General features: G+C 45.9%; 4 protein-coding genes across 6 annotated transcripts; 2 read left to right on the top strand and 2 right to left on the bottom strand.

Moving 5' to 3' along the window:
* Positions 1–18,467: 18,467 nt before the first annotated feature.
* LOC111858664 (immediate early response gene 5-like protein) lies at positions 18,468–20,695 on the top strand. Its single transcript, XM_023840607.2, has one exon. It carries the CDS (start codon positions 18,660–18,662, stop codon positions 19,512–19,514), a length of 855 nt encoding a protein of 284 aa, XP_023696375.1. The 5' UTR covers positions 18,468–18,659; the 3' UTR covers positions 19,515–20,695.
* A 3,045-nt stretch (positions 20,696–23,740) lies between these two features.
* ptpa (protein phosphatase 2 phosphatase activator) lies at positions 23,741–32,174 on the bottom strand. 2 transcript variants are annotated; one of them, XM_023840845.2, is made up of 10 exons: positions 32,064–32,174; positions 30,297–30,406; positions 29,882–29,968; positions 29,204–29,329; positions 28,593–28,710; positions 27,344–27,443; positions 26,895–27,019; positions 26,701–26,801; positions 26,274–26,381; positions 23,741–24,375 (listed from the first exon to the last, which is right to left on the bottom strand). In XM_023840845.2, the coding sequence occupies exons 1-10, from the start codon at positions 32,089–32,091 to the stop codon at positions 24,301–24,303; spliced, it is 978 nt and encodes a 325-aa protein (XP_023696613.1). In that variant the 5' UTR covers positions 32,092–32,174; the 3' UTR covers positions 23,741–24,300. The 2 variants fall into 2 exon arrangements, with proteins under 2 accessions (XP_023696613.1, XP_023696614.1); XM_023840846.2 differs by having other exon boundaries at positions 32,023–32,067.
* Positions 32,175–32,882: 708 nt separating this feature from the next.
* On the top strand, positions 32,883–45,934 carry adamts13 (ADAM metallopeptidase with thrombospondin type 1 motif, 13). Of its 2 annotated transcripts, none has more exons than XM_023840746.2 (29): positions 32,883–33,205; positions 33,534–33,576; positions 34,087–34,223; positions 34,342–34,425; positions 34,515–34,639; positions 34,917–35,063; positions 35,342–35,476; positions 35,623–35,773; positions 35,848–35,952; positions 36,040–36,191; positions 36,411–36,474; positions 37,011–37,137; positions 37,244–37,392; positions 38,107–38,227; positions 38,323–38,403; positions 39,250–39,431; positions 39,558–39,699; positions 39,794–39,923; positions 40,263–40,442; positions 40,639–40,837; positions 40,920–41,028; positions 41,102–41,231; positions 41,309–41,485; positions 41,570–41,774; positions 42,723–43,047; positions 43,157–43,303; positions 44,001–44,180; positions 44,655–44,836; positions 44,913–45,934. In XM_023840746.2, exons 1-29 carry the CDS (start codon positions 33,128–33,130, stop codon positions 45,060–45,062), a joined length of 4,137 nt encoding a protein of 1,378 aa, XP_023696514.2. In that variant the 5' UTR covers positions 32,883–33,127; the 3' UTR covers positions 45,063–45,934. The 2 variants fall into 2 exon arrangements, with proteins under 2 accessions (XP_023696514.2, XP_023696515.2); XM_023840747.2 differs by having other exon boundaries at positions 33,171–33,257.
* Positions 45,389–58,930, bottom strand: LOC111858734 (carnitine O-acetyltransferase-like). The gene is made up of 14 exons (XM_072707506.1): positions 58,753–58,930; positions 57,797–58,075; positions 56,967–57,085; positions 53,062–53,115; positions 52,793–52,958; positions 51,645–51,819; positions 50,954–51,132; positions 50,475–50,575; positions 49,219–49,338; positions 48,723–48,845; positions 48,449–48,584; positions 48,290–48,352; positions 46,927–47,064; positions 45,389–46,605 (listed from the first exon to the last, which is right to left on the bottom strand). The coding sequence occupies exons 1-14, from the start codon at positions 58,792–58,794 to the stop codon at positions 46,390–46,392; spliced, it is 1,911 nt and encodes a 636-aa protein (XP_072563607.1). The 5' UTR covers positions 58,795–58,930; the 3' UTR covers positions 45,389–46,389.
* Positions 58,931–70,964: the final 12,034 nt, after the last annotated feature.

The raw sequence follows: 70,964 nt of genomic DNA on the forward strand, positions 1-70,964 counted from the left end.
TCTCCCCACTGGGTGATAAGGGCAGGAAGTCAACAGACAGGGCTGTGTAGAACATCCTGCTCTGCTGGCCCTCTTATTCTACACATAGACATACACGCAGGTTTGTAATTATATCTTTGTGGGGACTCTCCATTAATGTATGTGTTTAAAACTCTAATCCCAACATGACGACCTTAACCCCTATCCAGTCATAACCTTACGACGTAACACTAAGTAACCAAACAAAATATGAGACTTTTGGCATTTTTAGGTTTTTGAGTGCATTCACAGATCTTTGTAGGGACCTGAAAAATAGTCCCCACAACATCAACCTATCATCCAAACACACACACACACCAACACCATGGAGGCAGAGCGTATATCTAGTTTTCCAGCATCAGCCCAGCTAGTCATGCTGAAATATCTCCCATGGCTTTTGTCAGATGATGACCATCATTCTAGGATCTCCGCCATGTTGCCGGGACAGGACTCTGCTGACACAGCGTGGTTGAGGGTATCCTCAAAGCAGGTTTAGGTGCCTGGCATGTGCCTATCAGAAATCGAGGGCTGCCCTTCACGGGGCCTTTCTGTGTGTCAGAGTAAGAGCACTGGGGGATACCTTCGGGCCAGAGGAAGTGACAAGGCACAAAATTTCCCCTTTTTTCGGAACGACGCCACTTCAGAGTTTCGTTTTGCAAATCACAAACAGGTTTCCCCACGAATCACGAGCTTCTCTCTACAAGGGCTGAAGGGGTTTTTCTTTGTTGTTCCAATGTCTCGTAGATGAAAGCTAGTCAGAATGCTGACGGCCGTCTCATAAGGTTTGTACACCCAGAATGTTAAAAAAAAATCCACTGCTGATGAACAGTTTAAACAACATAAAAAACAAAACATCAGATTTGATTTAAAAATTACTTTTATTACAATTTCTATTGTGTGTGTGTGTGTGTGTGTGTGTGCGTATGTGCATGCACTCGTGTGTGTGTGCATGCATGTATGTGTATTTGCATGCACTTGCATGTGTGTGGGCCAGCTGTCCCTGTCATTCAAAAAGTTCTTTTCTTAGGAGAGGAGGTTTGAAAACATCAAGGTTTAGATCCTCAAAGCGGAAGGAAGCCTGTAGGGTGGGCCCTGGGGTTTTTGTGTGTGATGCGAGCATGGCTTGTATGTGCACCTCCAGCACACATGGCAGCCGGCACACGGGAGAGCCCGGCCAGCCCGGCACACGGGAGAGCCCGGCCAGCTCGGCACACGGGAGAGCCTGACCAGCTAGCTGCCTTTTATTACTTCTTTTGGAGTTTTGCCAGATATTTCACTGTTACCATTTGTTTATTATTGATTGTCCCTGTTTATTACTGTCTAAATGTCTTTTTTACCTTGTAATTTTGTGTTGTGCTACAGCAACACTGCAATCTCATCTATCTATCTATCTATCTATCTATCTATCTATCTATCTATCTGCCTGCCTGCCTGCCTGCCTGCCTGCCTGTCCGCCTGCCTGCCAGTCGCTCTGTCTGCCTGTCTTTTCGAATGCCTGACTATTATATCAAAATCCTGAAGTAGATGTAACAATATACCTTCAAATTAAAAAGCACTTCCATTCCCATTAAATAAGACGCAGTTTCACTTTGGCAAAGCAGTAATGCATATGAGCTTGGACACTTTGAGAGGCTGATTTTGAGTCCCAAACATCAGAGAATCAGAGGCACAGAGGCTGCCCAGCATGTGACATATTTGCCTCCCTCCCCCACAGGAAGCATGGTCTCACACTTCCTCCTGCTCCCATTCCCCCCAACCTGGAAGCACCCACCCCTGGCAGACTGCTTCATGCGGCTCCTGGTCCCACTGTGGCAGACTGACATGCCCCTTTAAACTGCCGGAGCCTTGATGAGACACTAGGCATGATTCAGCCGAGGAGCGAGTCGCCTTTTCATTCAACGTCACACGTAAGAACATACAAAAGAAATCTACAAATGAGAGGAGGCCATTTGGCCCATCAAGCTTGGTTGGGGAGAACTCAACTAAGAGCTCAGATTTGTTAAAATCTTATCTAGCTCTGATTTAAAGGAAACCAGGGTTTTAGCTTGCTCTGCACTAACAGGAAGACTATTCCATACTCTAACTACACACTGTGTAAAGAAGTGCTTTCTCAAATCCAGTGTAAAATGTTCTCCTGCTAATTTCCACTTATGGCCACAAGTTCTTGTAATTGAACTAATATTGAAATAACTATTTGGTTGAACAGCATACAGAGCTGTTAGAATCTAATATACCTGGATCATGTCCCCCCTTAGTCTCTTTAGGTCGAGGCTGAACAGATTCAGCTCAGCTAACCTCTCCTCATAAGACATTCCTCTAAGAACAGGAATCATTCTTGTAGCCCTATGTTGCACCCTTTCCAAGGCAGAAATGTCCTTTTTAAGGTATGGTGACCAAACCTGCACACAATATTCTAGGTGGGGTCATACCAAGGAATTATCGTAGCATCACCTCTCTTGACTTAAACTGCACACACCTAGAGATATAACCCAACATCATATTGGCCCTTTTTAATTGCTTCCCCACACTGGCGAGAGTGGGACATGGAAGCATCAACATACACACCGAGGTCTTTCTCATAATCAGCTACCTTTATTTCAGTGAAACCCATAAAATATCTGTACTTTATATTTCTACTCCCTGCATGGATTACCTTACATTTGTCTACATTAAAGTTCATCTGCCAAGTATCAGCCCAGTCACTAATTAAACCAAGATCCCACTGTAGTCTCTGTGCCACTAGTTCAGTATCTGTCACACCACCCTCTGCAAATTTAACCAGTGTACTGTATATATTGGTTTCAATAATCCATCCATCCATCCATCATCTCCCGCTTAATCCGAGGTCGGGTCGCGGGGGCAGCTGTCTCAGCAGGGAAACCCAAACTTCCCTCTCCCCGGCCACTTCATCCAGCTCCTCTGGAGGAATCCCGAGGCGTTCTCAGGCCAGCCGAGAGACATAGTCCCTCCAGCGTGTCCTGGGTCTTCCCCGGGGCCTCCTCCCAGTGGGACATGCCCGGAACACCTCACCAGGGAGGAGACCAGGAGGCATCCTAATCAAATGCGCGAGCCACCTCATCTGGCTCCTCTCAATGCGGAGGAGCAGCGGCTCACTCTGAGTCCCTCCCGAATGACCGAGCTCCTCACCCTATCTCTAAGGGAGAGCCCAGCCACCCTGCGGAGGAAACTCATTTCGGCCGCTTGCACTCGCGATCTCGTTCTTTCGGTCACTACCCACAGCTTGTGACCATAGGTGAGGGTAGGAACGTAGATCGACTGGTAAATCGAGAGCTTTGCCCTTTTGGCTCAGCTCCTTCTTCACCACGACAGTCCGATGCAGTGCCCGCATCACTGCTGACGCCGCACCGATCCGCCTGTCGATCTCCCACTCCATCATCCCCTCACTCGTGAACAAGACCCCAAGATACTTAAACTCCTCCATTTGGGGGAGGACCCCATCCCCGACCTGGAGAGAGCACTCTACCCTTTTCCGGCTGAGGACCATGGTCTCGGATTTGGAGGAGGAGCTGATTCTCACTCCAGCCGCTTCACACTCAGCTGGGAACTGTCCAAGTGAGAGCTGAAGGTCACGGTCTGATGAGGCCAACAGAACCACATCATCTGCAAAAAGCAGAGACCTAATCCTGAGGTCACCAAACCGGACACCCTCAACGCCCTGGCTGCGCCTAGAAATTCTGTCCATAAAAACAATGAACAGAATCGGTGACAAAGGGCAGCCCTGACGGAGTCCAACCCTCACTGGAAACGAGTCCGACTTATTGCCGCCTATGCGGACCAGGCTCTGGCACCGGACATACAGGGACCGAACAGCCCGTAAAATGAAGCCCGGCACCCCATACTCCCGGAGCACCCCCCACAGGACTCCTTGAGGGACACGGTCGAATGCCTTCTCCAAGTCCACAAAGCACATGTAGACTGGTTGGGCAAACTCCCATGAACCCTCCAAAACCCTGCGGAGAGTATTGAGCTGGTCCACTGTTCCACAGCCAGGGTGAAAACCACACTGCTCCTCCTGAATCCGAGGTTTGACAATCTGGCGGACCCTCCTCTCCAGAACCCCCGAATAGACCTTACCAGGGAGGCTGAGGAGTGTGATAACATTTCAATAATATTAATGTAAATTAGAAATAAATGTGGTCCTAAGATAGAACTATGTGGTACCTCACTATGAACGCAGGCCCACTGTGACATTATGCTTCTAATAACTACCCGCTGCTTCCTGTCTGTTAACCAAGCTGCTACAGTTCCTAAAATCCCTGTTGCTTTGAGCTTTAGCAGGAGCCATTTGTGGTGGACAACATCAAAGACCTTCTGGGAATCTAAGTAGATCACAACATAGGCCTTTTTGTGATCAATTTCTCTTGTAGCTTCCTCAAAGAACACAAGTAGATTAGTTAAACAGGATCTACCTCACCTAAATCCATGTTGGCTATCCCTCAGAATGTTATTTGAATCCAAGTAATCTACCATTCTTGCTTGGATTATATCTTCCATTACTTTTTCACTTATGCAAGTGAAACTAATTGGCCTATAGTTTGCTGGATTACTTCTATCCCCTTTTTTGAATATGGGGATTATATTAGCATGCTTCCAATCAGAAGGTACCACACCAGCATATAAGGATTTCTGAAATAGTAAAGTTAAAGGTCGGCAAATAATATCCCTCATTTCTTTTAAAACTATAGGTAAGATGCCATCAGGGCCCTGCGATTTATTTATTTTGAGCTTAGCTAGGCCTTGTACCACATTAGCCTCAGGTATATATATGTTGGTCATAGACAACGCTGTATTTGTACTAAATGGTGATAAGTTACTCGTGTCCTCTACTGTGAATACCTGTGAAAAATAATCATTAAACTCATTTACTATATCAATTCTATTTTGAATTATAAGACACGTACTGTACTGTAGATGATTGATTTCAGCTTTTAGAGCGCTTTTGGAGTTAAAATATTGGAGGAAACTTTTAATGTCATCCTTAGCATCCAATCTTCCTTCTGACTTTCCTCTTAGTGAGTGTAATATTATTGTAATATTATTTTTTAACTCAACCTGTACACTTAAATACTCCTGCTTTATTCCCACATCACTAGTTATTTTCCATTTGTGGAACAGAGCCCTTTATCTCTGGACTTTATTCTTAGTTTCAGCAGTAAACCACTTTGGTTGCAGTTTCCTAGATTTAGTTTTGAAGATTTAGTATGAAGTCCTGTTGTGCTTGTTATAATGTGCTTTGTTAAATTCCCATGTGTCTTCAACAGTTTTATTATTTAACTTCATCCAGTTTACAGTTTCAGCCTCATACTCATGTTAGCCTTCCTAACATCATATATTATTTTTTTGGTCTCTTCGGACACTCAAATTAACCTCAAATTTACCCATGTTATGATCGCTACTGTCAAGTGGTTCTAAAACCATCTCGTGTCAGGTCTCACACACAGCGATTAGACGCAGTGCACTCAATCTGAAAATTCCTTTACATGTATAAAATATGCCAGCATTCCACCCAAAACGCAAATTAAGTCCCTAGAGCAATGCATGTATTTATGTTTATGGTGGCAATGCAGCAAGACAGCTGGCTGGCAGCGGCGCAAGCAGACAGCCATGCTGGTCCTGCGCTTGCTGCATCCTGTGCATGTCAGCAAGCACAGAGAGCAGAACGCCGAAAAGCGGAAGCTTCTGACTCAGGGGAGATCAACTGAAGAGATCAGTCACCATCTACGGGGCAGGAAGCGACGCCCCGTTTGTGTCTCTCACAGGTGACAGGAGAGCGAGGCAGTAGCCCCTCCCTGCAGCATTTTACAGGAATGCCAGGATGCTCAGTCACTCATCGATCCCTATAGCTATTCGCTTTTATATCCTTGCGTGTGCACCAGCTCTCGGTCGATTCGTTCCACATTTGCACTCTCCTGAAGGTTGCTCATTGCACTAGGAGGGTAATATAAGTTTTTTTTAAATTGTGAGAATATACATGTTGCTAAAATTGCGTCATTAATCTAGCATTGGCGATTGCAATAAGGTCGACATGGGAGCTGGGAAGGCAAAAAACATATTATGGGCTTCTTTTTGAAACAGAATCGCACTCGGGAGAATTTCTCTCTCTGGCTCAAAGCCTCTAATACCCCCCCCCCCCCCCCCTTTTGCTTTACCTCCGGAGGGCAGGAAACAACCAGTCAAAGAATGACAAAAATGACAAAAAAAAAAACATAAAGCAAAAAGGCCGTGGGTGTTTCCGGGGGTTACGTGTTTGTTTCGAGAGGCCATCTGCAGCCTATCACAGGCAAGACCTTAAAACCAACACATGAGAAGCCACACAGAGCGAGGCTTGTATCAAAGACTTTCTATGTCAGAAGTCTAACAAAAAAAAATCACATGTGAAAACATGCAGAGGGAGAGAGACACGGGGCAGATGATCCCTGGCGGACAAGTGCCACCGTAAAGGGGCATCAGTTTGTCCTGCACGGACACTGAACCACGCTGTCGATCGATGCTTTACAGGGCTTAGTATAAGACACTGTGCACTGTACCCCTGCACTGCATGTGCACACCCCTGCACCTCTTTAGGTGTCTGCACTGCAGAAATATTTCTGTTTCTGTGTGCTACATAAGTATGTGTGTGTCATATCCCGTGTGTTTCTGCATGCCACATATATATGTGTACAAGCATGTGCATGTGTGCAAATGTAACATGCTCCTCCTAAAAACTGACACCTTAGAGAATACGGAAATTACTAAGGACCTCAACTACAAAGCATGACCACTGGTAATCTGACACCAGCAGAATTTTCCAAATTAATCATCTATAACTGATAAATTTAAAATCACACATACAAAATACAGGTAAAATCACATACAAAATACAAGTAAAAATACATACAAAATACAGGTAAAAAAAAAAACATGCATGCAGTGTGCAGTAAGAAACTGAGACAGTAAAGGATCTTTAAATGCATACAAGGCTAACTGCAAACGCTAACAGCTAAGCGCGGAAATGCTAGTGAGTGAGGCCAGTCTTGCTGGATTTCTCTGCTTATCTGCTAGTGTTTAATGTGAAAGAATAAAAAAATAGCCAGAATCGTTTTTTTTTTCCTTGGGATAAAAAGCAGCCAGGCTTGGGCAACAGCCTGAGTGGTGAGAAAATGTCTGGACTGTCAATAAGCAACACATCCTTCCTGACTCCGCCACGGAGGGGAGCAAGACACTAATGCTAAGTGTCCTTTACGGAGGCAGGCGGCCCCCCCAGGGGCGCATACCTGAGCCTGACGAGCTACAGGGCAGCAGCCAATCAGCAGCATCCCCACCCCACCCCCCCTTCTCTCTGGGTATGTGGCCACACCCCTCCCCCAGCCTCTCCACCCCCACCCCCAGGCATGCAGATAAGTCTCAACAGGTCGGGGGAAGTCGACATTCCAGCAGAGCTGTGGGATCTGCACTCTGCTGAACCCTGGCGCAGACGCACGCACACATGCAGGGCTGCTGCGGAAATGAGCCTTCATGCCATGCATTTGCTGCATGCTGCGTTTTTATATTGCAGTGTTCGCCAGGCATCTGCACTGTCCTGTGTCATCAATTGTAATGTTCAGTGACTAATACCAGTGAAACTGCAATTAATTGTGGGACCAAATATCTAAGTAGGAATAATGTGTGACACTTTATAAAGGTTTACATTTATTAGAAAAGCTTAATATAAGGTAAAGTAACCAAATAATCCATAAGTGACGTCTGGAGAAACTCCCACTGTATCAGAATCTCTCAGCCGCTCAGGAATATTCCGTGGCACCGGCATTTTTTTAACCATGCTTTCCACACTGAAAATGGGTTGCGACCCAGAAGTTTAGAAACAGTGGTTTGACATGTAGTTAAATGAAATTCCCAATGCAAATAAATTTTGGTGGCACTGCAGCCTGACATCAGTAGGGTTGGGGGTTTGAACCCAGCCATGGCGTCGGGCGTCTATGCAATCTCCGTCTGTTTGGCACAACCTCCTCCTACAATTCTAAGACATGCAGTTGGGTTAACAGGCATCTCATAGTGTATGTTGATGGCATGTGTGTGCGTATATGTCTCCTGGCTTCCTGGCCAGAGTGTTCCCCAGCCTTACAGTGCGTTCCATTTGCCTTGGGATCCGATTTTCAGATTACGATATTACGTCACATCAGCTAAAAACTCGGGAAAACCGAGTCGGATACGTTCCATCTGCCACAGAAGTAGCAAAACCATGGACCCATATGAAAAAGCAAGATTTTTTGCTTAGCCGGACAACTTGTCGTATTTAAGGTACCTCAGTTTAAATGGCCTTTATCTTCGTTCACTTACAATTAGCCCAAACTACCTTAAATCCGACAAATAATCCGACTAATCATGAAATCCAATTCTAGCCCAGTTAATTGGTAGCCATTGTTAGCAATATCAGTTGATAACACATTACGCGCGGTGCTTCACGTATAAAACTCCGTAGCAACACGTCCATAGATAAGTTGGACGGTATAGTGTGTGTGGCTGATTTAATGAGCCACAAATAAGACGTAGTGCTTAAACAGTATAAAACTACAACTTTCCCTTCTGTTGATAAAGGGCGCAGCCATCTCGGATTCTGAACTCGGGATCCTCTGTGCTGTCCGAGATATTTCTCGGATCTCCAAGAAACGGGAGCGCGCATGGCATCACTTTCGGCTTCAAAACTCGGAATCCGAGTTCCGAGGGCAAATGGCACACACCATTAGGCCTTAGGGAACCCAAAATGGCCTCCGGCCCCACCGCAGCCCCAGCTCCGAGGTGGAGAGATCATTGAGAGATCGTGAAATTGCGCATTTCGAATGCATGGTTCTCTAATTTATAACATCAGAATATCTCTCTAACATGTCACATGTGGTTTTGAAATTACATTTCACAACTTTGCCACCATTTCTTATGGTCTAATGGGAGAAATGGTTAATGAATAACAGAGAGGCAATCATGTGACCTTATCTTGACCATTCCGTGCCTGCCCTCAGAGCACACATTCATCCATTAATTCATCCATCTTCCATACTTGCTTTGTCCTATGCAGGGTCATGGGGGATCAAAGCGTATCCCAGACAAAACAGGTACAAGGCAGTGAATACCCCAGGACAGGGTGCCAACCCATTACAGAATTTCTGATATTATAAAATTACCAATCAGCATGTAAACAGAATTAATCTGGCACAGTAAAAACATCACTGAAGTACTACCCAGCAAAGAGCACAGACCGTACCTCCTATGCATGACATATGCTGTTATTTATGTATCGCATGATCATGTGTTTCTTAGCAGATACTCTTATCAAAAAAACAGTGGGAAATTCACTCAGAGGCCCATCGCAGGCAGCACAGGGCCCATCACAGGCAGCACAGGGCCCAAGGCAGGGAGCACAGGGAACAAGCAGGGAGCACAGAGCCCAAGGTAGTTAGCACAGGGTCTCAGGCAGGGAGCACTGGGAACAAGCAGGGAGCACAGGGAACAAGCAGGGAGCACAGGGAACAGACAGGCAGCATAGGGCGCAAGGCAGACAGCACAGGGAACAAGCAGGGAGCACAGGGAACAGACAGGCAGCATAGGGCCCAAGGCAGACAGCACAGGGAACAAGCAGGGAGCACAGGGCACACGGCACATACTGATGAGAGGTTGCTAATATGTTTTTTTTGTTGCCAGTAACCGCTTGAGTCTCTGTGACCCTGGAAGCTGTCCTGAGAAATCAGAGTGGACCTAACCAGACAAGGCGGGGGGGGGGGGGGGGGGGTCACCTGACCTGCTCCTGATGTTATTCACAGCCTCACTCACACCTTTGCCAGCTCCAAGAGGAGCGCCTGAAGGAGACACTGTTGAGCATGGAGAAATCCCACAAGCCCAGCAGTTCTGGGCCCGTAAAGACACAATGCCCCCCCCCCCCCCCAAGAGCTAGCTAACCCTCCATAGCCACATTGATATAAGAATCTATAGCCATGTCATATAAGCAAAACTGGGGCGGTTAATGTGTAGGCTGTAACATCCTACAGCCCAGAGCCTCAGCAAACGTAAGCCCCCCCCACCCTGGGAAAGACAGAATGGTCAGTTAAATTGGTGACACCGGTGTGTTTCTGCTGCTGTCAGCCTGGGGACCAGGTCAGTTAATCCCTCCCCTGAAGTAAACCTTTGCCTACGTGACATTCTCGATGAAAGCTATTGGTATGGAAGTGCCCATGACATCTCAATTATATTACTCATAAAATACTGTAACACAATATGAACTGGCGTGACGACACGCTGCTGATCCATCGAAAGAGAAGCAAAATACTGTCACTCCAATTAATGTCAGAGCAGTGACTGAAAGGACAGAAATTCTGCGCAGCACGTTGACAACCTATGACGAACCCAGTGCAGAGCGCTTCTCAGATTTTCCTTTCTCCACCCTGTGGGGAGCTCTGTCACAGATACGGAACTTTGGATGTGTGTTGTGTTCCGAGAGCCACAAAAAGAGGAAGTGAGAATGTCCCATTTCCTCAAAACTGCCTCTAAGAGATAGAGGCTAACTGACAAGCCTCCTGAGTGAGAGCACGATTCCCCCATGAAGGCTCCTCATCACCGCAGTGTAATACAGAGTGCTTAGCTTATCTGCTGGTCAAGGAACAAGCTATTTAACAATGAAAGACAATGAGTAATTAACCTTAATGGTTTCAATTTATCCCACCGTCCTGTCCAGTGTGTCCCCAGCTGCGTGCCCAGTGCATTCTGGGATAGTGTCCCGTCCCCCAGCCCCCCATAACACTGACCAGGATACCTAGTTAGAAGATGGCAGGGCTTAAAACTTGACCCAGGATTTGGGGGTCCCCCATATTTTAATTGCCGGTGATTATCAATTGATAAATAATTTTAAAGTATGCATTCACTGACAAAGCATATCTGATACATGACAAATAAATAATTCTTCGAATATTAAATCACATTTTAGATAATTAAGCTTGTTGTCCTTCTGGTTTTAAATACCCCCTTAACCCAGGCTATTCTTAAGAATACTTCTGGAATGCTTAATTCTAGCCTCGGTATTACTTTGCTTTTGAAGAAAACTTCTGCCATGAATTCGTGGAAGTGCTGGAGGGAAGCAGCATTCCCATCTGCCCAGAGGCGCTCGGAGGCAGAGCGGGAAAGCCAGATATCTCCAAGGAAACTGATCTCCTGCCTGAGGAGAAGAGGATGATCTTTCTAAAAATGGCACCCGACGCAAGGTCACTAAGGCATATATAGGCAGGTCTTTTTAAAACTTTTTTGGGATGCAGATAAATTGCCCAGGATTGAGACCCACCCATTTTCTAATTTGCTATAATTTCCATGAATGATCATTCTTGTAGGGAAAATCAATCTTTTCCCAGCTCCTTTAACTCTCTTATGCTCATTACTCTGTTATACACAGTTGACACAGTGGTTCAGTGAATAGCATCGCAGCCTCTCGCACTGCAGTCTTCACCTCCCACGCCCCCCTCAGTGTGAATGGATCTTGTGGGTCCCCCCCTATTTTCATGTGGGTCTCCTCCTAGGTCTTCCCACAGGCCAAAGACATGCAGGTAGGTGAGTTGGTGACTGTGAAGCATCTATAGCGTGTGAGTGTGTTTGACAGTGTCCCCTGTGATGGCCTGGCCTCCCACAGAGGGTGTCCCCTGCCTTGTGCACAGCACCTGCTGGGATAATCCCTAGGCTTCATAAGGCCTAATGAGCAACGGATCTGTGATACTCATTACTGGCCACAGCAAATATCACAGTTGAAGTTCATTTCATAAGCAAGTAGTCACAGAAGGACGAACCAGAAATTACATTCACAGTTCCAGACAATTAAATTAATTTCCATTGTTTCTTCCGTTTTGTTAATTTGCTTTTGTTGTTTACTAATCATGAAGTGTTTTTCAGCTTGACACATTTCCAGGACCAGTCTCCAAATTCTAAACATCTGTGCCAGTTTCACATAAAGCTCATTTGAAGTTCAGTTCAATTCCAATAAATTATATTCATTTTTATATAGTACCCCTCCCAAAAAAAGGGTGACCCAATAAGCAGTCCCGGGATTTAACAAGAGCAGTGAATACCAGAGCTGTTAGCATGATTAATCATAGCCAGATTAATAATTGTTATTTAACTAACTAACCTCGTAACATGTTCCTCACAAATTGCATAGCTAGTTAGAAGCAGTCTAACATGCCTGTTGCTCTCAGTGTTCCGGACTGAAATGGTGAACCTTCCAAATCCCAAAGGTTTATGATGCATCAGTACTGTAAGTAGTTTCAGGCCTAATGGATTATTGTACAGATAGCGGGGGGGCGTAAAAGGAAAAGGCTATATTTTGGTTTATACTAATACTAATATAGATGTATTCTGTTCCCATTTTACTCTATATGTCGAAGAACTTATTGTGTAGTACTTTCAGTAAATGCCCACCTAGACTCATAGTAAAAGATTGAAATTATTAACTTTTTGGATTGAAACCTGTCACTTACAAAAAAGAAAACCATTTGAGCCAAATTTAAAAACATTTTAGGCAGTGGCAATTGCTTATTTTCAAAATGGAGGGGATACAGTGAGGCGTCCCATGAAAAAAAGTAAGGTGTAGTGACCGATCATACCAGCAGTTACTGCTGGAGAAGCTTCCAGATGTCAGAGAATCAGAGGCAGGGATGAAACTTCGAAGGTAATTTGCTCTGTGAATTCATGTCTGAATATTTCTGAGGTTCACGATATTTATTGTACAAATGAACTGTTTTTGATAAACAGATAAGTTGTAGTATGACCTTGAGGAACTCTATAGACCTCAGGTTGTGAGTGTGAGACAACCTCTTATAGTCTTTCTGTTTCTACAGAGAGGCTTTTCTAACACTATTATTCTGTTAAGGAGGTGCCACAAAATTTTACATGGATGGTGCAGAAACTATGTTTTAGCCACTGCAGATGGCCACAAGCACATCCTGTTCATTCTACCTCAACTGTGGCATAGCAATGGTGATTTGGCACTTACGAGAGTCTGGAGTGATTAAGTAATTAAAGTTCAGAGAGCCAGCGGCGCAGTGACACCTAACTTGGTCACCTCACAGCGCTGGAGACCAGTTTGCATGTTCACCTTGTGTCATTGTAGGGTTTTCTCTGGTTTCCCCACAGTCCAAAAACATGTTGAGGTGAACTGGAGTTGCCATAATGCCGGTATGGGTGAATGGCGTGTTCCCTGTGGTGGGCTGGCACCCCATCCTCCGTTATTCTCTGCCTTGCACCCATTGTTTCTGGGATAGGCTCCGGACCCCCGTGACCATGTATGAGACAGGTGCTATAGTAGAAGTTCAGAGAGTGCTGGTTGCCATGTCTATAGGAGGAGGGGCTGTAGTTCTGTATAGAAAGTGTGAGTTCAGAAAGGAGCTTTAACTTTTGGTGCAGGGAGAAGATTTGGCTTTGATTAGAGCAGTATGCTGGCCAGCCAGTGGTGTTGTTTTACACCTCCAGGGTTGTGGGTTCGAAGCCCAATGTATTTCTGTGTATACAGATTCCTTGTGATCTAAGCTGTAAAACTGTCAGGCTATCTAGGTGCCTATAAAATATAACATATATACATAATACATACACTCACCTAAAGGATTATTAGGAACACCATACTAATACGGTGTTTGACCCCCTTTCGCCTTCAGAACTGCCTTAATTCTATGTGGCATTGATTCAACAAGGTGCTGAAAGCATTCTTTAGAAATGTTGGCCCATATTGATAGGATAGCATCTTGCAGTTGATGGAGATCTGTGGGATGCACATCCAGGGCACGAAGCTCCCGTTCCACCACATCCCAAAGATGCTCTATTGGGTTGAGATCTGGTGACTGTGGGGGCCATTTTAGTACAGTGAACTCATTGTCATGTTCAAGAAACCAATTTGAAATGATTCGAGCTTTGTGACATGGTGCATTATCCTGCTGGAAGTAGCCATCAGAGGATGGGTACATGGTGGTCATAAAGGGATGGACATGGTCAGAAACAATGCTCAGGTAGGCCGTGGCATTTAAACGATGCCCAATTGGCACTAAGGGGCCTAAAGTGTGCCAAGAAAACATCCCCCACACCATTACACCACCACCAGCAGCCTGCACAGTGGTAACAAGGCATGATGGATCCATGTTCTCATTCTGTTTACGCCAAATTCTGACTCTACCATTTGAATGTCTCAACAGAAATCGAGACTCATCAGACCAGGCAACATTTTTCCAGTCTTCAACTGTCCAATTTTGGTGAGCTCGTGCAAATTGTAGCCTCTTTTTCCTATTTGTAGTGGAGATGAGTGGTACCCGGTGGGGTCTTCTGCTGTTGTAGCCCATCCGCCTCAAGGTTGTGCATGTTGTGGCTTCACAAATGCTTTGCTGCATACCTCGGTTGTAGCGAGTGGTTATTTCAGTCAAAGTTGGTCTTCTATCAGCTTGAATCAGTCGGCCCATTCTCCTCTGACCTCTAGCATCAACAAGGCATTTTTGCCCACAGGACTGCCGCATACTGGATGTTTTTCCCTTTGCACACCATTCTTTGTAAACCCTAGAAATGGTTGTGCGTGAAAATCCCAGTAACTGAGCAGATTGTGAAATACTCAGACTGGCCCGTCTGGCACCAACAACCATGTCAACGCTCAAAATTGCTTAAATCACCTTTCTTTCCCATTCTGACATTCAGTTTGGAGTTCAGGAGATTGTCTTGACCAGGACCACACCCCTAAATGCATTGAAGCAACTGCCATGTGATTGGTTGATTAGATAATTGCATTAATGAGAAATTGAACAGGTGTTGCTAATAATCCTTTAGGTGAGTGTATATATGTATGTGTGTGTGCATGTGTGTGTCTATAGATATAGACATGCACATGGAAATATATATATACACAGCTGTGGAAATAATTAGGAGACCACTCTTTAGTTTTAAACTAATAAGCATTTTAAAATCCTGGTTTAATTCCGGTTCTGCTGGCAGGAGGCTATGCTGAGCAGCAGGTTGCAGTACACAAGAATAAGGTGAAGCTGGAGACACTGGGAAGGACCAGAAACCAGTCAGGTAAAGGGCGGAAGTGACTTTCTAATAGCAGAGATGATTGTTAACTTATACAACAGTTTCTCATGAATCAGAAGATGACATCAAGTGACCTTCAAAAGGAATGGGAAACATTAAGTGCAGGTGTGAAGTGCACTGCTAGGACAGTTCGTTTCAGGCTCCTAGAAGCAGGACTGAAGACCCATAAAGCAAAGAAGAAGCCCTTCATCACTGAGAAGCAGGGAAGAGTCAGGCTATAGTTTGAAAAAAATACGTAAATTATTCAGACACACACCCATATATTGAGAAATGAGTGAAACAAAAAATTGCACTGTGGTCTCTCTTCATTTTTAACATGGTTGTGTGTGTATAATGGTACTTTATATATTATAGTATTATAGCATATTATTATAGTATTATACTATAGTATTCTGTTCATGATCCCCGGACAGCAACCTTCTCAAGGTCTAATTTTCATCACTGCATATTGTCTCCATTGTTACTGCACTGTTCATGCCGCTACACTGTCACTCAGGTTTACTCTTCACTGTTATGCTGTCATTGCACACTGCACTTTAACTTTATAACTGCATATTGCACATCTGAAAATCTGTTCAAATCTGTATTATATTCTTGCTTAAATTATTCTGATGTTGCTCAGATGTTGTATATGCATGTGAGAAATATAAAACCTTGAATCTCACTGTTACACATATGTATGTGTGTGTGGCCTAGTTAGTAGAATTATGTTTGACTATTGACCAAATAATTATAAAGATTCCCAAAAGTCTTTTTCGACTCTTTTTTTTTGGGGGGGGGGGGGGGGGCGCGGGAGGAGACACACTGCAAACTATATCGCATAAAACCGACTCGCTCTTATACACGGAATAACTTTGCCGCATGATCATGCGTAAGTGTAAAAGCGGTAAAATAACAGGGTCCCACATGGCCGCTCTCGTGCGCAGGCAGAGTACGGCTAATCACCATTCCAGCTCCATAGCGCCTTTCCTCCTCGGTACAGGTATCGATCTCCTCCTTTGGAGCATACATGAGCTGTGTTTCTGATATTTGAAGTATCAATGCACCATTATTTTCTCCATTAAAATGAGATAATAGTACAAGTAGTGATAATGACAGGTCCATTTTAAACATGCCGCTTAGCATACTATTTAACCTGCAGTTTCTGGAGGGGGGAGGGAGGGTTAACGAACGGGCTAACTGAAAACTGCCCAGTCTCGTTGTTTTTATGCTATAGAAAACCAAGAATTTCCCAGCACCCAATATTTGCAAATTATACTCAGTGCTGCCGGCAATGCAGATCGTTTTGACAACATTGCCGTGGAAATATTTAGAAAAAAACGCAAGGTCTAATAGTATTCAAAGTTATTTACTACAAATGTAAATCACAACAAATGGAATTGCTACATGGAAGCAATCAAAGTACATGCAGGTTAGTCTAATTATGTAATTTCAGAAAGATGATAGATAAACAGAGCTGGAAACAGACATCAGCCTTATTAAATAGTCGTAATGACACCGACATATTAAAGAATCAAATTTTAAAAATGCAGATGATTTTTCATATAAACAGGGACATTGCATGAAAAAACTTGTCAGTATAACAGACACTGGTGTGAAGCTATGAATCCGAATGTTTACATAGGCCTATGTATGATTGTTTTACCAAAACAGAAGCAGGATTTATGTATGTGTATGCCAGAACAAGATAAAAAAAAACACACTATGTGTGTCTACGAAATTAGCCAGTTATCCCGTAAATCAAAGCAATTAGACAACCGGACTGATGGGAAGACCCAAATGTAGGCCTAACACTCTGAATACCATGCGTTTGCTTATGGTAAACGTTCTTATATGTTTTGAATTAATTGTGGCAAAAATAAAAACTTTCCATCGGCAGACTGAAGTGTAGCGGCGACGACCAACGTGGCTTTTCCTGACGCCGCTTCTGATTGGCTCAGAGTTACCTGGCGACATGCTGGCTGAGAGCTAATAAATGTCTGAAGTCAAAAGAGAAAAGCATTTGGCAGTTTTGATTAACAAACGATCTCCTGCCTGACGACCACATCAATTAAATAGAATTTAACATCGAATTCTACTTCTGACTGTAAGAATAACGGGATGTTCTACACACCCTATATGAAACCTTTAAGGAATTTTACACATCCTGTAAAATATCCAAGTGTATTCTGTGTTAATAATACAGATGGCCGTTACTGGGCTTCTTTCTTCTTCCTTCGGACGTGCTGCCTCCTCGCTCAGTTCCATTAACTGATTCCTTGTTGCTTTTTATAACTTCACGTGTAATGCCGCACACCGGAATAGCTAATCTCTTGCTTAGCCTATCTTGCGGCTTCTGGATCTACTTTCTCCTCAGATCGCTTTGTCTCAGGTAAATAAGCATCAGTGAAAATCCCGCCATATTTATTTACGTAAACAGATTTCCCACAAAATAACATTTTTGACTATGGTCTAACCACTTATCTTTGATAACTGCGGAAGAAAGTGAAAGAATTTTGCTTTTGTTTACCTATGTTTTTCTTTTTTAAAACCATTTTACTTTTACCATATTTGACAGTGTAGTTTTAGTGTATTTCATATGCCTTTTTGCTGGTTATTGTGCAATTTCTAATACAATAAACAAGAAAACTTGAGTAACCGTTGTGGTCTTTATCTGACAATTAAATAACTCGATTAAGCCTACTATTTAGAGTTTTTAAATGAGATATTTAAAGTAAAATTAATTGCATGCCGTCATTATTGGGGTTTATTGTGCATTGTCATGCTTATTGGCATATACATTATTGTGTGGAGATGTGACAATATTATATAGGCTAATACCATTTTTATCAGTTCAAATCCTGCTTTTAAATAATCCAAAATAAATCCAAAATTACTACTTTGCTACTAAAATGAGTTTTGCTTGAACATTTTATCTGCGACATCGAATTTACCCCGAAACATACAAGGAGCAAGGATATTTTAATAATAAAACGCATGAACGTACTTTTATAAATTTACACTATTAAGGCCGTGGAAGCAGTGGCTGCAGAATAAGCTAGCAAATAGCAAATGACTAAAAGATCAACTTCCATTGTAATCCTCTGTTAACTTTTTAACAGAATTAAGTTTCTAGGGTGCCTGCCTGTATACTGGAGTTACACATTACCGTGGCATTCAGTCACTCGCTCAATATTTCTCATGAGAACATTCCGCTCTGGTAAAGTCAGTTTGGTATTTGAATAGTACAAAGGAACCGCGTCTTTTTGATTGGCCACGGGGCGCACCAGTGGGCGGAGCAAGAACATCAATCTTAGACAAGCGCGATGTCCTATTGGTGCAGGGCGTTGTGGGCCGAAACCTTCACGAAATATATCTTGTGCGCTAAGCGGCTGAAGCCGTTGATTCCTTGCTTGCATGCGGGAGGTTTGGGGGAGTTGTGTTTCAATGTTTCTCTATAGACGCCACACTGGTCGTCGCTCTGAAGCAGACACAGTGATTTCACGTAAAAGGGAGTCCCGTTTCTTGATAAGGGAAGAGGGGGAACACAAACACGGCAGTCCGTGATCAACGCGATGGAGTGCGCGGTGGACGCACAGAGTCTGATTTCGATCTCTTTGCGGAAAATCCACAACTCCAGAACGCAGCGAGGAGGCATCAAGCTGCACAAGAACCTGCTGGTCTCGTACGTGCTGAGGAACGCCAGGCAGCTGTACATGAGCGAGAAGTACGCGGAGATCTACAGGATGCAGCAGTACGAGGAGGTGATGACCGTGTGCAACGAGATCCAGGAGCTGGACCCGCTTGATCTCGCCGAGGACGGTGAGGGGTGCTGCATTAGCAGTGCTGGGGGAGAACCGGCGAGCCTCTGCTGCGCGCTGCATCCAGCGGCGTCTCCTCCGACACCGGTTCAAGCGGCGCCAGGCTGCGCTGCGCTCCACGGCGAAGAGGCGTGCAAGGAGCAGGACTTCTACCGGAGCTGCTGCGCCGAGCCCTACCCCTTACCCAGCTGCGACTTCTCCCCACCCGGCGCGCACTGCAACAAGACAACGGTGCTTGACCTGGACACGCATGTAGTGACCACGGTGGAGAACGGGTACCTGCACCAGGACTGCTGCGCTCCTCCGCAGCCTTGCTGCCAGGGCGCACCGGTGCTCGCCAAGAAGCGCAAGGCGGACTTCGCTTACTACGCTGAGGAGCTCCCGGACTTTGTGCAATGCAAGAAGGCGAGGTCCGACGACTTCCCCTGCCCGACCTCCGAGCAGCTGGATTCTTCGAGCATTTCCAACCTAATCTCGATCTTCGGCTCGGGGTTTACGGAGCTGGTGAACCGGCAGGCGGACTTTGAGCAGTCCCTGAACGGACAGTTCTGTAGCAAGCAGGTCTTGGCGAGCCTTGGAGCGTGGACAAGAGCCATCGTGGCGTTTTGACTCCATGGCGTGTTAGTAGAAAAATAGTTAATGAAATTGTACAGAATTTAAGACAAATTGGTTTTATTTTTGCAAGAAGAGTACCTAGGCTATTTAAATATTTGAGCAGGTTTTGTCTGTTTCATTATCGTTTGAGACATTTGAGAGGGGGTGTTGGTCGTGCCACATGTGATGTGTAGGCTTTTCCTTTACATCTAAAATGCTAACTTCAAAGATTTCACAGCAATTAGATCATTAATGTCATTCCCGTTTAACAAACTCCAGTTTCGTTGCCTTAAACTCAACGCATACTGCTGGCTAGATGTGTCGCTACACACATTTTCTTTTAAGTGACTGAATGTTTCACTCGTTAACTTTGCCTTCGTGGAAGGAATAAAAACGTTGACACCGTTAACTACCAGAACACTACACGAATGAATGGATATTTAAAATATCAGTTTAAATGGAAAAGTCTTTCTGCGTCTTGCTCAGACACCAGTACTATTTTTTGTTGTTGTAGCTTTTTCTTTTTATACACTAAAAGGTAATTATTTAGAGCAACGCATATAGCCTAGCTATATATTGGCGCTTTTAAGTTTTATTCGTTTTTTTCTGTTATTCGTGTTAACAACGTGGGCATCAAAAGTATACTCTGGGTTTTAGCTTTATCCAGTGTAACGGGAATCTTGGCACATCCTGACGATGTGACCGCAACGTAGTCGAAATATTCGCTAAAGAGTGAATGTGGGAAAAAATTATTTTCTTTTCCCAGTGAAACTGTAATGTGTATGTTTTTGTTTTTCATAATTCGTTCTCTCTTGTGGTCTTCACTGGGGTGCTGTGTGTTGTCAGTTTGTGGGACTTGTAGTCATCTTGTGTCAATTTTCCCATCAACCTTTAGATTGGAGTAATGACTTTTTACTACAGCTCCCAGAATGCACACAGTACATAATTTGATCCATCCTTAGGTTTTAATAGCAATTTGGACTGCTGAGTGTCACTTTGTTTTTATTTTCCCGGACTTTACTGCAAATTGGTGTCTGATCCTTCACGGTAATTCACTATGCCAGCATTGGTTTTGTGGGTTTTAAAGTTTCTGCTATCCTGACCTTTTGTTTTAAAAAGGCAGTTTGTGATTTAGCCATGCACCCTCTCAGTATAAGCACTATGTGTATCAAAATAAAAACTTTTTTCATTCTCCATATTTTTGTTATTGATTCTGTTCACACGAATCTATGATACATGATAAACTGGGTAAAAGTTAACACCATTTAAATATTAATAGCTGGAGGCAGTTCTTGCTTTCTTATGTCAATATGTGGTAGGCCTTAAGATCTCAAGAAAGGTGCGATATCTCCGGAATTAGCATGAAAGACAGTCTTTGCATCTGTGGGAAGCCATTCTTAAGCCGACCGTCCCGGAGTGGAATCTCTTGAAGCCTCTCACAGTAACTAGATAATGCTGGTTCTTGCTGATTCAGAAAGGCAAGGATTTTTTTTTATCGATCACACCAAGCTAAGCGGATCCCAGAATAGTGCCAAGTTATGAAGTTGCACATTTTAACTTTTGGAACAGCTGATAACGATCCATACCAGAATGGAACAGATTTTACTCTAAGTGACTAAAACATGTTCATTCTTTTCGTTATTGGAATAGATTAACTAGCTCACAACCTAACTAGAAGATTAAGTTGAAACTTGGCAGTAAATCATTGTGCCCACTATTTTACTGGTACCAGCAAGTAAACACTAACTTTGACTATAGTACAGATGTGTAGATATTTCCATTTTTGTGACGTGGCAGAAATGCAATTACTCTTTCTGATGGGTACGTCGTCAAATAACTTTAAACTGCAGGCGTACCTCAATGATAGTACTTTACCAGAAATTAGAATCATGTCGTATTTGCTATCCCTTAATAACCACGATCAGTCAAATGTGATAGCTTATATTACATATTACATATTACAATGCCTTTCATCGCGGTGGATTTTTTCACGTCCAATACCCCTAGATGAAGTGTATGTCTGCGCGTTATTTCGCATAGTCCCAAACAGCGCGCCGCTCACTTTCCTTCCTTGGCAGCGCTTTCGGTTTATCTCTGCTACATGCCACTTGGTGGTGTTCTTCAAAATCAATGAATGAAGGTGGTATTAAAAAGCCCGTGAGCAACAGCGCATGCTGACCTCGGCCATGCGCTTCCCCGCGTCTCTCCCCTCCCGTCCTTTCCGCTTCCCATTGCTGCCAGAAACCTCCAGCGAATCACGACGAGATCCTGCAGGTCGTTTAGCTGAAGTCGCTAATCGCCAATAGATCATTTCAAAGGTTTGATGCGTGTTATTTCTGTGTGTTGATTTTCAACATATTCCTCAGTTGTAAATATGCGCGGTGAATTTTCCTTCCGCTTTTTGGTGGTCTTTATTTGCACAAAAATCAACCAATGGATTAACGAGTTAAAATAAAATGTGTTGAAATGGAAATATATAGTTAGCATAACCTAATATTTAAAAATGTTAAATAAATCTATTGAGAATGAGTTAGTCTTTGATTATATATTGATTTTTTTTCTTGGAGCGACTAAAAACATATATACTTTCCTAGCCGAATTTTATTCTAAATAATCTTATAATTTTATTCATGTACCAGTTATCGTGTATTCGTCTTTAACTATAATTGTTTTTAAAGAACATTTCGCTCCATGCCAAATATAAGCTAAAATGTCCCAGTTTTCTGTTCTGAGTGGATTGGGGACTGATCCGGTTGGTGGACAATGAGTGCCTCCTAGCGGCCGCCATAACAAATAGCACATGCCATAAAATTAGTACGCAAATTGCGCTGCAACCTATGTTCTCATAACTCGAAATACTGGAGTCGTTAAAAACGAAGATACAAACAGCAAATGAGAACGGCTATATAGTCAATATGAATAGAAGAAGGGCAGATTATGTTACACGGACAACGTTTCAAACCTGGTTAGTCATGTCGTAAGTTAACATTTATTCGCTGTATCCCTGTCGTCGGTGCGAACAGAATTCCTGTCTATCCACGACGAGATGAAAACGTGGGAAAGAGGGAGGAATGCTGAACTTCTTACGTAATCAAAGACGAGACTGCACGCACCACTGTTTAAAATAAGCGAACAAATAAATAATATAATATAATATTTTATTCACTACAAACTTGACAACGATCTATGCTAATGAGACCCAAGAGGTAGGCCTACACAATGCGAGTAATTATGGGCTTTGTACGGATGTTTATATTTTAAGCTCTTGTCTTTTCAGTTTAATCACGTTGTCCAATGACTAGGAGACAACGCCCATAAGCGGCACAGGTACCAGCCTTGCTTTCCTGAATCATAGAAACAGAGCTTGGTTTCTGTGAGCTGACCCAACAGCTTGAGGAGACAAGCAGTATGAAAATTTTCACCATGTGTTAGTTGACCGGATGCCCTGGGTAGTCTACGTGCTGCATTATTGTATGAAGTATATAATTTTAGCACTTAATCCGTTTTCACATTTACCATAGCAGGCATCTAGGCCTGCATGTAAACAAACGTACTTAGGTCCGTGATACAAATTCTGTTATTATGCTTATTATTCTGTATTGTAATGGGTGTGATTTTACAATTAAGTGCATATGTAGTGAATGTTACCTTTTAGCAGCACCACAGAATTGCGGCAAATCGAGGATTAGGAAGCCTAGGAGCAGCACGGGACACCCTTTCTTAATTTGCACGTCATTTGACAGGAATGGAGCGCGCCAACGCAAGACAAACGATTGAGGTGTTACGACCAAGTTTAAAATACAGATGATTTGCAATGGGCATATATTTTATTCTAAGTAAGTCAATTCAAATCAGAATAGAAATGTCACCAGTGATGTCAGCATCATCTATAGAAGGCATAATATCCGTTACACACCTAAACATTTCATACCTAAATATTCGCAGAGCATTGTCGTCTACTGACTTATAAAATTTGGAACTTAAAGATTCAGTACAGATTTTGAGTGGACTCTCCTAATACTATGAAAGTCTTTACTAAAGTACCAAATTGGTATGTCTGTGTCACAATAACTCACAGGATTTAGGTTCAATTAGGGCCCCGATATGAAAACTACAAATGTAACTATTGCTGTATGTCCTCTTTGTTCTGTGAAGTCGGTTTACTAAACCAATACGCAGCCATATCCCATGCGTCCACAGCGGCTTGTCTGCTCATGGTGCACTTGATTGACAGCAATTCATTTTCATACACAAACAATATCTTTATTGAGACTTTTTCCAGCTTATGTACAATTTTAAATAATGTAAATGCATTAAAGAATCAAGGTTCTTTACTACCCAAAGAGTCGTCTTAGCCAAGCAGTATTTGGATGCCCTGCTTACCTCAGACATCACCACACTGCACCGCCAGTGGATGAACCTAGCTCTGTTCAGACAGACTGACTACAGGAATACATAGTAAATCAGATTTACTTTTTAATTCCGTTGACTTGTGCCAAACTAGGGTTCACTTACATTATTTTACTCCCACGCTGTCTGGATATTTATACAAATAAATAGGTACACGGGTAAAAACAGCACTGGTGATGACTTGCATCTTCTGCTAATCCACACATTCAAACTGGCACACAGAATGTGATTGATCTCGGGAGGGAAATAAAAAAAACTAGAGATTTGGTGGTGGGGGCGTAAGGTGAAAATGAGGTTTTACTGTACATAGATCCCTAAGCGCTGAAATGCTCCCCCCCCCCGCCACGATTTTTGGCCACCTCCACCCGGCTCCTCTGACCCAGACCCAGACTCATGGCTTCAGGGGCTGAATGGAGAGCAAGCTGCCGAATTTGAAGTGCTGGATGACGGGGAACTTCTCCAGACACTGGGGGGAGAAGAGGACAGAGCGGTCACATGGTTGGAGGCTTGCTCTTGCTCTCTCAAATACAGAGATGTAGACAGACACCCGAGTAGGAAGAGGGCAGGGAGCCACAGAGAAACAGGCAGACTGACTCAGCATGAAATGTGTTACTCAAGTGGGCAGGACTGAGGACGGCATATTTGTGGAACATTCTAAAGCAGGGGTGGCCAGTCTTACCCAGAAAGAGCCATAATGTGGGGGGGCTTTTTGCTGCATCTCCCGAATTAGATTACCAATTATTGATTGGCTGAAGAGTCCTCAGACCTGGGTTGTAGCAGCTGACACAAAGCTGATCCCCAAAACCTGCATACACACCGGCCCTTTGCGGATTAGATTGCCTGCCTGCCCCCCCCCCCATCTGAGGAATAAAGAAATATACTTGGCCAACCATCTTACATCATTTAGCAATTGAACTCTGTGTGTCACACACAATTGTTTGACATAGAGCTGGGTGACGTTTCATATATGGGTTAATCATCTCAAAATGTACGTGAAAATGTGCAAAAATGCCACAGAGAATGGGGAGAGATGCAAAACAACCAGGAGTACAGGGAACTGAGGGAGGGGGAAATAAAGGCTTAGAGACAGAGTGGGAGACTGTGTGTCTCAGAACCAAAGGACGTGAGGGTATGAACTGCGTGTCTGTGCAGGAAGGAGGGGGGGTAACGGTTTTCTGGAAGCGCCTCAGGATGTGGGTCCCGGAACAGGAGGTGGGGCCTGCATCTGTACTACTTAACCCTTCCCTGCCTGGTTCAAACAGCCAAAGCTTCCATCATCCCATCCCTGCCACACTGGCTGGAGGAGTAGGGAAACGTACACGCACACACACACTTTGGGGGATTGAGAGATGCCAATTCACCTAACTGCATACATCTGGAACGTGGGGGAGACTCACAGGAGAGAGATGCAGAGCATATAAACTGCCAAGCCACAAATCATGGTGGGATTCAAACCCCAAACCAGCAGGCATGTGGCTACAGTGCCAGTCAGTGAGCTGTCCTGTGATCTCATGCTAGCAAAGTAGCACTAGCATTTGCATGAATAAAGCATGAGCCTACAGGCAGAAGAGTGACCTTAAGGGGGCAGCTTCAGCGACGTACCGAAAGCCTTTTCTGAAGAAGCAGCTCCACATCTGACTAAGAAATAAGGGTTTGGACTCACTGTAAAATACCCAGCCCACAGTGCAAGTCACAAGAGGCACCAAACTTTTGATTAAACATTGATTAAACCATTAACAGCAGCCGATTAAATAGTAATGCATTTCAGATGGAGCCAAAGAAAACAGACGCAGCCTTAAGTCAAGACAAAAATGAACACCAGGCGACACACGATGGATGTGTATTTGAAGTCAGCCCAAAAGCAGCCCACAGACCGTATTATCTGGCCTAAACGGACCTGTCAGTCAGCCCACACGCTGGCAGGCTACCAATAGTAAGGGTAGCAAGAGGGCAGGGCCAGCAGCTAACAGAGGAAGCACTGACTAAGCAGGATGCACACAGCCAGTCACTCTCTTACACAAGGCCTGCTACTCAGGTCATTTATATGTAAAGCTGCACATATGTGCCTTAACATGCAATTCTTTCAACCCTGAGAGACCATCCACTTCATCTATTTAAATGGTTAATAAGATTATTTCCTTGACAAATTCATGTGTAAGTCTTGCTTTGGGTTACTGTAATACCGTCAGCTGCTCAAATGGAAGCTGAAGGGTGCACATCCTGCATGCAGTAATAATTGACAGCTGTCCATGAAGCTGAACGTTTTACTGCTCAGACATGTTGTTCCGGGGTTCACCAGCAGGGGGGGGGGCATCTATCAGGATCTGCAGCACCCCAGGTCCTACATCACGGCGCTGCCCTTACCTCAGCTTTGTACATTCTGACAAGTCCCTGATTGACTTTGGACCAGGTGGGCACTGCACTGATGTTCCACAGCTGGTTTGAGTGCTCTGCAAACGGGCCAGTCTTCATCTGCAGGGAGACATGTGAGGGCTGTACTCATTTGGAGGGGGGGGAGGGGGGGTTACAAGTGTGTGCATACAACTGCAGAACCTCCTCCCAAGGAGCCGCAGAAACCCACCCCAGCTTCCTTCAGGTGTTACCAGTGAAAAGGCCATTATAGCAGAGCACACAATCCGCCATGTCCACAGTGCATAGCTGCATCTGCCTTTGCGACCGCTTACAAATGGCAGCGTGGCAGATCCGGGGACACAGTCAGGTCAGGTGAACCCCACACAGACGTAAAAGACTGAGAAACCTGCTGACATAATCCTGCAGGCTATTTTCTCACCTCATTAATAAATTTGATGCACTCCAGAAACATGTAGTCCTGGTGGTGTTCATTCACCATCTTCTCCTCCACAAAGTGCCTGGGCTCCAAGGTGGGGTGATCTGCAAACCAGGAGCGCTCAGGGACGAAACGGCACCATCTCTCCACTAGGGGTCTCTCTTTTATCCCGCCATTTACACGTCAGCTGTGCATACCTACGAGCTGGGAGCTCCCCCAGATGAAGGGCAGAAACTGGAAGTCATCAAGCCCCCAGACACCCTGGCTTCCTGCTGGTTCCATCCTATAGGTCTTCTGTAGCTTCCGCATCACTTCCAAATACCTGCAGGAGATGCATCAATTGTTGGTCATTCAAACCAACAATTCGCATTTTGAATCAATCGAGCAGATAAAAAGGAAACAATTCACACCCATATAATTGTTTTCTAAAGGTTTCCTAATGGAAAGATCCTCCTTCACCAACCATGAGGAGTTTATCAATCATTTCTGATCATGTGCTGCTGGATCAGGGAGAGTTAATTTGGTGTCTGGCTGGTGACAGCAGCCAAGGCAGGTATGGCCCTGAGGTGTTCCTGCGTGACAATGGGTGACTAAAGCATGACCTTTCCCTCCCAGAAAGACAGCCCCCTGAAGGAAAGGCGCATACCGGTCAAACACCCTGAACATTATGGCCAGCTGGTCGTCCACCATCAGGACGCCGATCTTGCAGAGGCAGCAGAGAAAGGCGGCAAAGGCAGCCTCATGACCTGCAGGAATGACGAAAATCATGGCTGCTGAGTCGCATTGGCCAGTCAGTCTGTGAGGACGGGAGGTAACTTTCAAACACAAGGTTGTCAGACGCCGAGCTGCAAGATGCACACATGGTGGAAGATTTACACACGGTAAATACACACAAGAATCGGACTGGGTACACAGAAGACACGGGCAAACACACGCACGACAACAGGGAAATGCAACTGTTAACATTAACAACAACAATACAAGGGTTAAGGACTGTTAATAAACAGCATGATTTCCCTGGCAAGCAAGTCTCCATGTCTCTCTCTGCTCCCGCGATGCCTCGGTCCACCCATCGCCACGCTATATTGTGTTTTTCTTTAAAGTTTTTACTATAAACACCAGAAAATTAACAAAAATCATTTGGTAGGCTTGTGAATGAATTACTCAAATTTCAATACTTTCTTATGGGAAAAATTGCCTTGGATCGCGTACAAATTGGTTCATGACCACTCTCCTGGAACGGACTGTATTCGTGAACCGCAGGCAGCACTGTACATCCTTGTCCCCATACGACACTAATTGAAACTTTCCTTAAATTCCACAAGGTCTGGTGGCAATACAGAATTTCCCACTGGGATCAATAAACTCCATCATAATCTACTATCTGGCAGCTCAATACATCCACCTGGGAAAAACCCCCAGTCAAATGTACCTTCCGTTCTATGCAAGCTACTCAACTCCTGGTTGGGAAGACTTGCATTCTACACCAGCAGTCACCCCACGTTTCATACACGAGACTTACAATGACGGAAACAAAAACACGAAAACAAAGCAGGTGCGCATGGAACTGACAACTATAGGTAGGACATTTACAAAAAACAGCAGGTGAATGGATTACAGTACATAAAGAGAAACAGCACAAATTAACCTTTGAGCAGGAACTGGGGTTCTTAGAGGTGTATAAATAATTCATGCAACTAGAAGCTCTCAGGAAAGAAGCAATTATTGAGGATGCTTCCTGTCTCGTAAAGACCACTGACAGTCCCCCACCGCCACGCACAGCCTGCCTACAGAGTGTCCTGACCTTCAGCTCCGCACGCATCTTCTCAGAAACTCTCAGACTGGCACCCACGGAGACAGCGGGAATTTCCACACGTGGACCGGACCGCGATTACCTGTCCCGTAATCTATTCTGGTGGAGTTCCCCACAGCCTCCTTCAGATAGACGGCTACCTCCGGGGCGGCGGCACTGAGCTTAGGGGGGATGATGGTGGACACCAGGGCCTCTGCCTCCTGCAGTGGTGGACAGAGACACAGCGACAACATCGACGTCTTAATGAGGAAACCAAGCAGCTGCCACAGAAACAGGTCAGCAAAAAATCTCCAGTGGACCTGCTGTACCGAAGACAGACCTCCTGAAGTAGTGAACAAAACATTACAAAAGCTTGATAAACACATTAAACATTAACGAATGCATTAATGATTCATAAACAAATACCCATAAATCGCTACATCTACCAGGGAACTGTGAAAGTTGACAGAACCGCACACAGTGTCACTGTATCTGGACGGCAGCTTGGGAATTTTATTGTCCTTGAAGGAATCTTCCTCCTGGATTCACCCTGGAAAATGCAGCCCACAGCCCCCTTCTCTTGCTTTTAAATGTTAATGGTAGTTGAGTGCAACTATGGTGTAATTTCTGCATTGTGGGGCAGCCGTGCTGGGAGAGATGCTAAATATATGGCGGCGAGAGGAAATAAATGGAAGTGCTGGGCTCAGAGCGTACCTGCTCCAGTTTAGCGTACCACGTCCTGAAGGCCTTGTTGCCGAAGCGGGACGGCTGGTCCACTGGCGGCGTCTCGTCAATCCAGCGGTCCAGTGTGTTCAACACGTCCAGCAGCTTCTGCACTGTCTGACATGGAGGGCGAGCAAATAAATCAATCAGATCAATCAGTTGGGTGATCATCGTCAAGCACTGACAACAGGAAGAAAGGTACATGCGCAAAAGAGAGGAACTTTCACACAATGCGGAAAAACTTCCTGCATTTATTTACAATCACAATTTATTTAACGGGCATGCACTTTAATCCAAAGCAACATACAACTGAAAGCAAGGTCATGCAGCCCCTCGAGCAGCCGGGGCTTAAGGGCCCAACAGTGGAATCACTCGGCCGACTCAGACTTGAGCTGGCACCTTTTTCAAAGACAGTGACCTAACCCACCGACCCACACATCGCCCCCATAAATTTGGAAGAAAGCTTTCAGAGAGTTGTGGTTGGTTCCATCTAATATTAAGGCAGCAGCACTATAAATAATATTGAGCATAAAATATTGAAAAACAGGGCAGGGATTTTAATCATGCGGTAAAGTCACAAGTGGAAAAAATGAAGCCCCACAAGGAGACACACAGAGGCAGATGGCTTGTTGTTGGCTCTAAGGACACCCAACCGACCAGCCGTCCTACCTCTGACACCCTGTATTCGCATGTCAGCTTCTTTCCCTTTACAGCTTCGTTCAGGGTCAAGATGAATCCAATATAGTCAGCATAGGCCTTGGGAGAAGATAAGTCCACATTTTAACAACAAACCAACCACGTGAGGTCTCAAGGTCTTGGGGTATTCAGGAACCAGGGGACTAAGCAAGCAGTGTTCAATTATTTAAATCCCAGATACAGTTATTGTAATTGTTTAATGGGGGAATTAGCAAGTTAGTTATTTAAAAAAGAAAAGAAAAAAAAAAAGTTTTTTTCTGAAGGAATGTGAGCTGAGGTTTCTTCCTTAGTGACATAAGTCATCAAGATGGTGGGTGCCCGATATGAGCACCTTTGAGGCCATACCCCACCCGGGATGTCACAGGATCTGTCATGGGAGGCAGCACACCTGCGAACGCTTCCACTTGCCCATGTCGGGCACCATGTTGATCTCCTTCTTGGGGATGCAGAATTTGAAGCTGGGGAGCGAAGCTGCCTTGTCATCTTCAGGGGAGGCGCCTGTGGGGGGGTGGGATCTTCACATTTTGGACTATTTGTGGAAAATGATTCACACATCCCTTAGATCAACAAGTTAAGCAAGTTATTCCAAGTCTCTTGACCTGAATATGCTTCGACATTCATTTAGACTGGTATATTTAATTTAAAAAGTTAAACTCCCTGAGTAAAAAAGGGCCCTAATCTCCACAGTGCTGTAAAACACAACACTGACAGCCTTAGGGATTATTCTGTCCCTCTGATCAATAACTGTGGTCTTCATCCAAGCACATAAAATGAAAATACAGTGCTATGCTGTCGACTTGTAACTGACCATACAGAGTACAACTAGAAAATGATTTGCATCTGTGAAATAGACACAACTGTAAAATTTAAATATAGAGGGATAGATGTTGTTATACGAGGGCAGCTATGTATCTGAATAGAAAACCATAACATATAACCCTTAAGAGCAAAGCAGTCTACATGTAAACTCTTACTCTCTTGGTTGAAGTAAGTTGCATTTGGGTAGAAGCCAAATCAATTCCATTTATTTATTTGGCAAATGCTTTGGTCCAAAGTGACATACAAGTAAGGCAGAGAATCATCTGAATCAGGATATTCAAAAACCAGCACACCCAGCTAAAAAACTGGAACCACCGACCACGAAATTGACCTTATTGTCACATTTCACAATACTAGTCTTCCTGACTGACCAAGTATGTTCTTTTTCGATGCAATTGTGCATGGAAATTTTGTAATTTTATTTTGAAAACCATGAGCTCTTTAGTTGCCTGCTCGCAATCTACATATCAGATTAAATTAAACTACTTACACTGCTTTATTCATCAAGCAATAACAGACATTGGATAAGTTGTACTATCGTCTATTATGGTTTACTAACTTGACGTTAACATTAAGGTTAATTATAAAGGTCAGACACTGCATCATCGGTGCGCCATAGAGACCCGGAACCCGGGCGAGTGATTTCAGGGAGCCCGCACGGCTCACATTATAAGAAGGGACCGTATCATGGGTTTTGGATTTTACATCCTGTCGGTCTCAGGTTTCCAATTAAAATGCACGTAGTAATACATCTGCGAGTATATAAAATTACTCAAAGGCAATTATACATTTGTTCCTTACAATGTATTTTTCTATCCTGCCCTGTGTCGGGCCACACTACTCACTTATTAAACTCGATAACCCCTAACGAGTAGCAGGGAGCTGCTTCATAAAACAAGCCCGATTACTATCACTAAATCGGGGTTACGTCTTAAAAAACAACATATTACAGCTAACTGGTTACAGTCGCAGGCAGTGTAGCGTTAGTAACCGTTCTGGTTACCCACCCAAAACAATCTCGTCGTTAGTTCGCTGATTAACGAGTCACCTGCGCTAGTTAGCTGTACCGCATAGAGACAAAGTCGCTAAACTGAGACAGACAAGCAATTAAAACTTCTCAAAACTGTATTTTCACAGGTTAATAGGCAGGAAAATAACAGCATTTACGTCCATATCTGCTAGCTAGCTGCGCGAAAACACTGAAATGACACCAGTCAGTTATTATAATTGAAAAACTAAACATAAGACATCAGTTAAGCTGATTTGAAATATTCAGGGGGAAAACGCTCTATTACCAGCGAGTTAGCGAGCCGCGAAAAGGCAGCACATCCCTTACCTGGTCGCTGCTGCTCGGTCTCCGCCATGTTTGTCTGTAGGCGAAGATACGTCACCTTTCACCCCGCCTCGGGAGCGCAAGGCGCCGAGCGTAGCGGCGCGCGCCGCGCCCCTCCGCTTGCCGAGGCTCTGCCTGTGTCGTCATTTTCATCATTATATATTTTGTGTGTGTGTGTGTGTGTGTATATATATATATGTATATAAAACAAACACACACACACACGCAGGTTTGTAATTATACCTTTGTGGGGACTCTCCATTCATTCCTATGAGGAAAACTCAACATGACAACTTTAACCCCTACCCAGCCCTACCCTTAACCATAAGTAACCAAGCAAAATACAAGACTTTTGGTAATTCTTTTGTTTCACACACACACACGTACCTCTCTCTCTCCCTTAAAGGAATGACACTTATTACTAATACAAAATGCTGAACTAATATTGCATGTGTCTGTAATAGCCTATTCCTATTGCTGGCTAATCCGAATTTCTTCACAGAGCATCTTGTTAATGTTACACTGGACCGTAACGACCATATCTCTCATGTTTAGTTGTCCGGGCGTGATTCAGTTCAGTTTATTCCAGATGCTTCGAGACTGGCGGAATACACATTTTTAGGACCACTTCGTAAAAGCTCATTTATAACCAAAACACGATAACGGGTTTCTTAAAAAAAAAAAAAAAGATAACGGGTTTCTTGTATTGCTTGGTTAGGTTGTTCATTTGCAATGTGTGTTACAGTTAATTCCGTCTTGGAATAATATCAACACTACAACAGGCAATGCAAATTAATACAATACGATATATGACCCGCTACCTGATAAACATCAAGAACAAATTGTTATTTCTTTACTATAGACATTTTTGAGCCACAGACCCTCGTCACTCAATTCAAGTCCACTGGGTACTCTGTCATTGATCAACCTGCTTTTTCAGTTTGCTTCTCATATTTGCTCAGTGTAAGCGCAGATTTACCCCCAACCCTCGGTCCCGTTAGGAGGAGCTCGTTCATTTCCCCTACGGATAAACCAAATGATCCCCTTTCCAGCCGCAAAGGAGTGACATGGCAGTCGTTGTATTTATCTGTGTCCTGTCGCTTTTGCCGGGTTTTGCGGTGTCCGGGAGATATCCAGCCGAGGAGGTGAGGCCGGACTGCGGCGCTTAGCTGAGGAATGATCGCGCCTGTTTGTAAAGTACTTTGATCTGTTTGACTTCTTCTGTATGCTCCCTTTCAAAATATTTTCTGTAGCAGTTCCTCTAATACTCTAAAAGTTACTCAGAAGCATGTTACTGGTGTTGATTTCAAACGTCTTTTCAGGTTTCATTGATTGGTCTTGTTTTACGAACATTTCAGAGATCGCAGGTTACACGAAAGAGTGGTATTGATTCGGCTGGCAGTGTAGCTTTACAATTATTCTAAGAGCAAAAAATAAACAGTCTTTGTTTTTTTTTTTTTTCATTTTCTTCAGTCCCTGGAGCTGCAAAGTTTTGGTCTGACATCCCTTGCCTCAGGTATGAGCAGATCCGTCGGTTATGAAACGCTTTCCTTGTGACCTGATTAAATTACAGTGCCCTTTACATGTCTAAAGATTGGAGGTGTTTTTCAGTGGTAATTTAGTGTTCCAAATTCGAAAACTCTAAACCCTTTTGCAGTTCAACTTTCTCTTAAATTAAGAAAATATAAAACTATTGTAGTTTAGTGGCCAACAAATCTGTAAAATTAGTAGTGGTATTTCACTAATATTTGGATCATTTGGACTAGAGGAATGGGGTACAATGGAATGAAAAATAGGAAGGCTCTCTGTCTGTATGAATCATACCTTTGCGAGCACATGTTACTTCAACAACACAGGTCCACATGGCACTGAAATAAAGGGCATTGAATGAATAGATAATTGCCTGAAGTGCTGAGCAGACGGTATGTTGATGCAGAGTTTGATGGGGCTGCAGTGCTGTCACTGGATCCCTTTGCCTTTGAACCCGTCCTCTTCCCTTTCTTCCATCCCTTCCGCTATTTCCCAGGTATGGTGCGGCTTGGACGGAGCTCCCCCACCCTGTCTGAAGTCACTCACCTGGAGCTTCTAGTGGTGGTGGGGGCTGATGTGCAGCAGGTACACAGGCAGGACACGGAGCGCTATATCCTCACCAACCTGAACATAGTGAGTAGGTGGGCGGAGTCGCCCGGCGGTGGGCGGGACTGAGAGGGATGTGGCCCAGAGGAGGCGGAGTCTCCTGCCTCATCCTCAAGACATCTTGGTTTTGTCGGGTCTCTGCAAGGCGTCGGAGTTGCTCCGGGACACCTCTCTGGGGGCCAACCTGCGGATTCACCTGGTGCGCACCATCATCCTGACAGAGCCAGAGGTAGCCATGGTCATTTCGCTCGTGTGAGGGGGTGGGCATGGGGGTGTGGCCTTCTGCAGGCTGAGTGATGCCTGCATCCCTGATTTCAGCCGGATATCCAGATCACGGGCAACATCACTTCCTCCCTGATCAGCGTGTGTGAGTGGGGGCGCAGGGTGAATCCCGTCAGCGACACCGATCCCCTGCATGCTGACCTGCTTCTCTATATCACACGGTAGGCCTTGCTGAAAGCTGATTGGCCCCTGCAGTGCCCCCTGCCCTGTCACACACCAGTTCAAAACAAATCACTGGTTGGCTTCTCTGTGTGAATTATGCCCCCCCCTTCTTAAAAAAATCCTAGAATTGCCCCTGCTATGGCCTCCCATACACATATGATTAGTTCTCTTTCCCTGTTTAAAACATAGCTGTTTACACATCACAGATTAGTTACGGTCAGTACATAGATCTGTTCAGGAGACTCTGAATTAATTCCCACCCCTGTCTCCCCACAGGTTTGACCTGCAGCTGCCTGACAGAAATAAGCAGGTGAGGGGTGTGGCTCAGCTGGGCGGGGCCTGTACCAGCCAATGGAGCTGCGTCATCACCGAGGACACAGGGTTTGACCTGGGCATCACCATCGCTCATGAGATAGGTCACAGGTACAGGGGGCGGGGCTAGGTATGGGCGGAGCCTCACTCATACAAGTGATCTCTGGTCAACCTCACAAGTTTGCTTTTGACATAATTTGTCACAATTTGGAATTAAATTAGCCGTCAAACACAACTCGGAATTGTATCTTTTTCCCCAGAAGGCTAGTGAGAATATTATAGTACTATTATAAGTCTTTCTGTCAGAGATAATGGCATTTCAAACTGTAGGTGTTACTGTATGATGTTAAAAAGTGACCACTCCCCTTACACGCTTTGGTGTCGCCCAGTTTTGGCATCAACCACGACGGGACGGGCAACAGCTGTGGCAGTGGCGGATTCATCATGGCTGCCGACGGCGGATACGGCAGCACAGACCTCACATGGTCTCAGTGCAGCCGCGAGCAACTGAGCCGCTTCTTCAGGTGCCCCCACAGGTCTCCGGGTTACAGTGACGGGGCGTGTCGCCGTCTGTGGCCCCTGGCCCCGGCAGGCTCTTGGGTCACGGGAGTGGTGGTAGGGGAGTGTGCGCATGGTCCTTCTCCTGACTGACTCGGGGCTGTCACTACAGTGCAGGTCACGCAGACTGTGTGAGGGACCTGCCTGTGTTTGGGGGCTCCCTGCAGGACTGGAAGCCAGGGCTGTACTACGGCGTAGACGACCAGTGCCGGATCGCATTTGGCAGTGTCGCCCGGGCCTGCTCCTTCAGGAGTGGTGATGTCGTGAGTGCCACGTCGTTGCCCAGGTAGCCATGTCCCCCCTACTCACACAGTTAAGAGCCCCTTCCTCTCCGCAGGATGCATGCCGAGTTCTCTCCTGCCACACCGTCCCTGGCGATCAGAGCTCCTGCACCCGCCTGCTCGTCCCTCTGCTGGACGGAACCGAGTGCGCGCCCAATCAGGTGTCAGCCGGCAACACAGGGTGACCAATCAGAGGGACAAATGGTGGATGAACATTGGGTGAAGTGTTTGTTTTCTGCACTTCCCAGTGGTGCATGAAAGGGCGCTGTGTGTCCCCATCTCAGCTGAGCGCCAGCATGGTGGTACACGGATCCTGGTCCGGCTGGACCGAGTTCTCCCCCTGCTCCCGCACCTGCGGAGGGGGAGTGAGCGCCAGGAGGAGGCACTGTAACAACCCCCGGTAACAAACCCCCGTCGCTTATGTTTCCTCTTCTGGGAGGAGTGTCTGCCTCAAAGGCACAGCAGTGTGACCTGCTTTGGGGCTGACAGCATTTTGGCTGCGACAGCAAGCTTCCATGTTGAAGACACGGCCTGTGAAGGGCCGTCTTCTTCAGATTGTTTGGAAGCTGTCCGCAGTCTCCAGCGCTCAGGTCTTACGCTCCTGTAATTCCTGCCACAGGCCTGCGTTTGGCGGGAACAACTGCGAGGGCACGGACACCGAGGCCAGACTTTGTAACACACAGGTAGAGCCCAATAGGTCATGTTTGCAGCAGAACTGCAGAGGCTGCTGCAGTTGCTGTAAGCCAGGGGTGGCCAATCCTAACTGCAAAGGGCCGGTGTGTGTATGCGGGTTTTCGCTGCAACTCCCTAATTAGATTACTAATGATTGGCTGAAGAGTCCTCACACCTGGGTTTGAACAGCTGACCTACAGGTTATCCCAAAAACCTGCATACACACCGGCCCTTTGCGGATAAGATCGGCCACCCCTGCTGTCCAATTATCTGTATTGTTGCAGCACAGGCTGTGTGTGTGAGTCTGTGCGTTTGTGTGTGTCTGGGTGTACGTGTGTTTGCAGTTATTACATTGTAAGGACCAGATTTTTTACCTTGTGAGGACATTTTTTTCAGGATAACCTCAATTCTGTGACTGCAATCAACTAAAAATGATGAAAGTCTTGCGTTTTGTCTGTTTACTTATGGTTAAGGTTAAGGGAGGTGGAGCCACATGTTTAAAGCTGCTGTGTTTTGATAATGCCCTTCATGCCTGTTCCCTGGGCAGCCCTGCAGGGGGAGCCAGCTGGATTTCATGAAGGAGCAGTGCTCGATGACCGACTCCCAGCCGCTCCGCCTGTCCCCCACCAGCGCCTCCCTCTACCACTGGGTCCCCGCCGTGGGCCATGTCACAGGTTAGTGTTCCAGGGTGCCTGATGAGCTGAGCTAGCCAGCTGAAAGTGCCTGATCCCGCCCCTTGACCATTAACCCCATTAACCATTAACACATACCGTTACCTAGGAGACCTCCAATGCAGGCTGCTGTGTCGCTCTCAGGGAGAGGACTTCATGGTGAGCCGTGGGCCTCAGTTTTTGGACGGGACACGCTGCGAGCCCAACTCCCCACCCCCTCCCGGCTCCGTCCCCGCTTGCCTGGGGGGGAAGTGCCAGGTACAAACCTCCAGCTAGGATTCTATCTGTCTGTCTGAGTGCCTGTCTGTCTGTCTGAGTGTCTATCTGTCTGAGTGCCTGTCTGTCTGAGTGTCTGTCTATCTGTCTGAGTGCCTGTCTGTCTGAGTGTCTGTCTATCTGTCTGAGTGCCTGTCTGTCTGAGTGCCTGTCTGTCTGAGTGTCTGTCTGTCTATCTGTCTGAGTGCCTGTCTGTCTGAGTGTCTGTCTGTCTATCTGTCTGAGTGCCTGTCTGTTTGAGTGTCTGAGTGTCTGTCTGTCTGTCTGAGTGTCTATCTGTCTGAGTGCCTGTCTGTCTGAGTGTCTGTCTATCTGTCTGAGTGTCTGTCTGTCTATCTAACCTTCTAAGCTAACACACATACTGATGATATAAATTCTGGTGTAGGTATATTATATATCCAAACTCAGAAATATAAAGGTAAAAATACATACTTTTTCATTTAGTTAGCAGATGCTTGTAGTGGTGTTCATTTTGAGGCACCAGGGTCAGCCAGCCACATGGGGGCTCCAGGCCTTGCTCAGGGGCCGAACAATGACATCACTCTGCCAACACCAGGATGTGAACCTGTGACCTTCTGATCACAGGCTCAGCATCCTGACCCGCTGAGCCATACACCGCTCTTATATACAGTACCAGTCGAAAGTTTGGACACCTACCCATAGAAACACCTACTTTATCTTCCGCTCTTTCCCCAGCTCTTTGGCTGCGATGGTCTGCTTCACTCCACGAAGGTGGAGGACGCCTGTGGAGTGTGCGGCGGAAACGGCTCGTCCTGCATACTCATCTCCGCCTCCTACACGGAGGGCCGCGCTAAAGGTGCAAGAAGTCCAAAGGGCCGAAACTGACGTTGCAATCTTGGGAAAAGCTCTCACTGATTTCTGATTATTTTTGCCATTTTGTCTATTTTGCAGAGTACATCACATTCCTGACCCTTCCACAGAATGCCACTCGGGTTCAGATTGTTAACACACGCCCCCTCTTCACACATCTAGGTGAGCGCCCCCTAAGGGTGGGAGGTCAGAAAAAAATAATTTCTTAATGCCTGTACTGACCTTAAAAAAATAATAACATTATACCCCAAAAAGGACTTGTTTTTTAGAGGGTGTATTTAAATGACCTACCAGACATGTACACTTAACATACCTACCAGACGAACACTATCCAAATAATTAATCCAGCAAATCTGAGGATAAACAGAAAGCAGCATAACCTGTGGATTTGGAAGATTAGGCACTAAGACAGCCTGAGTAAATGGTGGTAATCAGTGCCGGAGCTCATAAAGACCACGATGACATCATACACAAAACTTAGTCTTTAGTAATGATAATGCACTATTAATTACTTAATCACGCAACAATACAATCTATCAACACCTGTTGGTTATATCTGTGTAGCTCTATTCTTGCTCCTTATTGCCGTCCTTTTCATTAGCGTCAGCATCCACTCCTCACTGACTCTGCTTGTTCTCTGAAATTAAACTTTATAAATATGCATTCTTTATTTCAAGTTGCATTTATTCCAAAGGTTAACTCCAATTAATTTTAAATTTATAATTTTAAATGTTATAATTTAAAATGATATCGGGTGTTGCATTTGAGGTGGCAGAGTGCAGACTTTTATTTATATATTGCATTTTCTCAACATTACATTGTCTCAAAGCACTTTATATTATCCCTGCCCAAAGTCAGAGGCCACAGTGGCACTCTCCAGGGGCGGGCAGAGGAAGTCAAACTGACAAAGTCTAGCTGAGCTCTTCCACAAATTAATCCCTAGTCGTAATAATGCCATTGCTTATTTACCCAGGATATATGTGTTTGTGTATGTGCATGTGTGTGCAGCTGTACTGGTCCGGGGAAAGTATGTGGTGGCCGGGGGGGGGCGCGTGTCCCTAAACGCCACACATCCATCCCCTCTGGAGGACGATCAGCTGACCTATCGCCTGTACCTGACCCCTGACCTCCTGCCTGACAAAGAGGAGGTGCTGCTGCACGGGCCAGTAACGGAGGAGACGTGCGTGCAGGTGGGAGGCGGGCATAAGACCCTTATCGTTAGCCAACGATATGTTTTGAATTTGTGAGTGACAAGCGAGTCGGTGTTCCAGGGGCCAATCAGATTTCAGCTGGGGCCAATGCTGTATTTCCCACAGGTCTACAGGAAGTATGGGAAAGAGTATGGGGAAGCCACCAGCCCCAGCATCTCCTACTCCTTTTTCCTGCCTAGGAACTCGAGCTCAATCAGGGCCAAGTGGCAGACGCACCCCACTTCCTGTTCTGTCACGTGCGGCTCAGGTAAGGCAGCCCTGAAGGGTCACATTTAATTTCCATTTCATGTTTTTGACTGGATGTGGTTTGACAGACAGATGTTTGCACCTGTCTCTTGTAGGGCTCCAGCAGAGCACTGTTGTGTGTCAGGATATAAACACGGGAGATACCTTGGCTGACTCCCTCTGTGGGGGGGACCCTCGCCCCCCTGGCCTGCGGACTCCCTGCCACCTCCTGCCCTGCCCTCCCGAGTACAGTTATCTTTGTGCCTAACCAATCATGCACCAGTGTCATTACTGGCAAATTTCTCAGCGGTAAACCATTAATTCACCGGATCTTTTCACCAGATGCTGGTCGCAGGGACTCCCCTGTGAACATTGGTTTTTGTTTCAACCATGTATTTAGGTCTTTCCAGTTTGAAGAATTAGGAAATATAATACAGATATCACACAAGAATGAGCTAATCCTCCTTTGATGCCACCCGTAAAATTAAGCCACAAAAAGAATAATTGAACATGGAATTTTGCAGGTTCTGTTGGAGTAAAAAGGATCACATGTAGAGCACAAACACCCTTACTCTATCATCCCAGGTGGGAGACAGGGGCATTCGGGCCCTGCAGCGCCTCCTGTGGCACGGGGGAGATGGTGCGGCCAGTCAGATGTGTCCAGATGAAGGGGGAGGAGAGGGTTGAACGGCCAGCCTCTGAATGCCCCCAGAATTGGGTACCGCTGGCCATCAGCACCTGCAACACTGTTCCCTGTCCTGTAAGGTACGGGAGCCAGACTGGACTCCATTTCTGCCTCAGCGGCCGCTGTCCCAAACACGTGTTTTTTAAAATGTAGGGTGGCAGCAGGTGTTTTATATTCATAAAGGAAACAAATTTAAGACATAGAGATGGGTGGGGGGGGACTAGCACTGGCTGGACTGATGTTGGATGTGTGTGGTGTGTTGGGGGGGCACCGCAGGTGGCGTGTCTCCGAGCCTGGGGAGTGTTCGGCGGTGTGCGGCCCGGGTGAGGCCTGGCGCGCGGTGACCTGTGTGCGCACAGAGCGTGATGTCGACTCCCATGTGGACGACACTCTCTGCCTGCAGTCCGAAAGGCCGCCCAGCACGGTGCCCTGCGTCGTGAACATCTGCCCCGTCGGCTGGGAGACAGAGGCCGAGGTGGGGGAGCAGGTTTCCTCCACAAAATCTGGGCATGCTTTGGGGGGCGGCTAATCGTGTGATCAGAGTTTCTCCTGCACAGGTACAGGGGAAATACAAGATGGTACTTGCCATGGCCCCGCCCCCACGGGCGGAGCCAGTGTATGTGTGGAGCCCCATGATTGGCCAGTGCTCAAAGAGCTGTGGAATGGGTAGGTGTGTCTGTGTTTGCATGGATATGAACGTAGGAAATGCCGCGTGGTGCTGAATCCTTCCTCTCTGCAGGACAGCAGCACATATGGTACACGTGTGTGGACCACAGCTCCACACAGCAGGTTCTGGAGGTCTACTGCAACGGGTCGAGCAAACCAGAGCCGTACACAGAACTCTGCAACCTCACCGCCTGCCCTCCAACGTGAGTGTGATCTCACAGGGCTCCGGAACAGGGAATCAGTAGGCAGGGACCACCGCACTACTGTGTCCTTCCTGTAGGTGGCGCTACCAGCAGGGTGCATGCAGCGCGACGTGCGGAGGGGGCCTGGCTCACCAGGTGTCGTACTGCTCCCGTGATACAGAGTTGGGGGGGGAGGAGATTGTGAGTGACTCTGAGTGCGCCGAGCCCCGCCCATCCGAAAGGGTCCTGTGTAACCCAGAGCCCTGTCCTGCCAGGTAACCACGGTAACACAGCGAGAGTGTGAAAGAAAGAGAGGCATTGCTAATGCTAACGCTAATGCTAACGCTATTGCCGGCTAGATGGCGAGTGCAGGAGGTGGGGTCCTGCTCGGCGTCCTGCGGCCTGGGGGTCTCCCGCCGGCGTGTCTCCTGTGTCCGCTTCGAGCAGGGAGCTGAGAGGGAGCTGACTGAGGACCACTGTCCCCCGAACCACAGGCCGGCCGCCACACAGCCCTGCCTGGTGCTGGTCTGCACATTCAGGTGGGAGGTGCAGGACTGGAGTCAGGTAGGAGGTCGCAGCCACACGAAGCCCAGCTGAAGCTCTCCAAGCAGTGGGGTCAGAGCCCTGCTTTGATAGGGAGGAAGTAACTTATCGTCCCCCTAACCCCCTGGCAAGGGACCAGCATGGAGTATCGCTATTGGGATAAAAATAATTTAATTTCATCTCTATCAGACTGAAAAGAAAATCAGTGGTATCACCCATCCAGAAGTATTTAGTCAAGGGTCTTATATACATTTTTGTAAATGGACAGGGCTTACACCACTTTTAAGCAAAAAGCCTGCAGCATAAAATACTGTGACAATGTACCCCGTTAAAACGTGAACCACTGCTTTTCTGGGTGCTCTTTAACAAACGTATTCATAGTATGGATGGAGCTCTCGATCCGATTTGGTGTTTCTGAATTGTGTTTTATCTGAATCGACAGGTTAGTGTACAGCCCATGGATAGATCTTCACTTTATTTTGAAAGAGCATATTAGGGAGCCATTTTTATGTGTATGTGTGGGCCATTACCCTTGCTCACCAGTAGAGGGCAGCACCTAACAGATGATGAGTTCGGTGATATATGTCGGCCCTGTTATGGTCACACGTTAGAGGAAATGGGGAGGCTTCCGAAGCAGGTGCTTACCTTACATTAACGACCAAAAATGAAACGTAGCACAAAATTCAGCTGTAACACCATTTGGAAATGCAGCTGACGCTGGATTAATTAGCTGCATCAAAAATCTCGGGTTTATTAAACATCTCAGGTTTATTTGCAGATAATGAAAATATCAGAATGTCACCCATTTATGTTTCCCAACCTTGAACATTTTATGTTTGATGCAAAAAACTGCTCATGTTCATTAACGTGAAGGAGGGTGTCACATTAATGTTCCAATACCGTTTTAGTTGACCTGTTCGGGGGCGTGGTTTAGGTATCAGGTGACTCCTACCCCCTCCCCCTCCTCAGTGCTCTGTGACCTGTGGGAATGGGGTGCAGTCCAGGGCGGTGTCCTGCGTGGGACCGGGCCAGCCCCAGCATCTGAGCCCGCTGCTCTGCATGCATCTGCCCAAACCAATAACCATCCAGGCGTGCCACCCCCACCACTGTGTCACCCCGGCTCCAGATCCCCCCAAGGCCACAGCGCAGCCCTCCACCCCAGAAAGCCTCCCCACAGGCCTGGCTCACCCCACCCCTGGCGATCAGGTCACGGGCGTGGTGTCGTCCAGCACTCCAGAGGTCACCGCTCAGCTGACGACCCCCCCGCCAGCTCCTACAGTCCCCACCCAGACCAGTTAAGGGCCCCTCCCCATTCCCATCTATCCCCGAGAGGCCGGAAAGCTGACCATTTTGTCGATCCTGGTCCTGCCTCTCATCTCCCGCCCTGCATCCCCTCCCCCCAGGTCCGTGTGGGCAGCTCCTCCTGCAGGAGTCGGGCCAGGTGAACCTGAGCGGGGGTACCAGCCGTGACTGTATCCTGACCATCGGGCGGCCGCTGGACGAGGTGGTCCGCGTCACCGTGGAGTTCAGCTCCCTGGACTGCCCCAGCAGTGGGTGGCTTATGAATAACTGTGATGCTCACGCTAATGCTAATGCTAATGCTAAGACATACTGCCAGCTCCTGTAGGGCAGAAATCACAGAAACTGAGGAACAATCTCTGTATTTAGCAGAAATCCCAGCTCCTATTCTCACACTATCATTGTCAAACTCTACAATAATATTCCCCCAGGGGGTGCAGTGGATCAGTGGGTCCAGGGCAGGGCCAAGGCATAAACAAACGAACTGACGGCATACTGCCCAGTGGCCACTAGGTGGCCGCCCCATCTGACCAGCTTGCCAGATGACATACGGCAGCTAGGTTAATCACATTTTGCTGAGGGCCCGCACAGGGCTGGGCTGAGTCACGGTGCAGCTTCCCGCCTGCAGGCTGAGGTTTTGCATCCTGCCTCCAGTTCTGCCTGTGTGGAGTCTGCGTGTTTCCCCGTGTTTTGCGAGGCCGCTGTGGCCACTCTGCTTTCCTCCCCTCCAAAACCATGATCATGTGAATTGGGCTCTCTGAATTCAGTGTGATGTAGAGCACCTATGCCCTGCGAGAGACTGCCCCCCCCATGGGCGGCCCTGTGCTCCTGCCAGAGACCACAGGTCCAAGTCAAGTAGATATATAGAAGATGGATAGATGTCTTTTCCCTGTGATCAGGCCAGATGGGATTTAAGGCTCCATTTCATTGCCCGCTGTTTGTGTGCAGGGGAGTTTGTGGCGTTCTACGACAGGCTGATGCTGGTGAAAAAGTGCGAGCGAGTCTCCGGCTTTACGATCACCAGTCACACCAATGTCCTGCTGGTGCGGCAGGGGCTGGTCACGGCCGGCAATGGGGTCCTGCTCACCTACCGCAGCCTGAAGTCCTCCAAGAAAGGCCTCTACAGAGGTGAGATGGGAGAACTGGGAGGGAGAGCAGAGCCAGTGCTGACAGTGGGATCCATACCGACATCAGCCTTTCATCTACACCTGGAGTACTTCTCCTACACCTGGAGTACTACTACACCTGGAGTACTTCCCTCTCAACTGCTGAGCAGAGCTATCCCATCACGCACTGGGCTTGTGTCCCAACACCTGTTTATTCTAGTTAGGACTAGACTGGAACTACATGTCTCAACACATATTCGCTGAAATGATGGATCATTTTCTCAAAACTGTAAACAAACAAAAACATGAACACAAAATGTAAAATTGCCAGAAATGTCTCACAGAACAATCAAAACAATGTCATCATCTGTGTCAGATTGATACAGACACACCGTATAAATAGACCTTTCTGACGGAAAGCACCGCCTCTGAAATTTTCCATGTTACAGGATGTTGACGCATATAGATGGTATCCCCATTGTGCTGTCTGCCCCAGACTGTGACCAGCAGCTGTTCGGGCCGGCGGGCAAGATCGTGAACCCTACGAGACTGGCAGCACCGAGCGGGCAGGCCTGCCGCGTCTTCATCAACACCCAGCCATCCACTCGGATTGAGATCCGGGCCCTGAGTATAGAACCAGCGCTGGAGGGCATTGCGACCCAGTCCACCTTCATACTGGTGAGTGGTATACTTTGGCGGGAGACACTGAGATGCCCGCCCAGCAAATACTCAGCTCCTCTCTGTCCCTCCCCAGATCCGGGACGTCAGGGCGATGAAGACCACAGTTTTCCTTGGCAACCAGCTGTTCCTGTGGCGCTCTGCTGGCAGTGCTGTGGAAATTGAGTTCCACGGAGGCTTCCTGCAGCATTCTGGGAGCTTCCAGGGGGAATATTCTGCCATCTGACCTTGAGTGGCTGTGCTGTGCCCCTCCCACCATGGCCTGCGCTTTGTGTCCCTACCACCAGCCCCGCCCATCTCCCCCCACAGGCCCCACCCATCTCCTCCCACAGGCCCCGCCCATCTCCTCCCACAGGCCCCGCCCATCTCCTCCACAGGCCCCACCCATCTCCCCCAACAGGACTGTATCAAGCACAGCTTTTTTGTGATTGGACATTTTTCATGTCAATGCTGATACCATTACCACTCGTGTTGGAGTCCATAAACAAAAAGTTGCGCAATTTAACTTCAATTGAGGTTTTGTCTGGTTTAGAGTTAGATTACACATGTAACTTCTTGAAACTTATTTTATTGAATCTCTCCACAAAATCTGCCACCCATTTTCACTATAAAATAGACAGATGTGAACTCTTTCTAGACAGCTAATAGTTAACTAGCTAGTTATTGTTACACAAAATGTATAAACAGGGACAAACACTGAATTTTCAACCAACAAACCACCAACCTGTTTAGAGATGGGTCAGATAAAATTAAAACATGATTTGTATACATCCTAATAGCTCCTATAAACCACATTTTGTGGCTACAGACATAAGCAATCATATATTTCTGCATGAAAATGTAATTTTGATTTTAAATATGCAACAAAAATTGAACCCCAGAGAAATGTGTAACACTACTGCTGATTGTACAGGGCAATCCCTGTGTAATTATACATATTTATTTAATGTCAATGACATTCTTACATATCCACAGACTTTATGGTTCTAAATCTGCTTAACAAACTTCTAAAGTGATAAAATACTATACGTAAATGAAATGTGCAAACGCGATATTTACAGGGGCTATTGATCTTAATAATAAAAATCAATATACAAACACCTATGCTCGAACCACACGTATATTCCTGAGCGAAACATCACATTTCATCTTCTGTTTTTACTTTAATTTGGTTTCATATGTTAACCTTTCGGGGAAAAAGAAAAAAAAACACAAAAAATTGACTTCTAACTATCTAAACTGGAGGAAACATAGGAACATCTCGGTGACCTCCCAATGACTACACACAAAGAAATACACAGCTTTGGCCAGCAGGTGGCATGGTGGTTAAGGACTGAATGAATGATTGCAGGTTCAAGCAATCGGGATGAGAGCGGCTGCTGGTTCCTGAACATGCTTAGTAAAATGGCTGTGTTTTGTAAATGTTCAGCTGAAGTAGGTAAAGCAGGAAGGAAAGCGGCACGCCGGTAAGATCCGCCCCACTTCTACCCTGCTGTCAGGTGCCTGCTGGGATGATGGAGGAGCCCAAAGGAGCAGGTCCCACAAGCCGGCCCTCAGAGTTTGGCCTTGGTTGTCTGCTCCAGCAAGTCCCTCATGTCCAGCAGTGCCTCCTCTAAGCCGCTCGCCAGCTTGTTAGCGTTGGTCTCTGCGCAGCTGTTGAAGGCCGACACCGAGAAGTTGATGTGCTCTTCCATGGGGTTGTAGCAGACGCCGTAGCCATCGGGGACCATGGGGCCAAAGCACATCACGCAGTCCGTCTTTGCTGGGACCTTAGGAAGGTAACCAACGTTAATCACCGGCTAGAGCAGTGTCTCCCAACCTCCTTTGTGGGGACCCATAGATGGTCCACGTTTTTGCTCCCTACCAGACAGTCCACATTTTTGCTCCCTACTCGGAGATGGAAGGGAACAAAAACATTTACTGTCTGTAGGTCCCCAAGGACTAGATTGGGAAGCACTGGTCTATCAGATGCCTGACGTCCCCACTATCAGCCGAGCTCTGCATCATGTTATTAATGCCAACCAGCTGCCATATTCCCCAGTGTCACATGAGCGTCACGTCTGTCCTTATTTGGTCTTCCGTGCACCTACCTGGCTGGTGGAGAGGTTGTAGTGCAAAGCCACGGCGTAGGCAGTGTCCATGAACATCTCCGGCATGGAGGTCAGATCCTCGATGGCCTGGAGTTTCAGTCCCAACAGGTGCCTGTCGATCGCCTGACCGTGGATGGCCTAGAAACACACAGACAGGCCCATGAGTGGCAACCCCATTCTGGAATGTTCCATAGCAGTGTTTGTCAGCCCAGTACTGCACCAGGTATTCGGTGTTCTTGACTGTTTGAGGCAGGTGTGCCTTGACATTTCAACCAATCATAGCCTTCCTCACCCCCCTATGTAAACAGCAAGCATCCTGGCACTGATCTCTAAAAGAACCAGCGGTGTGGGCAGTAACCAGTACAAGTTAAAGAGCTTAAACTCAACCCCTCCCCTTTAGGTACCTACCAAATTGCAGCTTAAGCTATATCGATTTCATGGTTCCTCAGTGCTATAGAACCTGAAACTCATGTACTCAAATGCCACACATCCTTCCTTACATCCATCCTCATCATGGTAATGGAAGAAAGTTTTTTTTCTCCTTAGAAGACATATGTTATAATTCATAAATTCTTCTTCCACAGTCTAAATTGAACTAGCCTCAAAGAACATGGATTATTGCCGCCCCAGAAGTCCAGTTCCTGTTCTTACCAAAAACCAGACCAAACCGCGAGCTTCCATCTTGGCGGAGCCAGTTAGAGATTCGTTAGCAACGGTTAGCTCACCGTGACGATTAACTTAAGTAACAGCTCAGGTTAAACATGCAGAGTATTCTTGTAAACAGAGAAATAGCTCACTTTATTAGCCACAGAAACAAAATTACTCTTGTGCAACTATAATCAAGCAAATTGTCTATCCATACTCCTACTGTATAGGACATACAATAGATTGATTTTACATATTTACATATCACAGATCCTCTAAGATTATCCTTGGCTAATTCATGTTTCCAGCAACCCAATGATTCTTTCAAACACCAGGGCTACTCTAACAGTGAAGTGAATGGGTGTTTCCCAGTAGGCGTACTTGACTGCACTTGTGTTCTCATCTACCCGTTTTACGTCATCTTCCATTTCCGAAGACTAAGACTAAGAACAGAAGTACAGAGGACGGTAAAAATTCCAGTATGTCGTTCTTGCCCCGCCCCAAATATCAAGGATACATTGGTTGCATCCTCGCCAAATGAGACCAATCCCATGATTCATTGCGCCCCAAGTTTATTTTTGAGTTAGCAAGACTGCTCTTGCCAAGACTACAAGTACGATCTTTGTGTTCCTGGCATTGAAAAAGACCCAATGGTTGGGAGACAGGCAGAGTGTCACATGACCGATGATGTCAGCACGCAGGGCTGCGAAAAGCTCACCATGTCCGTGTACAACCGGTGGGCGCGTACAGCCTTCTCCAGCATCTCCACCTTCTCTGTATTCTGTGCACGGTGAAGGTAGTGGGACAGAAAGTCAAAATATAAATACGGAGAATACTGGTGATTAGTGTCCCTGCAGAGACACCATACGCGACTGACCGACTTGGAGGGGTCGTCCATGGCCTGCACAAACCGCAGCGAGTCTATGGAGGTGGAGCGGATGGTGTCGGTGCGGCCCAACCTGTACATGCGCAGCGACGCGCTCTCGTAGGTGGAGCAGCAGATGTGGTACATCCTGGAAAGATCAGCAAGTGCACGATAAGGGCTCCTTATGGCACATATTAAGGGCCAGCTCCTCTGCTGCTGGGCCGCCATGTATTTAAATGCATGAAGGGAATATCAGGCATAGTATGTGGAAGTAAGAGTGACTGACCTGAAGTAGGCGAGCTGTAGCGCCATCTGGATGAAGGCGTCGGGACTCATCTTATGTAACTTGGGGACATTTTTCCCAAAGTGAGAAAACATGATGGCCTTCATGTCCAGATCATGCACCATTCTGGGGGGGGGAGGGGCGGTATATAAGACTGACAAACAACTGCATCTACACAGTACATCAGGCTACATCCCCCCAGGCCAGAGGATCCGGAGGTCTGTTCTGTAAGTTTCACCCCTCAACATTGTCCCCTGATAATCTGCTGATTAACCTGAGATATAATTACCGGTACAGTCATAATGAGTTTCCCTAAAAGGCACATTTACGACCGGCCGTGGGGATATTAAATTAGCTATATCACAAGCACATAATTCATTCCTAGACTGAACACTGTGTCAGGACGCCGCCAGGACTCAGACTGCTAGTTTTTGGTAAATTTCGGCAGACTCTTTATGGTATGTGAAGGTAGGGGGCGCCACTACAGGTGCTGGCTCACATGTTCATGTTCTGCTTGGCTTTCTCGATGTCCTTCTTGATCTCCGGCGTGATGTTGAAGCGCAGTTTCTGCGGCATAGGCAGCGGAATCATGGGGGAGCGGACCATCTCTGACTTTTTCCTGCCCAGCGCAACACACAAAGACACAGTGAGGCTCAGGGGGAGGAGAGTTAGCGTTTAGCATGGCAGGTCTCTCTGTCCAATAATTCAAGGTGGGGGCAGGGCCAGGTCAACCTTTTCGGGGGCGTTAAGCAAAATTTGATCAGATGAGGGGCCCGTAATGGACACTGGGCCCTAAGCAGCCACTGAGTTCATCTATGCTTTGGGACAGCCCTGCGTGGGGGAATCTAAGTTAGTGCATGCTGTCCCCCAGGTATTCCAAAAAATGCCCCCGTCCCCAGGAGTATAAAGCCCTGACACTAATGCTCTCACCATCTGAACAACAAAATCCAGCAACAGGTAACTGACACTGCTACACACACAACTGCTTTTCCATTCTCTCTTTCCAGGATTAAGTTCCCCACACGCAGTGCCTAGTGTCCCTTCGAAGATACCGTAGCATAAAACCCTTTCACTTAGTTATCCCACATTTTTAGGTGATTCAATAAGCTGCAATGGAAAACCCACAACTATCTTCACTGTGTTACCATGCCTCCTACTGTGTGTTATTTGCAATTCAAAATTTAGTCTCACACTATATACAGTACATCATATTAATGGGGCATTATCTCCCTGGATTACTTTATACTTTATTTACTAACAGTTTATTTACCAAGTGGTTATTGTTAGTGGGTGTCCTCATTTATACGTCTTTAACCTTGGGTTATGCACCAAAGTGTTGGTGAGGAGAACTGGATGCATTTCGCTTTAGTCTGGATCTGTTCCCTCCTAAAGCCTTTCTGCAAAACCTGACTCTTCTGTTGTGGAATCCCAGCACAGTTACATGAGAAACACTACTGTCAAAAAGCAAGGGAAGCTGAAGGGGACGAGAACGGTTATGAGGGACCACACGCTCACACCAACACGTGATGCAGAGCCCGAGCTCAAACTCAAATCCTGGAATGTGAGATGGAACCAGGGAAGACATGCACATTACTGACACTCCCCCCTCCCCCTCCCCGACAGTGACAGCGTGCGGCGGCCATGCCAGCTCCTCCAGACACACAAGCGCATGCGTGGCCTGCTCAGCGACACGACCGCGGTCACGCTCAGAATGTGACCGGCACCATTAGTACTTTGCCGCAGCGTCTCCCTTACGTGTAATTAACCACATGGTCCACCAGGGACATGATGGGCGGCCCTTCTGCAGCGGCGTGCTCATAGATCAGACCACATGACCCGTCTTCTCCAATTATAAACTGCATACGGCGAAACATCAAAGCACAAAGGCAACGTCACGCATCATGACGTAATCCGACACGACTCTTCCTTGCAGCTTCTCACTGTTGGGCTTCGACATGGTCCAGTTGATGGAGACCCACCATATTTGTGATGCTGTCTGCGGCAGACCACAGATTTCCAGCAGTAACCCTTCACTCTGTGTACTGGCCCCACCTCTTTACACTCTTCCCTTTCCTAATGCAGCACCACCTACCACATGGCCCCTCCCTCTCTGCAGCACCACCTACCCCCTGGCCCAATCCCCTGTGTAGTTCCACCCCCAATTGTACAATGGCCCCTCCCCATTCATAGCCTCTCCCCCATGTCCCCCACCCAGCCCCACCTGCCCACCTTACCTGCAGGGTCTTGTCAAACCAGCGGTTGCCACTGTTCCAGCGACTGCCCCCGCCGTGCAGCATCTGCATGGCCACGCGGCTGCGGTAGAGCTCGTCGGACACGCGCGGCATGGGCGCATCCAGGCACACCGTGAAGATGCTCTTCTGGATCGCCCTTACGGACTCCTTGTTGGTCTTGTCTGGGTGAGAGGCCGTAAGGGACACTCTGAGCAGGCTCGGCCTGAGGCATAGGCCCACTCAACGAGTACTCAGAGCTCAGCAGCCACTATGGGCTGCCTGTCAGAATGGGACAGAGAGTAACCTAGTGCTTAATGCAAGTGCTTAATGCTAGTTGTTAATGCTAACGTTTAGTGCTAGTGTTTAGTGCTAGTGTTTAATGCTAGTGTTTAGTGCTAGTGTTTAGTGCTAGTGTTTAGTGCTAACGTTTAGTGCTAGTGTTTAGTGCTAGTGTTTAATGCTAGTGTTTAATGCTAGTGTTTAATGTTAGTGTTTAGTGCTATTTCTCCTAATTTATAGACATGCTAAGGAAACAAACTGTAGATATTGCAGTCTAATTCTGAAGGCTAGGAACTGTCCACTCTTCTGGTGGCACCTTCGTCCAGCCATAAACAAAGACAAGTCGGGCATTTCACATCTTGTAATGCCTCAAGCGCCCCCACATTCCCCACGCCCCCCAGGCGGGTGCCCTCACCCTTGATGAGGCTGGCGTAGGCCTTGCCCCAGGTGTTGCGGTGCTGCGAGGTGAGGATGCCCACAGGTTCCTTGTTGGTCTGCAGGGAGGAGTTCCAGATCTTCTCCAGCTGCATGTAGATCTGGTCCACGGTCAGCGGAGAACCATCGCTGTTATATACATCCAAAGTAAAGAACTGGGGGGGGGGGGGACAAAGGGGAACCCAGAGTTAACCTGGGAACTACCAAAATAGGGAGAGGGGGCTGATGTATACAGCCTTTTTTATGAAGCTTACAGAATGTGCCAAACTGAATTACAACATAGTCTGCATGCATACATATGCTCAGCGATCACTTTATTTGCATAAAACCTAAGGACCTTCTCCTGTATACTTTAAATCATCTGGCGGCACTTTCTGCCGGAATACCGTTACATAATTTTTTATTCTGTGGAAAATTTAAATAATAAAAGGCGTTTTGTTCGCGATTGATCCCCCCAATAACTAACAAAACTTCTTGTTCATCCTCGATTGTTTTGATGTGGCGGTGCAGTTTTGTATGAAATTACCTGTGAAGTTCATCCTAGAAACGTTTTGTCTCTCCCATGGTTATTTAGCATAAAGGTCCAAGTTCCTGTTGTGTGATGTGAAAGTGACACACGGAAACAGCCGGGAGCTACAGAAGTTCCCAGTCAAGACGGCCCAGAAGCAAGAACTAGGTTCCTAAACTTTGGTCGGAGCGGCAGCTAATGTTATGGGGCAAACTATGTTCCACTGTCACTGCAGAAAAAAAATCATTCATCTGCTTTGTGTTGTGTGAAAAGTGATGGTCCCTGTCTCTGTTTATCTTTTCTCTCCATGCCCTTATAAATGCATAATCTATAAGCTTGTTGGAATGAGTAAAAGTTAAATGCTATGAAATGTAGCTTATCATAAAAAAATGGAAATTAAAATGATCGCTAATAACACATTGTGACAGAACTTTTGTGACCAGAATGACAGACGAGAAAGTCTAACGTCCCCTCGGGTAGGTACTGACCCCTGCATAGCGGGAACACCCCATAAACACCCCATAAGCCCCGCCGCTTTGGAGATGCTCTGACCCAGTTGTCCAGCCATCGCTCAGATCCTTACTCTTGCCCATTGTGCTCATGGGGAGCCCCCCCCTTACCTGGAAGTTGTGCACCACGGTGACATGCGTGGGCGGGGTTTTGCTAGTGGAGTAGTTGACCACACTGTCCCGCTTGGTGCCGGGGATGCGGCAGGACGAGAGCACGTGGTAGTACTGGTTCATGCAGAGCGACTTCCCCCCCAGGGACTCCAAGGGGAGGGTGTCACTGGCCCAGCAGGAAAAACATAGATCGGGGGGGACGTGCATGTCAGTTCTCAAAATAATCAGCGTCTCCCAAAACACAGACAACAGCAAGATCCCCAACTTACCTGTCAATCATGGATTTGAAGTCCAGCACCCCTGCGATCAATTTAGCAGCGTATCTGTATGGAAACACAACAGATTTAGCTCATATTTTACTTCATATTTATGAGGGAACAGTAACTCACTAGAGAGCATGGATGCCAGCAGGATCACGGGTTCGAAACCCCCTCTGATTTCTGGGTTGGAGGCTCTCCAGGTTCACCAAACAGAGACATGCAATTAGGTCGAATGCCACGTCTGAACTGGCTGTAACGTGTAAGCATGCGTGTGCACTGTGACGGACTGGCACCCTCTGTGGGGTGTACTCCAGGCTGGGAGAGACTCTGGGCCCTGCAAGCCTGACCTGGATAAGGGTTTGAACAGCGGATAGATGGATTTTATATTTTCTACATTGTATTTCTTGCTGGCTGCCTGTAACCTTGCTGTAGAAGCTCCCAAATTAAAGACCCCTACTTCCTTGACAGAAAGCCACCCTTATTATTTTCCTTCATCAACAAGGTAATTGATATTGCCGTTGCTATAACAACACCCAGGTCAAACCCCGCCCCCAGGAACACCAACATCTATCTCAACATCCCCCAACCTCCCTATCCATATCACGTAACCCCCCCTGCCCCCAGAACACTGCCGTTTTCTTTAATGTTTCCAGTTTATTTAACCCAAAGCAGCTAATAGCTGGATATATTAGTGAAGTCAGAAATTCTGAACACTCTATGTCAATAACCTTCTGGTCATGACAGCACGTTGTTAACTAGCAGACCACCACCTGCGCCCTGAGGGGAAATCCTCCGTGGCCCTTAAGACTAGCAAATCTTTCCCGAATATGCAAAATGTTCACAAAATAGTTTTAAGTGCCCCGTTGCTTTTGGCTGTCACAGTGTTCACACACAGACGCTGAGTTACATGCCATATTTATATACCTACAGGAGCACCCCTGTCATGTGTTGAATAACCAAATTTTTACAGTATATATATATATGTGTGTGTATATATATATATATGTGTGTGTATATATATATATATGTGTGTGTATATATATATATGTGTGTGTATATATATATATGTGTGTGTATATATATATATGTGTGTGTATATATATATATGTGTGTGTATATATATATGTGTGTGTATATATAGTGTGGTGTGTATATATAGTGTGGTGTGTATATATAGTGTGGTGTGTATATATATATATATATATATATATATATATATATATATATATATATATATATATATACACACATATATACACACATATATATATATATACACACATATATACATATATACATACATACATACATACATACATATATACATACATACATACATACATACATACATACATACATACATACATACACACTCACCTAAAGGATTATTAGGAACACCATACTAATACGGTGTTTGACCCCCTTTCGCCTTCAGAACTGCCTTAATTCTACGTGTCATTGATTCAACAAGGTGCTGAAAGCATTCTTTAGAAATGTTGGCCCATATTGATAGGATAGCATCTTGCAGTTGATGGAGATTTGTGGGATGCACATCCAGGGCATTAAGCTCCCATTCCACCACATCCCAAAGATGCTCTATTGGGTTGAGATCTGGTGACTGTGGGGGCCATTTTAGTACAGTGAACTCATTGTCATGTTCAAGAAACCAATTTGAAATGATTCGAGCTTTGTGACATGGTGCATTATCCTGCTGGAAGTAGCCATCAGAGGATGGGTACATGGTGGTCATAAAGGGATGGACATGGTCAGAAACAATGCTCAGGTAGGCCGTGGCATTTAAACGATGCCCAATTGGCACTAAGGGGCCTAAAGTGTGCCAAGAAAACATCCCCCACACCATTACACCACCACCACCAGCCTGCACAGTGGTAACAAGGCATGATGGATCCATGTTCTCATTCTGTTTACGCCAAATTCTGACTCTACCATTTGAATGTCTCAACAGAAATCGAGACTCATCAGACCAGGCAACATTTTTCCAGTCTTCAACTGTCCAATTTTGGTGAGCTTGTGCAAATTGTAGCCTCTTTTTCCTATTTGTAGTGGAGATGAGTGGTACCCGGTGGGGTCTTCTGCTGTTGTAGCCCATCCGCCTCAAGGTTGTGCGTGTTGTGGCTTCACAAATGCTTTGCTGCATATCTCGGTTGTAACGAGTGGTTATTTCAGTCAAAGTTGCTCTTCTATCAGCTTGAATCAGTCGGCCCATTGTCCTCTGACCTCTAGCATCAACAAGGCATTTTCGCCCACAGGACTGCTGCATACTGGATGTTTTTCCCTTTGCACACCATTCTTTGTAAACCCTAGAAATGGTTGTGCGTGAAAATCCCAGTAACTGAGCACATTGTGAAATACTCAGACCGGCCCGTCTGGCACCAACAACCATGCCACGCTCAAAATTGCTTAAATCACCTTTCTTTCCCATTCTGACATTCAGTTTGGAGTTCAGGAGATTGTCTTGACCAGGACCACACCCCTAAATGCATTGAAGCAACTGCCATGTGATTGGTTGATTAGATAATTGCATTAATGAGAAATTGAACAGGTGTTCCTAATAATCCTTTAGGTGAGTGTATATAGGTAACACTTTACATGACAGAGCACAAATCATGAACAAATACAGTTGCTACTTGAGATAAGATGCGTCACAATTCATTAATCATGAACAAACACGAGTATTTCACTTGTTATTCATTACTTGTTCCTTCAGTAGCTCACAAAGGTTTACAAAATTAAATATATTAACTGCTTGGGATAAAACATGCGTCACGATTCATTAATGATGAATTAACATGAAATCAGTATTAACCAGGATTAACTGTGTTTTATACATAAATAATAGCATAATACTATATTATTTGTGGCCTGTCAACACCTGTGTGACCAATAAATGCATATACAGAAAGAGATGAAAAAAACTGGAAAATGGCAAATACCGCACCGAAAATAGAGATGATAACAGCAAGACAACATTGGGGGTCGAGCCGTTTGGGATTGAAAAACCTGGTCTGACGGACACTTTAAATAGAGCGCGTGAAGACAGAAGTGTGTACAAAGGTCAGCGTGACACCTGAAACTCACAGCTCCATCTGCCAGGCAGCTGCATGATGAAAGAGAGCGAATCACCATCCAGGGTTACTCTGCCGTACCTCTGAGGTATCCCACTTACCCCCGAGGTCGCAAGTCGGAGCTGGGAATGACATCACACCCGAGTTTAACCGCGTTCCAGTACAGCAAGTCGGGGAGCCATGTAGCAATACCAGGGACCGGTCTCAAAAAACGGGATTTCTTGTTTAGCTGGACAACTTCTTGGATTTACGATACCCCAGTTTAAATGACCTTTACCTTTGTTCGCTTACATTTAGAACACACTACCTTAAATCCGACCAGTTATCCGGCTAAAGAAGAAATCCTGCTTTCTGTAACAGGCCCCAGTTCTATCTCGGTTCATTTTAGCCATTAAATTGTTTGCCCTTTTTAGCATTATCAGTTGATAATACATTATGCGGCATTTCGCACATAAAATCACCGCAGCAACACGTCCACAGATAGCGGTTGAGCAGTACTGTGTGTACGACCGATTTAATGAGACACAAATAAGACATAAGTGCTAATAAACAGTATATAACTACAGCCTTCACTTCTGTTGATAAAGGTTGCAGCCATCTTGAAATCTGAGGTCGGAGTTGCAGTGGCTCCTCTGACTTTCCGAGTTGGAAGTCTGACTTCAGGGAGCGTTCCAGTTTAAACATGGAACTCGGAATTTCAGCATTAGACTTACTAACACAGCATTAGATGCAGACCAATGGCATCCCTGCACTTACAAATAATGGATGGATCCACTAAAACATAGATTAATTTTGCAGAGCAAATGCTCCTCCATTCAGCTCACTCACCTCATCTGTCCCTGACGATCCTGGAATTCTTGACGGGGCAGGACCACCCCTGGGCTGGAGTAGACCGCCACAGGCATGCGGAACTCCAGATAGGCCGTCTGCAGCCACCACTCAGACAACTGCACAGACCAGGGTCAGAGAGGGGTTCAGGGCGGGATTTCAGAAGCGAAAACACATGCATGTAAACCATATAAAAAAGGACCTGGGAATTCCAAAATCTGGGAAAACGACACATTTAGACAAGGATACCTCACACATTCTCATTAATCATAATACTTGCTTAATACAAAGCAAGAATAATATGGTTCATTGGTCGAGTGCATGATTGTTGCTTTGAGGTTGAGGAGTCCTGGGTTCAAATCTCCCTCAAGCTCATTTTATGGAGCAGTGTGTTGCTCAGTGGACTTCAGGTCTGTGCCCATATCATGGGTTTCAATCCTGCACCCAGCAAACTAATCATTTGACCAAGACCCTAAAGCCCCACCTGCTACAGGAGCACATTACAAAGTCAAAGTAACTTTATTGTCATCAGCTATATTATGCATGCATTATACACTGAGATGGAATTTCTATTTCAGTCGTTGGAGTGCAAAGAAACAGCAATAAACAGAACATACATATGTGAGATGTATTTAGACAAGACATATTCAGACATGGACATAAGACATTAAAATACACTCTAAAATACCGTTTAAAAATATCAGTTGTGCAAATGGGCACGGTGGGTACAGTGGTTGACCCTACGCTCTATGTCTGCCGTGTAGTGGCAGATTCACACACAGTGATGACTTATTTGCCCCTCGGCAGTGGCTAGCCGGGCGCCCTCGTACCCAGTTGTCCGTCTTGCGCGCCCTGCGCTCCAGCCCCTTCTGCAGCCGCTCCCCGACGCCGCCCGCCCGCGCAAACTCCTCCACCAGCTGGCGCGTGTGCTGCAGCTCCTCCTCGCTAACGATGGGCTCCAGCACGGCCAGGTAGCGCTCGCACGTCTGCTGCAGCGGCGGCACCGGCAGTTTGGGCAGGACCTCCTGGCGGAGCAGGCAGCGGCCCGGAACCCGCGCCGCCAGCACCGGCTTCAGCAGCCGGCCGGACCTCGCAACGACCGGCAGAGCCTGTGGAAACGAGACGTATAGAGTCACTGATAAAGTAGGACACAAATTATTTGATTTTGTTAACATAAGCGTACTAACATAACTGCACATTTGTGTTCATTACATATTCGTTTAGAAAAATTTTGCTAAACTTAGTATATTGGGGAAAAGGCGTAGGTACATCAATGTCGTCATCATCACGTGACAATTGGGGCCCGTGTGAACTTGAAAGAACACAACCGCTGATACATAGTAAAATTTGAGCTTCGATCGCATCAGCGCTGCTAAACTGTTTATTTACAGCTTTTTGGTTTGCTATGTTTTCTGCTACGCTGAAGACTACACATGGTACAGCAGTGGGACGGATCAGACATACAGCGTGTATTTGCAAGCTATCATCAGACACGAAACGCCACTCCATGAAAAACGTTTCATTACACATCTGATACGCGTTATTTAGCTACGGCGCAACAAGAGAGACAAGAAACCAGCTGTCACGCACGCAATGGGGAGAGCAGACACGAAGTTACCGATTAAAGAGCAGAAATCTGCTACTGTCACGGTATAAAATGGACGGTATCATCGAATAACGGCACTGTCCAAGTAAACGTAAACAACCGAATCTCGCCTTTTGAAACTGTACACCCTGTTGAAAATGCACGAGTCATGTAATGTAATGAAATACTATTTCCACTCACCATCGTTTTTGCCAGCAATCCCAGCATGTTTCCACAAAGCATGGTCCTAAAATCAAGGCTCGATCTTCGTGCTAGAAACAAAGTCCTTCGTCGATCCAAGGACGCGCGCGGCAGGCACTACTTTTCCCCTGCGCAGGATTCGGCTGCTCCTCCCCCCGGCCCCTTTCTGTCCGTTTCCAGCCGGGTTACACTCCCCGGGACCACAACAAATGCTCATAGAGGCAATAAGGTCATTTCGTCCGGCTCCTTGCTTTTCGCATCGTTATAACTTGCACTTTCTCAAGTTATTTTAAACAGACAAATGTTATGCTGACTTTAAACCTGACATTCTGCTGCGATCTTTCGTCATGAACCAAATAAAACAGGTTTGTTGGCAGACTAGTAACGTGGTGCAGCTGATATTAAACATCTCAACTTATATACGTATCCCTGTTTGAATGTGCTTGCACCTTACATAAAGCATAAATCTCCAGTTCAGGTGGTATTAACCTGCATCATCTGAACACTCTTTGATGGGGAGTTTCTTGAAGCAAACTCGCTTAACAGCACAATTCACATGTCCATCCATCCAACGTCCAACTGTTTGGCCACTATAGGGTCACGTGGAAAATCCATACGTGCTTTAGTTAAATGTAGTGATTCTGAAATTAAATTAACCATGTACTTGTCAGCAGTCAGCATGGTAGACAGTGAGTAGCAGCTTACTATCATCAAAACTATTAATAGTCATGAAAATTTTTAAATGAGTTGTCCAAATCTCACAATTTACCTGAATGCAGAGATTTCAAGGTTGTCAGTTTGGTCCAGGTTTTCCTTGCACGTTACGGTGCGCTATTTTTAGGTTGCTGACGTCACATGGTTACAGACAGGCGGGCACCCTGTTGACTCAGCTCAAAAATGATAGATGAAAGTAGCTGGATTTTCGTGTCACAGCTGTTGGGGAAACTGCTGCCAAGTTGTTTAGATCCAAGATCACTGCAGGATCCTTAAAAAAGCCGTTTACAAACCAAAGCGGATAGACACTATTGAATCCTAACTGAGAAGAAGGTGTTCTTTGAGTGAAAGCATTCCAGCGTCTCTGTTCATTGTATTTGTTTGGTAGCATGATTATCATTGCAGCACACAGTGTTAGCTGCCTAAAACACATATTCTGGTATAATTTTGCAACAATAAGCGTCTACTACATGGTGACGTCATGCATACAAATCGTTATCTGTAATATCAAGCGCCCTACTTTGGGCAAATATGCTGGGTAAGGCACTATATAGCAAACGGAACATTTTTTAAATTAACTGAATCAAATTAAAAATAAATATTCACATTATGGTGCCAGAACAACAGCCTGTGTATGCCTGAGGTTGTACTTTTTCAAGGTTCCCGCATCAAATTGCATCTTATTATGTTGATTTGGTAGCTTAGTGGTGCTAATATCCATGAGATCATTTCTATCTACCTTGTTTTGAAAGGTTTAATTGCTTTTCAGTAATGGATCAATGACTTAATTATTTAATTGATAATGTAAATTCGGGTACAGCAGTGGTTCAGATATATCTACCTCCATCCCATTTTCCAATAAGACCATTTCTGCTTCACTGAATTGCCAAATAAGTTTCCTTCCTTTCCTTTGGGATGATGTTTCCAAGACAGAATTGTATTCAAAAAATGGTTATATTGACAAAACCCAAAATAATGATCCCATGAGAAAATGGTACACTTCATGCTGTGAAGATGTGGTGTTGGGTCTTCTGCCGGTCAGTCATCTTCAACAGAAAAGTCTCTGAGTACCCAGGCATGCAGTGACTAGGAATCCAGCCCAGCTGCCTCATTGGTGTCTATCAAGTGTTGAGGAGTAGCAGGAATATCTGAAGAGGAAAGCCCAGCAGCTCCCCTGTCATGGGGGGAGGGGGTCTGGGATGCATGTGACAGCTCCAGCCACTTTTTCTGCTCAAGGTTACCTGAATCTTGTTTCAGGCAGCATAGAGATCGGGACAGGGGCTGCTGTTTGGATGCAATACACATGTACAATTTATAGACTGTGATTAGCCAACCTGCATGACTTTGGGCTTCTGGAAGAAACAGTCATGACCACACACAGAGTAAAGGCAGGATTCAAACCCCCAACCTTGGACATATGAAGCAACAGTCATAGCCACTGAACCACCATTACCTGGTTAGCATTATCAGTTTTTCAACCTTATTTTTGTCTCACGTCCTTATATAATTGCTGATTGCACGTTTAGGGTTTCAATAATTTTCTTGGTTTCGTGCCGTGTTACTGGTCTTTGGGCCTCGCTGTTGACCGCCAGTGACAGAAAAAGCACATGTCGCACTGCTCCACATGAGGGCGCCATACGCCTAACCGCAATAGAGAGAATCGGACGCTGTAGGGTTTAATTCTCTCCCTCTTTTCATTAAACTAGACGTGTCACGTGCGCAAAATTCATAGGTATTTTCCTTTCCCAACTTCATTTTTCCGACACGGTGTTGCCTGAGCCGTCTTAACTTTGAGTTGGTAACCATGAACTTTGAATTTTTCTTAATTATGCTGACATTTTTAAGCCTCCCTTAAGACTATTTTCCATATCGAAATTGCAATGCAGTCAGCAGCAAAATGGTTCGTGTGTGTAATTCATCTCTTTGATTACACGAAGTGAGGTGGTATTCATTATTAAACGGGCTTAGTATACAGGCTGAGTTCAATACCCTGACAAATGGTTTCAGCAATTCTTTATTCTAATTATCCCAGCACTAGCCTCTGTAATCCCTTGATTGCCCGGTTTGCATTTCTTTTAGACTGACTTCCACTCCAAGGGTGTTATGGTGATTTTTAAATGTTGGTCACCTGTACTACTGCAGATACTCCAGACGTAATAATTAAGTAATTCTGTGAAAATCCGAATTATCATGCGCTTGCTGTCCACGTAGAACACTTGTCGGTGATGTTCTCATTAAATTAAACGCCGAACTTAAGAGCGCAATAGAGAACGTTTCCGATATAACGGCAGTTAAAGTTAAGTAAATGTAATGTCTTTGTATCATTATATTGCGCAATAATCACTTGTAAGGTATTATTTTCCGATTATTTTGAAGCTCTCTTTTTGTATTTTTGTATCAACCGCCCTGAAAAATAATTATTCTAAATCCATTTAGCGATTTCGCCGCTTATTTTCGTAGGCCTATATATTTCGTAACTCCCCGCTCAGCAAATTTAATTGTGGGGACCCGGGGACCCCTGGTGTGTGTGTGTGTGTGTGTGTGTCGGGGGGTGGATTAGGTTCATATTACTTTGTGGGGACCAAATGTCTACTATAGATTAGCAGTGACGTGCTGACCCCTTCACTTTGAAATCATCGAAGCATTAGAGAGCATCTTAACCGTGTCGGTGCGCACCTCCGTTAACGTGGAGCTCGTCGCACCTCCAAGGCGCCGCCGTGTTCAGTTCGGGGGGGGGGGGTCTGAGCTGTAGGCGGCCATGCACCGCTCAGGGCACAGATGGCGGAGTTAATACGTGTCTGCAGTGCGCATCTCTTTTCGACACAAACACTAGCCATTTGTCATAATGTTAAAAGCTTTTTTTCTTACTCGTACTTATATTGACGTGGGTAGTGCTTTTTGTCAGACGAATTAAGACAAAAGTGTGATAGTGTGAAATGTAAAATCACTGTGCTTGAAATGCAAGATACTGCTTCACTGCACCAATTAGGAGAACACGGTGACCGCGAGGTCCCGTTAAGACGGCTTTCCGGGAGCTGAGCGGCATCCGCGGCCGATCAGGCGGCTTGTTTTCGTTTTTATTTTTCGTGTAGCAGCCCATCGCCATCTGCTTTGAATGCTTTATGAACTGATGTGGGTTTCCGTTTTCTTGCAGCGTTTCTGTCCCATCCTTGTACCATCTGCTTCTCTGAGATATCACGCTGTCTGGCTGTCAGACACCTCGCTCGCAACCACCGCTCTTTAAGTGCCTTTACCTTGTGAGCATTTACGTTAATTCGGCAGCATTTCATTTTCTAAATGCTTAAAAAGGGGGAAAAAAAACACTTGAAGGGAGGACATTTAGTTAGCTACTTTAAGTGGTATTTTCAATATGCACATTTTAACGCGTAATTGCACAGGTATTGTAAGTCTCTCTGTAAACGTTAAAAAAAAAGTATGTCCACTTTACCTTCTATTGCCCGGGGCAGGGAGGGACTTGCTCATCTAATTCTTTTCGACAAGGACAAGAAGATGCATATTCTTTGCAGGTAACTATAAGCTAAAGAGAACTTCTCATGCCCCATTGAGAGAAAAAATAAGTTGTTTGTTATACTGCCAGTTAGTAGACATTTTAATTAAACACGTTAAGATTTATGCGAGCTTTGTGTTTCCCGGAGGCAGGCCTGCTGCACCACCAGAAAGGGTCAGGCCATGTCCTGTTGGATTTGATCCTAAGGTTTGGCCATTTAATGTTTTTCTAATTACACCAGTCCCTTATTTCCTCATACTTGTCATGCCAGTTCAGTTGACAGTTGCTTTTATCAATGTTTAACTAAGCTCTTTTTTTTTTCTTTGCTAAACTTGCGATATTAGCCTGACAAAGAAAACCATTACCATGTTTCTTGTTTTTACTTTAGAAAGAATATAAACGTTTATATAAGAATATGAAAGTTTGCAGGCACCTTTAGCCTTTATTTAAGCTACAATTTTGCCTCCTGCAAGGGCGTAACTTTGGCTGTAACATAGGGTTGGTTGAGGTCTCCACCCATTACGGGGGAAACATGATTATTGGGGGGGTTGTATTAGCTGGTTTTGATTTATTGGGGGGGGGGCTACAACCCCCCCATCCCCCCCATAATTTACGCCCATGGCCTCCTGGCTCTCTGTCACAATCTTGTCCCCGTCTCTGTCATGCTTGAGTCCGACTCGGTCATCTGCTTCAGGTCACGCTGGTGGCTGCAGTCCACTACACCTTCAGAGTCCGTGCAAGTCAGCGTTACACAAACCGCCGCCCCCCTACTACAGAGTTTGTAACTCTTTGGTGGTGCATGGTGTCATCCACCTGGAAACGACAGGACAGTGCTTTAAGTATGTAAATGTGCCTCATTTTGTTTTATATAATGTCAGTAAAAATGATCAGTCTTAATGATAATGGAGTCCAAAGTGGTGTCTTGGCTCATCTACAGGGAGAGTGATGAAAAAAAGCAGATCATATGCGATTTGATTTTAATACATGAATAAGCATCTGCATTTGCTCAGTACCGGTCAGCCTCTGAGTCCCGTCATCAGGTAAGGGGGTTAGGACACTGTCACATAACTCACCTCCTTTCCTCAATCCAGGCGCTGGTGTCTCAGTTAAGATCAGTGAATGAAGACTAAAGAATGGAATCTCCAGGATGGATGTGACAAGTCCCAGGATTGGAGAGGCTCCTGCATCTCTGTCAGGGAGAGTTAGGCCTGCAGCCCGGATGCTTACTTTGCTGTGCCTCTCTGCCTCGTCAGCTGGCAGGTGAAGGGATTTGTGACAATGATCGAGTTTAACAAGTCAGTGCCGCCCTTGTCTTTCTTGATGATGTAACGTTCTATAGCCAGCCTTTGGCACTCTGCTGTGGCAGATCAAGCAGCGATTTGTTCCCCCTTAATTCCCCACATCCTGTGAACTCATAGTGACACACTTCATGCAGATTTAACATGCCTTACCACTGTGACATGGCAACGAATGCAGTCTCGGTGTAGTGTATGCGTCACATGCATGAGCCCAGTAACCACTTTACTGATTGGCTTTCATGAAACCAGGAAGTAATCATGCCAAAACTGTACCACTTTATTTAGTGTCCAACCCGAATTCACTCTTTAAGATGTAGGGTGTTTCGCCCGGAATCGTACATATCAGGGGATCTCAAACTTTTTGATCAAAGGTCTGCATCAGATTTTTGTTCAAAGTCAGAGGTCAGGAACATTTTTCAATAACTAAACAGTATTTCATGAACTTTAATGAATTAACAATGACCTTTGATATAGGCATATATAACAAAAATGGGTACTTTGTAACGTTCGCTGATCGTTTCTACTCTCTGTCATGGGGGGAGGAGGAGGCGGGGGGGGGGGGATTATAACAAATGATCTGTGTGCGAAATTTGGTGGTTCCACACTTCTTGCACTTCAAACCACGTTAAGCCTTTTTACATGAACTAAGATGCATTATTGGCTGGGTCTGGATAAACTTTCAGTTTGGTCCACATGGGGAACCCCTTCATGGCCTTGTTCTGATTGGCTGCCATAGCACCGTACTCCTTTCTGTTTACCAGGCATCAGCTGGTGTGGAGCTATTAACGTCACCCGCTAGTTTAGTTCCAGAGACATGCCAACTTTGAGCTACAATTTTTTTTTGTTTGTTTTGTGAGTGAGACCAGTGTTTCCAGTTATGGCAAGTTCTCATTAAGAGTAAAACGAAAAGCTGCAGACTGGCCTGGGATGGTAAAGAAGATAAACTCTCCTCCGCCACCCTGTAGTAAATCAGGCCACAATCGTCTTAGTTTAACACCCCCGGTGGTAAGATTTACTAATGATTCATGCTTTGACTCAGTACAGGCAACTGGACTGCTTTTGGCCCACAAAAGGTTCAGAATAGACAGTTCTCGCCAAAATCCAAGCTCAGCACAGTGGAGTCGTGTGAGGTGCCAGGGGGAAATGGGATTTTGTTTATTCTGGTCAGACTGACAGAATTTCCTGCCATGTGTTGTTGGTAGAATTGGTGGAAATTTCCCTTCAGTAATTAAGCCAACAGCTGTTTCTACACCTGTGGACTTCAAAGGTCTACCAACAAAACACACGGCTGTCTGCGAACAGTCTCAGGTAGGGTACAGCTTTACTCACCCAAGCAGTCAGTTATCTTCCTGAAGCTTATCGGGTATGTAGCTTCCTGTATAGTATAACAGTGCGGCCTGTCCTGGAACGTGAACCCACAGCATTCCGGTGGCCAGATTGATCTCCATCATTGGCCATCTGACCTCACAGTGGAGTCCTTTGATCCCAAAAAGCCCATTTTCTGTTAGTCCGCAAAGACCATATGTTTATCAAAGGGTGCAAATTAAGAAGGGGCCCCTTAATAACACTGTTGGCTTCATCCTTCATTTCCTTCCCTCTCGCTTTCTTGCTCCCTTATCTGTTCTATTAATGCAGCTTAAAATATATATACTTCAGACTTGGGAATCTGGTGCCATGCCGAGCTGTCTGTCTCTACCCCAGTCCTGCTTCTGTAAAGTGACTCGCACAGTGACTCACTCTGGCTTCATGTGACTCGCCTCACGACTGCTTCATGCCGGCCGTGGGCCGTTTTCTTTTATTCCCAGTTTTCAGCAGCTCCCATTAATGCCTATGAGTGACGGTGGTGTTACGGCTCAGATGCAGAGTATAAATCTGCGGGGCGAGATTTGGGACTTCATCTGCTTCTCCACTGTTCATAACCTGCCCGGTCATGCTGCGCTTCTGCAGCTACAGATGAGCCATCCTTCTCGACAGGGCCCTGCCAGATTCCTCTGGAGAAATAAGCATTTATAAACAAACCCAGAACATGCAGAAACGGCACATGCTGCATATGTGCCACGCAGTGTCGGCTTAATGCATAGATTAGCAGTATATTTCCCCAGACCGAGAGTAATATTGACGTGTCCATAAAGAGCGCTGCCTGACTGGCTGCAAGTCGCACCTCATTGTCCCATATGCCACACTGGCTCAAATCCACTAAATCAGGATCAGAATTAACTGCACATGTATGCACTCTGCATAGTGTCGACGACTCTACACAGGTGTATGTGATGTGTGTATATGTGCTCAATTTATATGTATCAATATAAATCATAAATCAGTCATAAAACATCAATATGAGCAGAAGATGGTAACTTGCAAACTTTTAAATATGTCAGATATTTTGAAAACTGTTAATTCTATGTTTATGTGAAACGTGATTTAGCTGCAACTATAAAGGTATAATATGTCAGCACTTGGTATGTATAAAATATACCTTCTGGTGTGTGTGACAAGTGTGATTGCTCTGTATAGGCTGGCTCAGCGGGCGTCCGGGATCAGGTTCAGGTTCTGCTCCTGGCTCTGTGTGGGCTGAGTTTGCATTTTCTCCCCATGTTCACGTGGGTTTTCTCTTGCGGTCCAGGGACATATGCTTTAGGTGAATCGGTGTCTCTAAACTGCCCACAGTGTGTGTGTGTGTGTGTGTGTGTGTGTGTGTGCCCTATGATGGACTAGCATCCTGTCCAGGGTGTACCACTGCCCTGTGATTGACTGGGAATCACAGGAAGCCAAAGGATAGGTGCACATCCAAATTTCCAGATGACTTCTGGGAAAAACACACCCCCAGCTCCTTATGGATATAGAAATCAAACCCTAAAAGGCTGCTTTCTGCAAGGACGCCATCTGGAGGACGGAAAGTCTAACAGTGCTGTGTATAGATTGTGTATATATGTAATTACAAGGAGTTCTGCAAACTTGGATATTCCACTGTATTAATGGAGTGCGGATGGTTGCAAACGATAGCTTTATGTTTTCTTTCTTCAGTATATTGTTTTTTTCAGACTAATTATCAGCCTGGGAGTTTCTCTTTTAAACCTCCCTGTTTTGCTTCTGCCTAATTGTGCAAATGAGCTCGTTAAGGCTGAGAGCAGAGCAGGTTTTCTTTTTGGGCGTTTCATATCGATGCCCTGGACTTGTCTTTAGACCGCGTTTGCGCTTCCCGATGCCCAGAGTAATTAAGAAACATTCGAGGTTAATAGTCCATTAACTAAAAATACGCGGTTTTAATTAAAGTCGAGGCTTAGCTGCTGGACGGGAATGGAGAAGCGCAAATATTTAATTTTCTTGTCGCCAGCAGCTGCCTTCCCTCTGGGCCGGACAACGCCGGCCGGTAAATGCAGCCGCAGCTGAAATGCCCCTTGGCCGCTGATCTGCACATTTTCGCTTTTTCTAAAATGAAAATTGGTGCTGCGGTGAGTCGCAGGTTCGCTGTGCCAGGTTCTCCAGACCGCGCCGACCGCCCCGGGATATTCTGCTCCTCCCGCTGCCCAGTCCTCTCTCTAAACCGGGTCTCCGTGATCCCTGCAAAGCCTGAGTACAACCCCCATCTATCATTAGCCTGCCGCATATCTGGATTTCTCCTGCAGTTAATGCTTGGAGAGGGGGGCATTGGAACTAGTCAATCTATAATGCAGCGCAGTAGAGCATTGCCTGAAATGACCCTGGGCCACTAGGATGAATGCAACTGGGATCCAAGTGCCTTTTGCTAGAATACTGGACACATGATTTTTGGGGTGGGGCAAGAACAACATTCAGGGATTTTTACCATACTTTTGCTCTTAGTATTGGAACTGGGCTTCACCAATGGAAGATGATGTAAAACATCTGTCATTACTTCCTGTTGGGTCATGTGACTTTCACAGAGCGACAAGTGAGTAGCCTGTTGATGTTCGCTGTGGGTTTCCACCGATGACGGTGTTTCCTGGCATCCATGTGTATTGATTTCTCAGAGGAAAATAAACTCAATAATAAAGGAACATTTGCCTCAAGAAGGTCTGAGAAGCATGTAGATTTAAGAGCCAGGTCAAAATTCCTGCATTCCCAGTACTGTCGCAGTTTTTGTTGGTGAGCATCGAGACCGTAAACGCTGCAGCGAGTCATACCTCCTCTTTTAAAACCTTTAATTTGACAGCTCCCCAATGGTCTAGTGTGCTCCCCCCCTCCCACTAGGAACATAGCCTTCAATTATCTGGCAAGCAGAGACGAAGGCCCCTGCATGGACGTGGCTGTCACATGACACCAGAGTGCCCCACCCCCAAGTCCACACAACACCAATAGGAATGCTTTGATATTTATCCTTAAGGGCTTTCAGGCCATGGTGATGTGTGTTTTTTAGCGGATGCACCCCAGCCTGTTTTTCTTAGCTGCTGTTTATGCTAATCCAGCTGTCCTTCGCCTGTTGTTCTGTGGTGTGCTCGGGGGAGCCCGCTCTTGGGCCACTGAGGTGACTGACAGGGCAGTGGAACAGGCCGTGCCTTTAGCTGGGCCCTGCACTGTACGCGACTGGCCCCACACTGCAGCTTGAAAGGCTTTCCTCTCCCTACAAGCAGCGAGTGACAGAGCGGGGAAGCTGCAGAGCCACACTGCAGGGGATGGTGCTTCCGGAATATGATGACGGGCGGCTGTTTTTTCCCTCTGATGAGTGTGTGTTTCCACAGTGTCACATGACTCATCACATGATCCCCTATTCAGACAGGTGCCAGCACCGCTCCAGTTTCAGAGGCTCTTGTCCCTTGTGTGTGTGTCCATCAGCTATTTGCTGCCACCTATTATGCACAGACTGCGTGATGAAAACAGGACTCATTCCTCTGTCTTCGTTTACATTTATTTGAGGTCTAGGTCGAGTTGTAGCAATAGTAACAATCACAAGCAACTGAGATGACAAAAGTCATGTCCTTACAAAGAGTTTACAGTGCTGTAGTGGTTTTCAGCGTGGAACTTATATAAATTGTTTCATAACACAGCTTTTCTCAATGGAAGAGCGAGCCTGAAGAATAAAACAGTAGGCCTCTTTTCCCGTGGGCTTTAATATAATACCCCGTGAGAGAGGTCTGCATAATAGCTTTGGATGGATAACAGCGGTTTAGCTGACAGCTGACAGGCCTATAATTAGCTCCTGCCTATTTTGTTTTTAGCCGGCTGCACCCTGACCTGGTCGGGGCTCCTAAGCCATTGAAACGTGAACATCTTCTGACTTCACAGTGTTTTCCTAACACTCTGTCAGACGCTGAGCGTTTTCTCTCGAGGTGTATCGGGGGGGGTCTGGTTACCATAGCACTGCCTGATCTGTTGGTTCCTGAGAAGAAGCACCCTATGTTTATTTCATGACAAATTCTTCCTTAACATCAGTTCTTGAAATATTTGTGTGTTCCTTAATTGATCATTCTCCTGGTTTTACTTGCACAGCAGCTGCTTCCATCACCATGGTAACACCAGCGGTGCCGTATCGTTAGCATTCCTATAGATTTTCTTCTATTCTTAGCATCTGCATTGTGGGCATGTTAATTATCACCCACTATCTTTTTAATAATAAAGCCATTTCCTTCTGACAGGATCTAATCTCCCACTTCCTTTCATCCACTGTCTCTGCCTTCCGTTTCATATTTGTACTCATTTATTTATTTGGCAAATGCTCATGTGTGGAGACAATGCCAGTAGAACTGGTGTGACTAGTGCAGGCAGTTATCAAGAGAAAAATGGAAGAAAAGCCCTGTGCTTATCACAGTGGCCATTTGTTGTTGGATTTATCTTCATTAGAGTAAATGTTTAGCTTCTTTTAAGGTATTGGCTTGTCCTGTCCTGTAGTGTGACAGACCACTCCCACTGTAGTCACAGACCATGCCCCTGAGGTGACAAACCACCCCCCTTTGGAGACAGACCACTCTTCCTGAGATGACAGACCACCACCCCAAAGTGACAGACCACGCCCCCAGAAGTGACAGACCACTCCCCTGAGGTGTCAGACCACTCCCCCAGAAGTGACAGACCACTCCCCTGAGGTGTCAGACCACGCCCCCAGAAGTGACAGACCACTCCCCTGAGGTGTCAGACCACGCCCCCAGAAGTGACAGACCACTTCCCCTGATGGAAACCCACCAATGCTGGACCCCCTGGCAGAGTCCAGTACCACCCTGACTGCTCAATTTCCACATGCAGCACAGACCTGGACCAGCCTTTTGCCATATTTGCCTTAGCAGACAATGAAATTCTGATCTCTCTGGATTATGCTGCATGGGGCTGGGATGTATCAGGACAGACGCAAGGGATGCCGAGATTGAGCTAAGAAGGCTTAGAACTTCCCTGGAGCTGTAATAATAATGTTTCACCAGTGAGCCGCTTCTGATTGGCTGATGTAGTTGTATCGACAAATAAATAAGCAATCTAGCCAATGAGGGCCAGATTGCGTTACACTTGTAGAGCATTTCAGGAGCATACCATCGCCAAAGGGATTTCGTACTCTGTGGGGAGTGGCAGATCTGCGTGAGAACATGTTAATCCATAGCCATGCTGTCATTGACCCCCACGTTTGACCTAATGTGAATCAATATGTTTGTTTTATAGGTATTACATTCACTGAGCTCTGCGTCCCAATTTAACAGTTTGCTCACGGGTGAACGAGGTGAAATATTGTGCAATCAGCTTTAGATCTGACG

The sequence above is a fragment of the Paramormyrops kingsleyae genome, chromosome 2 (genome assembly GCF_048594095.1).
Source record: "Paramormyrops kingsleyae isolate MSU_618 chromosome 2, PKINGS_0.4, whole genome shotgun sequence".
NCBI lineage: Eukaryota > Metazoa > Chordata > Actinopteri > Osteoglossiformes > Mormyridae > Paramormyrops > Paramormyrops kingsleyae.

Excerpts from the sequence above, each read along its gene's own strand:
- ptpa (XM_023840845.2), bottom strand. The coding sequence starts at position 32,091 with ATGGCGGAGACCGAGCAGCAGCGACCAG. Across the intron at positions 26,802-26,894 it reads GGGGAGCTCCCAGCTCGTAG|ATCACCCCACCTTGGAGCCC; the intron begins GTATGCACAGCT and ends CCTGGTTTGCAG. Across the intron at positions 26,382-26,700 it reads GCATCAAATTTATTAATGAG|ATGAAGACTGGCCCGTTTGC; the intron begins GTGAGAAAATAG and ends GTCTCCCTGCAG.
- LOC111858664 (XM_023840607.2), top strand. The coding sequence starts at position 18,660 with ATGGAGTGCGCGGTGGACGCACAGAGTCTGATTTCGATCTCTTTGCGG.
- LOC111858734 (XM_072707506.1), bottom strand. The coding sequence starts at position 58,794 with ATGCTTTGTGGAAACATGCTGGGATTGCTGGCAAAAACGATG. Across the intron at positions 51,133-51,644 it reads CTACGCCAGCCTCATCAAGG|ACAAGACCAACAAGGAGTCC; the intron begins GTGAGGGCACCC and ends CCTCTCACCCAG. Across the intron at positions 48,846-49,218 it reads GCCAAGCAGAACATGAACAT|AATGGTGCATGATCTGGACA; the intron begins GTGAGCCAGCAC and ends TCCCCCCCCCAG.
- adamts13 (XM_023840746.2), top strand. The coding sequence starts at position 33,128 with ATGGCAGTCGTTGTATTTATCTGTGTCCTGTCGCTTTTGCCGGGTTTT. Across the intron at positions 34,224-34,341 it reads TCCTCACCAACCTGAACATA|GCGTCGGAGTTGCTCCGGGA; the intron begins GTGAGTAGGTGG and ends GGTCTCTGCAAG. Across the intron at positions 40,443-40,638 it reads ACTGTTCCCTGTCCTGTAAG|GTGGCGTGTCTCCGAGCCTG; the intron begins GTACGGGAGCCA and ends GGGGCACCGCAG.